The 63,211-nt window shown below is 52.8% G+C and overlaps 2 protein-coding genes across 4 annotated transcripts; both read left to right on the top strand.

Moving 5' to 3' along the window:
* Positions 1-2,811: 2,811 nt before the first annotated feature.
* On the top strand, positions 2,812-30,051 carry CFAP45 (cilia and flagella associated protein 45). Of its 2 annotated transcripts, XM_036442714.2 has the most exons (12): positions 2,813-2,938; positions 9,003-9,128; positions 11,257-11,393; positions 13,609-13,753; positions 14,082-14,252; positions 15,684-15,862; positions 17,508-17,637; positions 20,690-20,836; positions 23,674-23,787; positions 24,686-24,879; positions 29,253-29,477; positions 29,857-30,051. In XM_036442714.2, exons 1-12 carry the CDS (start codon positions 2,936-2,938, stop codon positions 29,933-29,935), a joined length of 1,650 nt encoding a protein of 549 aa, XP_036298607.1. In that variant the 5' UTR covers positions 2,813-2,935; the 3' UTR covers positions 29,936-30,051. The 2 variants fall into 2 exon arrangements, with proteins under 2 accessions (XP_045438931.1, XP_036298607.1); XM_045582975.1 differs by lacking the exon at positions 23,674-23,787 and having other exon boundaries at positions 2,812-2,938.
* Positions 30,052-41,059: 11,008 nt separating this feature from the next.
* Positions 41,060-49,530, top strand: VSIG8 (V-set and immunoglobulin domain containing 8). Of its 2 annotated transcripts, XM_036442716.2 has the most exons (7): positions 41,060-41,347; positions 45,305-45,480; positions 46,116-46,317; positions 46,440-46,661; positions 47,598-47,723; positions 48,007-48,199; positions 48,956-49,530. In XM_036442716.2, exons 1-7 carry the CDS (start codon positions 41,299-41,301, stop codon positions 49,212-49,214), a joined length of 1,227 nt encoding a protein of 408 aa, XP_036298609.1. In that variant the 5' UTR covers positions 41,060-41,298; the 3' UTR covers positions 49,215-49,530. The 2 variants fall into 2 exon arrangements, with proteins under 2 accessions (XP_036298609.1, XP_045438930.1); XM_045582974.1 differs by lacking the exon at positions 47,598-47,723 and having other exon boundaries at positions 41,197-41,347.
* The last annotated feature ends 13,681 nt before the right edge of the window (positions 49,531-63,211 follow it).

Below are 63,211 nucleotides of genomic sequence, written 5' to 3'. Positions count from 1 at the left end.
CCCAGACATTTCCAGGGTATGTTATTATGGATGCAAAAAGACAGATAGGCTCAATTAAGGTAAAAGTTGACCTTGTCAGTGAATTTATCAGTCTAGGATGTAACTGCCCACCATCACTGCTTTTAGTTAAAGTTTCATTTCAGACCATCCTTTGTGGTGACTTTAGGCCTCAGTTTGCAAGACCGCCATGCAGGCCTCCCCTGAGCTTGTCAGGCTGGAAGTGGCCCCTTCCGTCCATACCAAGTAGACACATTGCTAAGAGCCCTCACATTAGCTTTGCAAGGGGTTCATGCACGTGAGAGGCCTGAAGCTTAAGCACAGGTAGCTCTGAGACAAACTCAAACCAATTCCTGGCAGGTGATTTCCTTACACTGCGCTTTGCCACCCCCTCCTTCCTGCCTCAACACCTCTCCTGCAGAGAGGCAGCTTGGGCTGAGAAAAGAGCACCAGCTTTTCAGTTCAGTCAGCTCTCTCAGCCTCAGTGTACCTGCTTGGCGATGGGGAGAATAACTACTCCACAGCGATGTGGCCGGGAAGACTGGGTGGGAAACTCAGCAGAAGCTTCCAGCCTGAGGTGGGCTGGTTACTGCCTCTTCCCGCCTCTCTGGGCTGCAGAGAAGAGGGAGTTATTGCCAAGGCTGGAAAGGGAAGGGGGCCGGGAACAGAAAAGCCCTTCCCTCACCCCCAGGCCCTGAGGCTTGTGCTCCCCCCTTTCGGTCCTGCTCTGTGTAGTAGCTACTTTAAAAAAAATTATTTTTTTAATTGCCTGCAGTTTAAAAAAATACATATTTTATTGATTTTTTACAGAGAGGAAGGGAGAGGGATAGAGAGTTAGAAACATCAATGAGAGAGAAACATCCATCAGCTGCCTCCTGCACACTCCCCACTGGGAATGTGCCTGTAACCAAGATACATGCCCTTGACCATAATCGAATGTGGGACCCTTGAGTCCAAAGATGGAAGCTCTATCCACTGAGCCAAACCGGTTAAGGCTGTACTTACTACTTTTGCTTCTCTCTCCCTCTGGTCCCACCTCCAACACTTTGTGATCTCCAAGCCACTCCATCTTGTCCCTTTGAAGGTTCCCCAGAGAGAGAAGGCTGAGAAATTTAGGGAAGGAATGTCCAGCCTGTTGGAGTGAGTCCTTTCTTTTATATTTTGTTGACTTTTTTACAGAGAGGAAGGGAGAGGGATAGAGAGTTAGAAACATCGACCAGCTGCCTCCTGCACACCCCCTACTGGGGATGTGCCCACAACCAATGTACATGCCCTTGACTGGAATCGAACCTGGGACCTTTCAGTCCACAGGCTGACATTCTATCCACTGAGCCAAACCGGTTTTGGCTGGAGTGAGTCCTTGCAAAGGCAGCTGAAGGTGACCCCATCTCCCTTCTCCCATTCCCCTGAGGCTCCTGAAGGGCCTTCCATGCCCTGGCTCCGCAGCCAATGATAAGGACGCAGTGATTGGCCTTGAAAAGTCAAGTGGAAGAACACTTCAGAGAGGTCAGCTCTGAGGGTTCGGAGAGAGGTTTGGGGGTGAGGAAGCAGCTTCCAGAATCCCAGCCACCACTTCTTTTTGGCCTAAGAGTTCAGGCCAATCGGCACAGGAGGGGAAATGTCCTGGCTCCCGGAAGGAGCACTTTGGTGAGGGCTGTGGCCAGCAGGCTGTGGGGGTCAGCTCCATTTTGTCCCTGCAGGTTGGGAGGCCTAGGGGTTCATTCAAATCGGTAAAATCGTAAAACTCCTAAAAACCACTCCAGACGAGACTATACAAACTGGCAAATGTTAAAGGGCAGATTCCCTAAAGCCTGTTCCAGAGATTTCGATTCAGAGAGTCTATTAATAAGCTCTCTCTCCCAGGTGGTTCTGAGCTGGAGGTCTGAGGGCCACATTTTTTTAAACAAAATATTTTATTAATTTTTTACAGAGAGGAAGAGAGAGGGATAGAGCGTTAGAAACATCGATGAGAGAGAATCATTGATCAGCTGCCTCTTGCACCCTCCCCCGGGATGTGCCCACAACCAAGGCACATGCCCTTGACTGGAATCAAACCCGGGACCTTTCAGTCCACAGGCCAACGCTCCATCCACTGAGCCAAACCGATTTCGGCCACATTTTATTGTTAATCCTCACCCGAGAGTGGAAGGGAGGGGGAGAGACACATAGAGAGAAGCAGGAGAATATATATATATATCCCCCACCCTCACTGATTAATAGAGCGTGGAAGGGATTGGTTGCCTCCTGCAATGCACCCTGGGCCGGGGATCAAGACTGCAACCGAGGTAGGTGCCCCTGATCAGAACTGAACCGGGACCCTTCAGTCTACCGGCAGAAGCTATCCACTGAGCCACCCGGCCAGGGCTGAGCCCCCATTGTAAGGCGCTGCTCTTTAGTGACATACATATCCTCCTGGCTTTGGCCTGTACCCAGGTCCTCCCGCTGGGAAATTGGTTCCTTCTGATCCTGCTTGCTTGCTTCTTGCAGACTCAACTCTCCGCAGGGTTTGGCTTGGCACCTCCCTGGGGCAACCATGGTAACCGCGGTAAACTCAGCGGGGTGCCCGGGGAAAACCGTGACCCTGGGCCTGGCTCTCGGAGGGGCTGCTGGCCGTTGGACCCTGAGGGGCCCATGCTCTTCCCTCGAGGGTTCTGGTCCTGCCTCCAGAATTCAGCCAAAGCCAGGGCGAGGAGGAGCGGGACTTGTGCCAGGGCGGGCCAGGGATTCGGAGCCAGGCTCCGGCCTCAGCGCTGGCCCGGCTGGTTAGAGGGAGGCTTGGGGTTTCTGGGGCCCCCAGCACGGGGCCCCGCCCTCGGGAGCCCGGAGCCGGGGCGGGGCCTGGGCCGGGAACGCGGGCTCTCGGTTGCTATGGTAACGTGTCAACACCCGGCGCCTTCCTGGCAGTGCCCGCAGCGGAGGCGGCAGAGGCGCGGCTGAGATGGTGAGGCCCCCGCGGTGGAGGGGACCTCGGGCAGCGCCTCCTGTGTGCGGACCTGGGTTGGCTTTCTGAGCCAGGGAAGTGGAGAAGTGGGGAGCACAGAAGTGGGGTCACGGTCTGGGTATCAGGAAGGCCCTGGAGCGGGGTAGACACCCCAAAAGAAGCAAAGGAATTCCCGAGTAACTTCTTCCCCCAAGGGCGGCATGGATGGGGACTGATAAGTCCTGCTGCTGAGCCTGGGAGTTGGGGAGAAAAGGCTGTGCCAGGCTTCTTTCCCTCCGATGGGCTGGGGTCTGTGGGATGTGATGGGGAAAAACCGCTGGCGAGGAGGCCAGCTTCTGCCACTAAGGAGCAGAGGGACCATACAGAAGTCACCTGATATTCTCAGCTTTCTCTTCTCTTACTGGGGCTTGGGTCCCTCGGTATTCAATATATACTCCACAAACATCTGCAGATGAATGAACGAGAGGAAGGTACCAGGTCTGAAAGGCCCCGAAGAACGATGGGGACGAGTCTGGCCAGCCTGGGGTTTGTGGGGTGGAAGGCCTGCCAGGGCCATGAGGGCTGAGAAGGGCAGCAAGCCTGCGAGGGCGATGCCTGGGCTCCAGGGAGGAGAGTGCAGGCCCCCGAGGGAGAAGGAAGAAGGGCAGAGAGCAGGTGCTGCAGCCTCGGGTATCGGAAATAACCCTAGAGTTTCTGGGTGGGAAAGGTGGCTCCTTGGTGAACTGGTGGGCATACTCATGCCCAGAGAGGACACTGCTTTTCTGGGCTCTGAGGTTCAGATGTAGAGACTTCAGAAGAGCTTTGTTAGTTATAAAATCAACACGTTTTCAGCACAGGTCCCCACCTCTGAGGACCCCCCTGCAGGGTTCCCCTTAGCTTTCCTATGCCGTCATTCAGGGCTGCCAGGCTCAGAGGTGTGGGGTGCGTGTCTGTCTGTGAGAGCCTAGCGCCATGCCTGGCACATAAGGGCATGCAGTGAATGTTAGCTCTTTTTGTCTCCTGTTTTGAAAACGTTATATTTCCAAGCCCAAATGAATCAGTAAGTTGCACTTGGATCAGGGATTCCCCATCCGAGGGCCCTCAGGGCAGGGGTTGGGCCTGCTGACTGAGCCCATCTGAAACCCCTTGGACAGGACTGAGCGTAAAGGCACCTTTGAGAAGCTTTGGCCCAACCTCTGCTCTTCTGGGGGCCAGGTGTGTGAGAGCGAGGGTGCGTGTGTGTGCGCGTGTAAATGTGTGTGTGTGTGTGTGTGTGAGTATGTGTGTGTGTGTGTGTGTGTGTGTGTGTGTGTGTGTGTGTGTATGTCGTGCTTCCCGCTGGTTTTGAGAGCGTTTGGGGGACGGGGAAACGTAGTGGTGGTGGGGTGAGGCTCACTACTGGGCAGATCTTCAGGACTTTTACAAAAACAAGGAAAACAACATCCTGCCGAAGGAGGGCCGGACCTCAGTAGTGAAAGATGAAACAGAGTGGGCCTGAGACTGGGATGCTTTATTGAAGAGAAGAGTACCACTGCTGGTGCTTCCAGAGAGAGAGAGAGAGAGAGAGAGAGAGAGAGAGAGAGGAGAGAGAGCGCTGAAGAGAGCGAGGGCTGGGGTACAAGCATCTTTAAGGGGAGGATAGGGGACGGCGCTTAGGGCACTCAGCACACGCTGATTGGTGGTTTCATGTAAGGCCTATGATTAGGGACCTAGGGCCTTAGGAATCGGGGGCTTAGGATATTTGGCAGGTGCTGATTGGTGGTTCAGTGCTCAGGAATGTCTGGCTGCAGATGGGGTTTATGTCCATCCATCAACTGGAGGAAGGGAGGATCTATCAAGTAGTGACTAGGATGTCGTCTTCGGATGGCATCCCACAGGTGGCCAGTCTGGTTCCATTTGAGGACGGAGGTGAGCTGAGTGGATAGCTTAGTAAAAAGCAAGGTGCCTGCTGCCCAGGCATCCCCTCTCAGTAGGTGCCTGCAGAAAAAATAAGTAGAATCCGGCCAAGCGCTTGGAGTCTGAATTTGCTAGCCTGCAGTGACCCTGATGCGAAAGAGGAACTAGATCCTGGGTGGAGAGGACAGCCAGGAAAGGACATGACTTCATCTTCCTTCTGCTGACAGGCGCTACTGTGCTGTCAGGCACACTCCATGCAGACCTGACATGAGTGACCTAATAGTCTCAGCTTTCTCTTCTGTTCCTGGGGCTTGGGTCCCTCAGTATATACTCCACAAACATTTGCAAATGAATGAACGAATGAGGAAGGTACCAGGTCTGAGAGCGATGGGGAGATGGGGACGGGTCCCAGCTCTGTGCTGCTGGAACTGAGTGGAACATCCGTGGACATAAAATGCTGCAGTTTTTAAAGGGCAAGGCTCACCTGTGTTCAGAGCTGGGACATCAGGCCCATTGCTGTGTTTCTGTTTTTAAATAAAAACAGTTTTCTTTTCCCCCTGGTCATAAAAAGAGCTACCTATTTACTGCAGAAAATTATTCAACACAAGAAACACTTTAAGATGATAATGCTCACCTGAAATTAAGCATTTTTTGGTGAACATTCTTTATGTAACATATTCCGGGTGCATACCCTCATATACATATTTTTATAGGGTTACATGTGTGTTTTTATAATTTGCTTTCTTTAAAACAGTAGGTTGTGTAGATCAATCATCCTGTACTAATGACTAAGTCAAAATCATCATGCAATTGATTGGCTAATATCACGCATCAGAGTCTCTCTCAGATTCCAAGCAGTGGCCCCATTTTTGTGCTCCTGAGTGGGATGGTTTTGGAAGACAGAGGGAGTCAGCGAAGTCACTCAGAGCGTTTTAAAGCAGGTCTGGCATTGTCATCTGTCCCCAGTCCTCATCTTCCCCAGCCCCCCTTGCCGCCTCCGCTGTCGCTGCCAGTTTTTATCTGTCTCTCTTCCTTTTCTTTGAGAGCTGCCTCCCCCAGGGCCTGGACGGCACCGCTCAGCTTCAAGGGGATGTTTACTTGGCCAGGGAAGAAACAAAACCAGCCCTTCTCCACCTGAAGGCACCTTTTGGCTCCCGCCTCTGGCCCAGCGGGATCTAACTTTCCGTTTCTGCCTGGTTCTTCTTCTTTCCAAGCATTTTTACAGAGTGACCTCTCCACAGTTACTCTTGGCAAAACTGGCCGTTCTCACCCTAATGTGCGGCTTGTGGCTTCCAAGTCAGCATTTCCTGAGTGAGGTTTCCTCAGCGGCCCAGCCCTGCAGCTCAGTGCTGCCCGCCGCTCTGCTCGGCGGCCGCTTCTCTGCGGTCATTTGTTTTCCTTCTGCATTGACTTCTAGGCTCAGGCAGTCGAGGATCTCTCGTGTGACTTCCTCATGCCCTGGGTACCAAGGGGGCAGGAAAGAGGCGATGGGGCGTCAGCCCTAAGGACCCATCCGAGCACAAGGGAAAGCCTGCAGGATTTCTTTCTTTTTTAAATCCTCACACAAGGAGTGAGGCTATTTTTGATTTTTCTGAGTGGAAAGGATGGAGGAGGAGATAGGGGAGGGGAAAGAAAGAATGAGAGAGAAACAGGGAAACACATCAATGTGTTAGAGACAAATCAGTTGGTTGCCTGCCACTTCCGTCCTGACCAGGGGTGGGAATTGAATCTGCAATCACGGTACAGGCCCTCGATCAGGAATCGATCAAGGGCACATATCTTCAGTTTGCGGTTCGACAAACCGCCCAGGGCAGGAATTCTTGAAAAAACAAACCAACAGCAGGAAAACAAACACAAAACAAAAATGATACTTCCCTCTGACCTCTAACCTTTCCAGATACCTTACTTTCCACAGTGCAGGCCATCGGAGATATGGAAAGTGTGGAGTGGCAGAGTGACCTGGAGTCAGGCAGGCCTATTCCAGAAAGGCTTCCATCTCGATCTGGCCTGCAGCCCTGGAGAGGCCATCGTCCTTGGTTTCATGCATGAATTCTCCATCACATGCATATTGAGCTCCTACTGTGTGTTAGGATTATGTACAGAACTCACACCGTTCCTCATGATCCAGTCCCTTCTACCCTCTCCAGCTATTCCCATCGCTTAGCCTCAGTCCCACCAATTGTAGTTTCTGTTCATCTCCTCTCACTCTGTTTTCAGTGCAAAGTGGAGCAGTTGCTCTCACTCACCTCCAATCTGTTATGAGCCTCTTCGGGCTGCTGTGTTTGCCTTTCAACAAATCCAGCTTTTCTGCCCTGCTCTGTGGGGGCTGAGTGAGCCTTCCAAGGGAGGGTCCCTCTGTGAGCCTGCTGTTAGCAGGGCCGGGCAGGGACCGGCAGGACATACAGCAGTGCTGCTGGCATGGAACAGAGCCATCTGGAGAGGAATGGAATGGCCCACATGGTGTGCAAACCCGATGCAGGCGGAGTAGTGCTGGGTATCTGATTGGTTGTGCCCGGTGAGAGAGAGCTTTCAAAACACTGTCCAGGGTTTGGTGCCCTGGAATGCACAGTCCATTTCCCTGTCTGCCCTGTCCCCTCGCAGCTGCTGGCTCCCAGGCTTGGGAGACCCCGTGCGCAGCCCCTTCCCTGGAGACACCCCAGCTTAGAGCCCCGGGGGAGATGTCGCTCCTCCAGAGAGAGCTGAATTTGCTTCGGGTTCAGCCTGGCGTGGTCCCTCAGTCCTCACAGAAGCCACCTTTGAGGAGAGACCTTCCTGGGGACGGAGCTGAAGCTGGATGGACTCTGGGAATGAGGTGCATTAGCCAGGGCCCTGGTGAGAAGCAGCGGAGCCAAAGCTCTAATTTAAGGATTTCAGGAAGCTCACGGACTTTACACCAGGGCTGGGAAACCAGGCTTGGAAAACGGGAATACAAGGAGAAGTTGCAGCCAGAACAGAGGCCAAAGTCACAACCCAGCACTGCTCTGGCGAGGACCCTGGATGCTGGGTTGTACCCCCAATGCTGGCAGCTCTGGCTGTGGGGTGCTGCTCCTGGTGTCCTTATCAGCATCACGCCAGACACTGGGGATGGCTGCCACGTCCTCTTTTGCCAGAAATGTTTCCCTTGTCCTCCTTTTCCCATTACCGGTGCCCTGACCCTTGCCAGGCTTTGGCAATCAGAGGGGCTTTGCCCAGGCTTGGAGGGTGTCTTCAGCTTTTTTTACTTTTTTAATTTAATTTAATTTATTTTTTTTAAATATATTTTATTGATTTTTCACAGAGAGGAAGAGAGAGGGATAGAGAGTTAGAAACATCGATGAGAGAGAATCATCTATCAGCTGCCTCTTGCACACCCCCTACTGGGGATGTGACCGCAACCAAGGTACATGCCCTTGACTGGAATGGAACCTGGGACTCTTCTGTCCGCAGGCCAACGCTCTATCCACTGAGCCAAACCGGTTTCGGCTGGTGTCTTCAGCTTTGATAGTCAGAGCTGAGCCTTGTCCCCCACAACTGGTTGATGGGAACTTTCCAAACATAGGAAGACCCTGGGTGGTGGAAACGGATGAATGCACCTGGAAGGGGTCCTGGGAGTGAACACCAGGTGGTGGAAATTATGCACGGGGTTGTCTGAGGGTAGCATCATTCATCTACTGACGTTTATTAGGCACCAACCGTGTGCCAAGTGGTGAGCAAGGTGCTTTTCCATCCCTAATGCCCTCTGGTCCCATGGGGAGACTGTGGAGATTTGAAGAGATCAGATAGCAGAGCAGGGGGCTTGGAGCTCACGCCAAGACTATTGGAGGTGAAGCGGACACGGTCCATTTCTGGGGAAACAGGCCAAAGTGGCCTCACCAGAGAGTGTCCTTGTGGGAAACTGGAACTGGGATAGCAATGAGGTCACCCACCTGCCATCCTCATTTCCTCCCTTCCTTCTTCCATCTGGCAGGAGGCCTTGGCCTTCAGCTCAGGGACCAGAAATGCTCCTTCTCATGGAGCTTGGCCACAACTCAGAGAACCCTCTCTCCTTTGAGGGTGTCCTCTGTATTTCAGGGTCCACCCAGGTGCTTTCCCCAGTGGCTTTTCCATAGGCACCCCTACCTACCGTGGCATGGGCGGATGATGCGCTTACCTTTCAAGGCCCAGATGGTACTCAGTGCTGACGGCTGACACTTTTTGCCTCTCCCCACAGCCGTTAAGCACCTCCAGCGTCCCGAGCTGCTCTTCCTCCACTTCCAACAGGTCAAGGAACCGGTCTCGTTATCGGACCAAAGCTGTGAACTGCGAGGTAGATGAGAGCCTCTTCGGAGGTAAAAAGGTAACCCTGGCCCAGCCCCGCTAGGGAGCTGCCACCTGCAGGCAGTCCCTGCACTGGTGTTCCTTAGGGCAAAGCTAGCTCCGCGCATGCCATCCTCTCCCTGGTAACTCCCGGATGAAGACAGAGGGGAGTTCTGAGAGCCAGCAGGGGAGCTCGGACATCTAGTTGGGCCCACAGAAGCAGGGCACCTGGCTCCCCCCCTCCCCCCCATCCCGTCCTCATCGCTGCACAGCGTTGAACATCTGTTGTCATGCTGGAGGGGAGGCTCAGCTGCAGAGAGCCGGGTGGTTGCTCAGTGAACATCCTTGAGGAGAACATGGAAGGGCCACTGGACTGAGCTTGAAGCCACAGAGCAACACATTTCCCCTCCATCCAAGAACAGCATCGAAACAAAACACAAAGTCCTCCTCCTTTCGCAGGTGCTCCCTGCAAAGAATCTCTCAGCTTCGGGACACAAGCAGGTCTTTATTTGCCAGTGTTGTCCTGGCTAAGAGGTTGACGACTTCTTTAGCCTACGGCAGTGGTGGGCAAACTGCGGCTCGCGAGCCACATGCGGCTCTTTGGCCCCTTGAGTTTTTAGCAAAGGCCAGCTTAGGAGCACCCTCATTAAGTTAATGACAATGTATCTACCTATAGAGTTGAAGTTTAAAAAATTTGGCTCTCTAAAGAAATGTCAGTCGTTGTACTGTTGATATTTGGCTCTGTTGACTAATGAGTTTTCCCAGCACTGGCCTATGGAGAGCTGGCTGTTACGTGGAATAATTTGGTACCTGTGGAGCTCAGAGGGCAAGCAGGAAGAGAGGCAAGTCCAGAAAGAGAAGGGGGGCAGGGAGAGAAGGGCAGTGAGAGAAAGAGAAAGGAGAGCTAGAATACTGAGAACTGGTGTGACCACCTCTGGCAGAGGGAGGGCTGAAAGAGGAAAGGAGACATCCATCCTTGCTTCTCACCAGCTTCACTGTGAAGGGACTTTTCAGAGCGATCAAGACAGGCACCTTTCTGCATTTAGAGAACCTCTTTCTGTAGCAGTTTTCCTCTTGGCAAGGGAAAGAACCAAGGGATGCAATCCTATTCACACGTTTTTGTTTGTTTGTTTGGGTCCATGCGGACTCTGCCAGTCAAAGCAAAGATAGGTTGGGAAATGGCTGAGTTCGCTGAGTAGTCCTGCTGCCCAGCAGAAGGGGCAGCCAGAAATATGCCCGTTCCTGGCGCCGCTTCTTTGTCCTTGTTGCTGGGTGAGAGCCCTGGAAGTCTCTCAACCAGCAGCAGGGGGCAGAAGGGGCCTGTGACATGACTGACATGCCCACTCGGAAGCAGAGATGGGCACCAGGTGGCAGCACCACTTGGGACCTCTGTGCAGTGTGAGGTCCTCAGGCCAAGAAGGACCTCCCGCCTCCACTCAGGACCACAGTCTCCGCGTTAACGAGGAATGAACATTTTTCCGGTGTTCAAAACCTTCCTGAAATAAGCGATTTCATTTTCTTATTAACACCTTCACGGTCAGAACATTGTGGGAAAAAATCCTATCTATCTAATTGGTATTCTCGCCGAATTCTAACTCTCTGACTTTCTCACGTTAGATTTAAGGGCAGGTCTCCATCAGGCCATTCAGCCATTTCTAACTTCTCCCCCCTCCCCGACTCCCCCCATATAGCTTTCTTTGGGGATCCAAGTCAACTAATCATTAGAAAGGATTTAAAAACAGGGATATCATAGATTGAACGAGTCTGTAACAAATAGTATTGCTTCAGGTCCACAGTGAGAGGATTACTTCTTCTTTTACAAACCCTGGCAAGATGTCAGTCTGGAGCTTTTATTCCCGATGGTTTTAGGTTAGGTACGGACACACCCTAGCAACCCCCACTTCCTACCCACCCCAGAGTATCTGCACACGTTAGAGAGGCCTTGTCTTCAGAAGAGCCGGTCAGCACAGAGCACGTCTGGCCAAGTTCAAGTGCAGAGCGCCACCCACTTCCTCGGCGCCCTGGCTGCTCTCGTGGGCCCCAGCCAGCCGCCCCTGCCACTGGGTAGGGTGGAAGCCCCCGGAGAGGGGAGGGCCACACTTGAAGTTCAGGACTGACCAACAGGAAGTGAGGTGACTGGCTTCTCAGCTGTCCTTCTGGACCCACAGCCCCCGGCCCAGAGCGACAGCCCCATCGTGCTGCTCCGAGACAAGCATGCCATTGAGAAGACGTTCTCTGAGTTGGCCTTGGAGCACAAGCCGAAGACCATCCAGCTCATCACCCGGGACCTGGTCCGGGAGCTCATGTGAGTATCCGGGGCCCATCCCCTGCCCCCTTGTCCCAGCTGCCCCGCTGCCGAGGACCCGCACAGGGAAACGGGGAACCCACCTGGTTTTATGGTCAAGTCTCCTCTTCTTTCCTGGTCATTTCCCCCATGCATTTTATGGTTCTCCTTCTTCCTTCTTTGTCTTGACCTCTTAGCTTCCCCGCTCTTGTACCTGCTATTTTCCTTACTCTTGATTCTCAGCTTCTTTTAAAAAAAATAAAAATATTTTATAGATTTTTTTACAGAGAGGGAGGGAGAGGGATAGTTAGAAACATCGATGAGAGAGAAACATCGATCAGCTGCTTCCCGCACATACCCTACTGGGGATGTGCCCGCAACCAAGGTACATGCCCCTGACCGGAATCGAACCCGAGACCTGAAGTCCGCAGGCCGGCGCTCTATCCACTGAGCCACACTGGTTTTGGCTTAATTTCCTGCCTTCTCTTCTCCCTGCGGTGGAACCTAAGGGGCAGGTAGCGGGGAGGGGCTTAGTGGTTCCTCCCTGAGCCCCCAGGAGGGCACCTGGTAAAGGGAATGGTCCAGATGAATCACTTCCTTTCGGCTGCTTCAGGAACCCGAAGCAAAGGGAAACTGACCAGATGCCTAATTAGGCCCTTGGCATCTTCCCAGGCTCCGAGGCCAAGAGAGGAAATTCCCACAGGCTCTCGGGTTCTTTGGGGATTAGGTCAGCACAGCTTCCCGCCCGGAGCTGGCCCGCGCCCGGCCCCTCCTGCGGGGTTCAGGCCGCGCTCAGCAGTGTGACATGAGCCAGTGTGCTGCTCAGTGGCTCTCTGAAACCATTCTCTCTGCTCTGGCCCCACTGGCTAAAAGCTTGCATTTCTAGAAAACGCTGTCTGTGTCACGAGCTGGGACACAGTTCCAGGAGCACTGTCTGGTCAGTCCTGGCATCACACGGCCAGACGTTGTCAGCAGCCCTGTGGCTCCACCGGGGGCCCCACAAATGGTCCAGATATGGAGGGGTCTAGTTCTGAAAATACATTGGAAAGGAAGTGGCAGGTTCCTGGCCAGGGCTGCCAAAAGCCCACAAGATGCAGTCTCAGATTCCGATTATTCCCGGGCATTTCAGATTCTGGGCTCTTTAGGGGAAGGTGACCAGACGTCCCGCTTTTGGCGGGACAGTCCTGATTTTCAACAATTTGTTCCACGAGGGACATGGGACAAATTGTTAAAAATCGAGACTGTCCCGCCAAAAGCGGGACGTCTGGTCACCTTACTTTAGGGCCCACCACTCAGTGAACCAGGAGATCTTGGGTGAGCCTCGAATCCATTCACTTGTTTGTTCCACCTCCTGGGCCTCCCCCCACATTAGTTTTACTGGGTGAGGTTTCACTTCCTGCCTCAGCCGGCATCTCCCGGCCTGGTGGCTGTTAAAGGGCCTCACCCAGAAGCGGCTTGATTCCCACCTCCTGCCTCACCCGCCCCCACCTTTAATGTATGTCATTTGTTTGTAATCATCATAATTACCTATTGGTTTGTTGAATGGTTGGGCAGCTGGAAAGGAGAAGTCTATAGACCTGTCTTCAACCATGTTGATCAGACATTTTAATTAATATTTAAGGTTCAAAGCTTCTCCCTGGGCTGAATGGACCGGGTGTCTGGCTTTCTTGCCGGCATTCATGTCAGCCTGTCTGGCGTCCCCTTACCCCTTTTATGTCATCCTTGAGGAATCATCTATTTTTAAACTTGAATTCAGCGGCTTTGTTTTGAGTTCTCCCTCTGTTCCCCACGCTGGGCTGGAGACGAGGCTGCCCCTGTGGTTAAGACAGAAACGGTGTCCCTGAAGGCGTTTGTAATCCAGCAAAGAAACAGGCCCTGCCCAGCGGCTCCGACAGGGCAGTGAGAGCAGGTCACTGTGGGCTCGGAGCACGAGGTGGTCTGTTGGTGGGGAGAGGGGGGTGTCTGCACATGTGTACATTGGGGGGACGGCCATGAAGGGCTACACAGAGATGGCAACATATAAGCTGGGCCTTTTAGGAAAAGTTCTTAAAATGTCCCTACAGCCTAGGATGCTGCGTCACCCTCTGCTGGGATGGTTTTCCCGGCCATGTCTGTGCGGGGTGTGTGTGGTGGTTGGCAATGACGAGGGAGGGGGGAAGAGTGCAGAGAAGCCTGCCGCATCGTGCGAGAGCCTTCCCTCCCTCCCCCTCCCTAACTTTGCTCGTTCCTGTGTCAGCGTTCCCACAGAGGATCCCTCCGGGGAGTCCCTCATCATGAGTCCCGAAGAGTTTGAGCGGATTAAGTGGGCATCCCAAGTGCTGAGCAAAGAAGAACTCGAGGCCAGGGTGCAGGCCTTCAAGAAGGAGAAGGAAGCCGCCTTGGTAGCGAACCCCTCGAGCCCCGGTCCCTACGGATGGGAGGCAGAAGAGCGATGTCCCAGGGAGAGGCCAGCTTCCCTTGAGATGGGGGGTGTCTAATTAGGGGACCCTGGAACAAGGCAGGGGTGGAGACATGCTGTAGAATGAAGATCTGTTGTGGGAGCAACAGAGTTGGGGGAGAGGGGAAGGGGGAAGGGTGAGGATAAAGCCAGTCTGAGAATCTTCCGGGTCTGATAACATGGTGGGGTGGAGCACACATAATATTAGGTCCCTTGTGGTAGCCAGTCCAGTGCCCAGGACATAGCACACTGATGTGGATGGTCTCCTGTAGGATGCCGCCACCACACGCAAGAAGGTCATGAAGCAGAAGGACATGATCTGGATGAAGAACAAGAAGCTCGATGACCTAGAGGAGGAGGCCAAGGAGAGGGCCGAGAACCTTCTGCAGAGAGCCAACAAGCAGCGGATAGAGCAGGAGGAGGAGCTCAGGGACATGAGCCAGGTCGGGGCTCTGCCCTTTCCCCTCCTCTTAACCCACAGCATTAGCTTCAGCTGGAGGTGGGGCAAGGAGGGGGGAGGGGAGGGCTTGCTGGGGGGTTGGGGAAGGAAGGTGGGGGAGAGCTGCATCTGCCTTGTGGTGGCTGTGATCCAAGGGAGTTCTGGCTTTGCCTTGAGCAAGTGGTTGTGGCCTTCAGCACGTCTCTCGGCCCTCTGGAACCTTGCTTTCTTCTTTTGTAAAGTGAGCGTGGTCAGACTACTTGGTGGAATTATTGGAAGGAGTAAATGAACTATTGTATGGGATAAGCTTTGCAAACTGTGGGTTGACAAATACATGGGAGGAGTCTGCTTTTATTTTCATCCTGCTAGTTCAATTCTGGTCCCAGAGGGTCATCAGGCAATGGAGTTCTTTAAAAAAAAAGAAAAAGAAAAAGGAAAAAAAAAAAATAAATATATATATATATATATATATAAAATTGATTTTTTACAGAGAGGAAGAGACAGTTAGAAACATCGATGAGAGAGAAATATCGATCAGCTGCCTCTTGCACACATCCCACTGGGGATGTGCCCGCAACCAAGGTCGATGCAATAGAACCTGGGACCCTTGAATCCGCAGGCTCTATCCACTGAGCCAAACCGGTTAGGAAAATGGCGTTCTTTTTAAAGTGCGTTAGCTGAGAGCATAAAGGCCAGCGGCTCATGTGAACTCCTCATTGGCATGTGGTTCACTTCCCAACCAAATGAACAAGTGTGACCCCCCAACCCCTTCATCTACCCTCTGTCTCTCTACCTAACCCTCCTTTTATTTTTGAAAGCTTTTATTTTATGTTTTTATGGATGGTCCTGGGTTTCCATCCCCTTCTGTATCATGCTGGGCTCTTACAGCTTGGACATTTGGTGACTTGGACTCTGCCTGAGTGTGTGGGTTTCCCTGAGGAGTAGAGCAAGGGTCTTCACTGCGGCTCATGGGTCCCTTAAGGGGGATCATGTGGCTCTGAAGTTTCATGGAGATTTTGTGTGTCTACTCGAGGGGCCATCGCTTTCATCATAGTCCCCAAAGTGTGATCCATGGCCCCCAACATTAAGAGTCAGTTTCCCGAAAGAAGCATATAGCAGGAACCCAGTAAGTATCGATATTACCGGTATGTTTAAATAATACCTTGTTTCCCCGAAAATAAGACAGTGTCTTATATTAATTTTTTCTCCCAAAGTTGCGCTAGGTCTTATTTTCAGGGAAACACATAGTAAAGGGAAGGTCCAATATAAGAATGCTCTTGCTTTTCTGGGCTTGTGAGCAGCCATGTGCATTTCTAGCACACGTGATAATATTCTAGTCCCATTTCTCTTCTCTCCAGCTTCCACACCCCCCTGGCGCATCCCTTCCTAATCTTACCCCTAGACCTAGCACCACTATTTCACTTCCACTCCGCAGATCATCCTTAATGCCAAGTGCCATGCCATCCGGGATGCCCAGATCCTGGAGAAACAGCTGATTCAAAAAGAACTGGATGCAGAGGAGAAGCGGTTGGATCAGATGATGGAGGTGGAGCGGCAGAAATTGCTTCAAAGGCAGGAGGAGCTTCTCAGGAAGAGGAGAGAGGAAAGAATCCGGTAAAGAGGTGGTTTTGGCATCTTTCTTTCTGCCGTTTTCTTGAATCTCTAGGTCCAGGTAGACTTTCACAGAGGGAAGAGAAGAGACACGGCCATTGTCATCATCTGTTATGAACTCAAAACCTTTATAGAGTGATTATGGAACCACACACCTTCCTAAAGCTTGTTTCCAAAGATCACAAAGATCACTACACTGCACGATCACGGAGGACAGAGTCCCTGCCTCATTTGTTTCTGTAGCTCCTGGGCCTACCAGAGTGTTTGGCCTGTAGCAGGCTCTTACTACATGTTTAAATAGATGAATTTAGTTTGATTCATTTTACAGAAAAGGATAAGACCCAGAACAGGTAAATTATAACATCACAGTGTCCTAGATTCAGCACACCAACCATATACTACAAAAATCACCTCCATGAATAGTGCTTGTACTCCACTGAATGGCAGTTCTCTTTCCCCATCTGTATTCTGTTCTCTGGCACCATTCACCTCTAGACTTCTAGTAGGCACCTGGTAGACTATAGTAGGCTTCCAATAAAAGTTTATTCAATGGATAAATGGCTCTTCATCTTTTGCATAAATAGCTCCAATCAATGAAACATCTCCTCCTCATTAGGCAGCTCTAATGACTTGAGCTGGTCCTTGTATTGAGTTTAAACCTGCTTCCATGCAACTCCTTACTCACTACTCCTGTTTATTTCATCCGGAGTCATGAAGCCATCAAGTGTCCTACTTGAAAGTGACTTTTGTACTCTTTCTCCTAGATTCTTATTCTAATCAGTGTCATCTCTCATTCTCCCAGGTTTTACTTGTATATCATGAGGTCTGGGTGCTTCCAAATTTATTGACATCCCAACAACACATAGGGAACCGTGCAATCCTGGTTGTAGAATCTGGTTTGCCAGACTTGGCCCTCTTCACTAGCATCTGATAATCTCAAAATGTAAAATAGGATATAAGAAAGAGACTTAGCAAACTAGGCATGGGGAGTAGGGTGGGATGACGACACAGGGTGATAGCAGGGGAATTGGAGGAAGGGGAAGTCATAGGAAAAAAAAAAATATATATATATGTTTTTTTTCCTCCAGAGAGGAAGGGAGAGGAAGGGAGAGAAACATAGAAACATCCATGATGAGAGAGAACCATTGATTGGCTTCTTCACACCCCACACTGGAGATTAAGCTCACAACCTGGGCATGTGCCTGACTGGGAATCGAACCATGCCATCCTGGTTCATAGGTCGATGTTCAATCCTAGGCTTTGCAACTCTTAAAGCTCTGTGGAGCTAGCATGCAAAGCTAGCTCCCTGTGATTATTCTGGGAAGGCTTGGGAGGTGATAGCATTTCAGAAGTTCTTTACATGCTGAAAGGGAGATGGTTCATTTTATGGGGTGTACTCTGGGAACAAATGAAGAAAGGGACTATCAAGAGGTATGAGCCCCAGAACCAGGAGCTTGGAAAAGAGAGGACTGACCCTTTGAGACACTGGGAAGAACTTTGGTCTGGGCTCAGGAACCATAGAGATGGTTAGGGCACATGTCAAATTGTTCTTGGCATGCCTCCCATTCTGGGAGGCACTTGGGTGAAGTTTGGAGCCTAGAGGAACAGATCCTTGATTTCTAAGACAATGTGGTTCTGTTTCCTCCAGAGGAAAACGGCACATTATGCAACAGATGCAAAAGAAGCAGGAGGAGCGATCACTGTTTGCGGAGCAGCAGGAGCAGGAGAAGGAGCAAATGCTGGAATACATGGAGCAGCTCCAAGAGGAGGATCTCAGGGTAATAGGGCTGGGCAGATGTGCCAGGTTCTACCAGCACCAGCAACAAAGCCCTCCAAGATTTGGGGATTCCAGGCACATGTTCATTTCACAACATTAACATCACCACCAACTTTTTATTGCCACATTGAACGTTTATTTGGCCATGGTGCCATGCTGAGGATGAGCAAAGATTTGGATAAAGACTGTCCCTGCCTCCCAGAAACCTGTGGTCCAAGACTGACATGTCCATGCGAGTGGACTCATAAAGTAAATATATGGCTGCTTGCTTTACACAAATAAACAGATGGCTGCATTATGGTCTCTCCTCAATTACTAGGGATATTACACACTTTGTCAATGAATGTAGCAGTGTCTTAGTTCTAGGCTTCCTACTGCTACCTCATTCAAAGAACACAGCATCCCAGTGTCATTAATTGTGTTGACGAGACAAACCTTTTTTCCTGTTAGCCTAAATAAAATTAGTAGGCTTATTTGTTGCCTAAGAAATGATGACATACCTGACCAGACTAAGTATGCTTATAGAGAGGCACAGGTTTCTACTTCAAATTGCCTAACATATTGCCTGCAGACTCAGGGAGTGCCTATCAGAAGGGCAGCAAGGCCCCACTGGTGTGGCTCAGTGCTTGAGTGTCGACCTACGAACCAGGAGGTCACGGTTTGATTCCTGGTCAGGCCGTATGCCCAGGTTGGGGGCTTGGTCCCCAGGGTGGGGCATGCAGGAGGCAGCCTGGCCATATGGCCTGTCCAGGAATCAAACTGTAACCTCCTGGTTCATAGGTCAACACTCAAGCACTGAGCCATGCCGGCGGTGGGGGGTAGGGGGGCTGGCTGCCCTCCTAACAGGCACTCCCTGAGTCTGCAGGAAGTATGGTCAGGCAATTTGAAGTAGAAACCTGTGCCTCTCCAGCTTAGACTTGGCTTATGTCTTGGGATGGTGCGAGGACAGCTTTCCTGCCTCGCTGACAGGATGGAGAAGAGTGAGGGGAGTTCTCCTAGGGTTGCTTTGGAATGGCTTCAAAGATGAGAAGCAGGGAAGGCCCTTTGGTATCTTAGAAATGAAATGAACCAACAAAGACAACAAATTAAAAAAGTAAACACACAGGCAAAGAAATAAATCAATACATATATGATTGTATGTCTTAGATCAGAGGTCGGCAGCTTTTTTAGCTTTGCAAGTCAATGGGATTAAATAATGCCTGGGGTACTAATGACACTGGAGGCCTAAAACTGGGGTGATGGTGGTGGTGGTGGTGGTGTGGAAGTTAGGAAGGAAAGGAAGAAAGGGAGAAGGGAGTGTAAGAGTTAGAGTAGCAAAAAGGGGAAACGTGGTGTGTGTGAGGAGGTGGGTACGGTGAGAGTGCAGGCATGCTGGTAGCCATGACTCAGGCCCCACGTGGACTGGTTAGAGGCAGATGTGCTGTGCTAATCTGGCTCAGAAGGCTTCCTGGAAGAAAGAGCCCTGTCCTGGGCGGTGAGCCAGGCTGGGAAGAGCTGGTAGAATTGTCTTGGATGAGTCAGGGTAGAAGCTGGGCTGTGGAGGTGCTGGAAGACCAGGGAAGGGTATGGTTTTTGAAGAAATGGAGGGAGCTGGAAACAGTGTGGGATATAGGGTGAGTCGGTGGGTAGATGAGTTTGAAGCAAGGAGTTTGATAGAGGGTGTAGGGAGGCAGCTGCACAAAATTCCAGTGTTCCTCCACATTGGAGCCGGAAGATGTGCGTGGCCTAGAAGTGGCCTAGTGATCAGGAGCTTCCAAAGGCTTGGCGCTGGGAAAGGCAGGGGCTCCTTCCTCAGAGCTGGTCTTGCCACTAAGTTGTCACCTTGGTTCTCTGATCTCTATCACTCATTGCGTTTCTGTGTCTAAGTTGTTGTTTTTTCCTTTTTATCAATAGTTATCTCTTTTAGCAATAGTTTATTGAGTATTTTCTGTTTTTCTCTCAATTGGGCTGCATGTTGTTGACTAAGAGAGGAAGTGTGACACATGGCCCCTGTTCTCTAGCTGTGACAGAACGAAAGCACAGGGATGCTATTAAATCCCAGGAGGTGTGCTGACATTAAGCAAGGAGGAGAGAATTGCAGCTTGGGGCAATCAAGTAAGATTTCCAGAGAAGGTTGGAACTTTAATGTAGACAGCTCAGGTCTCAAGATTCTGGCTCTGCAGTTTAGTAGCTAATTGGCTCTGGGCAAATTACTTAAACTCTGCACCTCATCTTCATTTGCACGAGAGAGATAACAAGACCTAACTTTCAGGGGCTTGGGATGTGTTTCAGTGTTAGAAATAAGCTATGTGCTCAATGAACAGGAATATCCAATTAGGGCAATACTTATTATTAAAATGGTCACTATTAATGATGACTAAAAGCTTGGGTTTAAGTGGAAGGGAATTGAAGACAGGAGAAATACACCATGAGCAAAGCCATAGGGATGGGGTTTGGCATGACATGTGCAAGATACTGATTAGAATTTTAAAATCCTCCACTTCCCGAGAGTATAAATAGATCAACAGTGTCAGGGGCTGCCACAAAGTCAAGTTGGATGAAGACTATAAAAAGGCCATTTGCCTGGAAGAGGTCATTGACAACCCTTAAAAGAACAGCATTGCCCTAGCCAGTTTTGCTCAGTGGATAGAGCATTGGCCTGCGGACTGAAGGGTCCTGGGTTCGATTCTGGTCAAGGGCACATGCCCAGGTGGTGGGCTCGATCCCCAGTAGGAGGTTTGCAGAAGGTAGCCAATCAATAATTCTCTCTAATCATTGATGTTTCTATCTTCCTCTCCCTTCCTATCTGAAATATATATATATACTAGAGGCCCAATGCATGAAAATCATTGGGATTGGCCCTTTAAGCCCTGGCTTCATCCAGAAGGTCATCCAGAAGGACATCTGGTCTAATTAGCATTTTATGCTTTTTGTTATTATAGATGGCAACTTTAACAAAAAAGAGCTATTGAAGGATTTGTGTCTCTGAGTCTATGTATGTCTCTTAATCCTTATGTGCCAGTGTCTTTAGGTTGTGCCCCCTTCTACTCTGAGACTCTTCCTTTTGCTGGCAGGACATGGAACGAAGGCACCAGGAGAAACTGAAGATGCAAGCTGAGATTCAGCGCTTCAAAGAGGAGAGCCAGAAACAGAAAGCAGAGCTGCAGGCTCAGGAGAAGCTGGCAGACCAGTTGGTGATGGAGTTCACCAAGAAGAAGATGGTAGGGACCTGCTTTCTGACCTTTAGGACTTGTGGCCAGGAATGGAATGTCTGGCATGGGGAGAGGCAGGCCTGAGAACTGAGGGAACTCCAATGCAAAGCAGCCCTGTCTTCTAAAAGTTAAGTACTTCTTTCAAGGGCTTGGCTTCTTTTTAAAAAATACATATTTTATTGATTTTTTTACAGAGCGGAAGGGAGAGAGATAGAGAGCCAGAAACGTCGATGAGAGAGAAACATTAACCAGATGCCTCTTGCACACCCCCTACTGGGGATGTGCCCACAACCAATGTACATGCCCCTGCCCGGAATCGAACCTGGGACCTTTCAGTCCATAGACCGACGCTCTACCACTGAGCCAAACCGGTTTTGGCAGGGCTTGGCTTCTTTTTCTCCTCATCTCAGCCAGTCCACTTGTTCATTAAAGGAGAATAGCCTGGAAAAAAAACACCCAAATTAGGGTGTAATTATCATTGTTAACACCTTTGATTAGAAGTTGGGATGAGGGTCAGGTGCAGGCAGGAAAGAAAACGAAAACTATTGGTGAAATTAAAGTTTCCGGTGGATTCCTCAGGACCCGGATAATTATATCGTCATTAATCATGAATCAGTTTTCCATAAGTTTTTTGTGAAAACTCCCATATTGGGCATCCTGTGTTGGGTGCTGGAATCAGAAAATAGAGTCTTCCCCATCCCTCACTGTGGAACCCATAGAACAAATGCACATGAAACAGAAGGCAACGTCTGCAATGGTTACCAGGGGATGCAAGTTAGGAATGGGCAGGCTCATTCTAGGGCAAAATGGGGTAATGAAATGATTGGCCCTGTGAGGAGTGCTGGGCAAAAGAAAGCTTTTAAGCACCATTTAGATGGAGTGAACACGAATTTATGTGAGAAGAAAGGGAAGGACTCAAGGTGGCAGAAAAATGTGTTCAATTCTAAGTGTGTTGGTCCTATCTCTTCTCTGGTGTTGAGCTTCCATGCTGATGGAGAGCATATCATACTTCTCCATAGTAGTGATTTTTAATGATGGACAAGGGGAGGATAAAGGCATATGGGATATGCCTACATACTCCAAATGCAAAGCACAGAAAGGAAGCTTAATAAACCTATTTGTTAGCTTTGGCTTTCTTATTGGATGCAGGGATACACAGGGCACAGAATGAGAATGCAAGGCGAAGGGCATCGATAGTTTGTGCATAACAGCGATCACACAACTGCTATTTGTTGAGAGCTTAGTCTGTGCACAGGCGCTGTGCCACGTGCTTCACAAGTGTTGTCTCATTTGATCATTACAACCCCCTCGTGGACCTAGTCACTGGTTGATTCAAAATGTCCTGAATGCTTCCATGTGTGTCCAGTGTCAGACGAGGCTGAGGACACCTAGACTAATAGAACTCAGCGGCTACGTCCCTGAACAGGTGAAGGTGGTGTCGGAGTTGATGAACCGATCTGCTGGCTACGGCAGAGCGTCTATGGTGGCCATGATAAGGAATGAGGTGATGAGGTGACAGGGAGCTGAGAGCAGTTGTTGGGGATGCCTGGGACCTTGAGCAGAGCTAGAAGCAGGGAACGATGGGAAATCACCATAGAGTTCTGGGCAGGAGAGGAGTGTGCCTTGTCTTCATCCATGGAGAGAACATAGACGGGATTTGCTGCAAGAGGATGATGACCGGTTATACACACAGCCCACTGTAAGTGTCCAAGACCACAAGCCCTTTCCTGACCTCAGTGGTCTCTGTCCTTGCAGCCAGCGCTGCCTCTTTAGAGCTGGTTGGTTATGAAAGCCTCCAGTGTTCTCTGCCCTGCCATCTAGAGCACAGGGGGGACAGAGAGACCAGCTTGGCGTACAGTCAGTGTGCACAGCTCACAGGCAGGCACTCAGTGGGCTGCACAGAAGCCTGAGTAGATAGAATGAGAGCAAAGGAAAGTTCCTTATGGGAAGATCACATTTCCACCCAACCTGAGCCATCAGTCTGTGACCGCCCTGGAATGGCGGTTGGGAAGCTGGACCTGGTAAGCTTTTAGGGATATATCTGTTCTTTCAGAGGAGAAGCAGAGGGAGCGAATTGGGATGGGTCAGTCCTTCGATCTCTGCTAACCACCGTGGGACTGCCCAAAGCATGCTGGCCATTTGCCCAGGGACTAACGAGATAACCTTCGCCTGCTGAACTTTACAAGGCAGGCAGGGAGCCATAGCGGTTACTCTCAGAAACTTGGCCCAGTGGCCGTGTAACCTGGAAGTTGTGAAGCTGGAAGGAGCATGCAGGCTGTGCTCCGGAAACCGGCGCTCAAAGCCTGTTTGGCTGCTGACCAGCCATTCCCTCTAGGGCAGGAACCTTAATCTCTGTGACCATCAGTTTCTCCATCTACAATATCTGTCTCAGGAGATGCGAGGACCCTCTGCGACAGTGGTTGGCAAATCGTTGCTCGCAAGCCACATGTGGCTCTTCGGCCCCTTGAGTGTTCTAACGCCACTTCTTCAAAATAGACTCTCCCAGGCCGAAAACCGACTTCTGCGCATGGGCCACAGGGTTCCAATCGCACTGTATGTGCTCGCCCACACGTGGTATTTTGTGGAAGAGCCACACCCAAGGGGCCAAAAGAGCCGCATGTGGCTCTCGAGCCATGGTTTGCAGACCACTGCTCTGGGATAACACAGGAGAAAGCATGCTACAGATTTGCTAACTGGTCTTATGTCCTTGCATTGCTGGTCGTTTTGCTGTATAGGGAGGAGTCAGGCGATCGGGGAGATCCTGGACAGACGGGTGCGGGGGCTTGGTTTCTCTCTGCAAGGCGGGGGCAGTGGGAGATGCCCTACAAAGCCTTTCTCATTGGCAGGCTCGAGAGGCAGAGTTTGAGGCTGAGCAGGAGAGAATCAGGAGGGAGAAAGAGAAGGAGATTGCCCGCATGAGGATCATGCAAGAAAAGGCCCAGGATTACCTGGCAGAAAAGGTACCTGTTTTCTACCTCTCCCCACCTCTTCCGTTCCGGTAACTGTTCCTGTGGCAGCCGCTCCGACGGCCTCGAGGGTGGAGATGTAGAAGAAACGATCTAGATTGCTGCCATCAAAGAGAGAAGGGCGGGCCTGCTTCCAGTGTGTGAGGCAGCAAGGACGGAGTGTGCGTTATAGGCTTAAGGTCCAAGAGAAAGTTTTTGACTGTTTTGTAAAGAACGTTCAAGCTTAACTAATCATTGAAATGTGTTACTGGAGGAAACCATAACAGCTCCGTTATTAGCAGTTTTTAAAGTGAGAAGCAGTCGCAGGACTACCTGGAAGTGTTTGAGGTACAGGAAAAGCATTGGGATGAGTGAGGCAGAAGGACAAGGTGATCCCTCGGTACCTTCTGGCCTGGAAGTTCTTTTTCTTTTTAATATACTTTTACTAATTTCAGAGAGAGGAAGGGAGAGGGGGAGAGAGAGAGAGAGAGAGAAACATCAATGATGAGAATCATGGATCAGCTGCCTCATGCATGCCCCTACTGAGGATGGAGCCCGCAACCTGGGCATGTGCCCTGACCAGGAATCAAAACCATGACCTCCCAGTTCCTGGGTCGAGGCTTACCCACTGCGCAACACCGGCCAGCTGCCCTGCCCTGAAAGTTCTATGACAGGACTGCGTTTATTCCTCCCCAGAATAACCTTGCGACTAGAGAAATCCCTGCAACTTCTCAAAGCAGCCTTGTGTCAGTCTCCCACTCCCCGCTGTCCTTTCATCCACTGAGAACCTCTGATCAATTTCAAAGACTTCTCAGGCTGCGGTGAAGGGGTGTCTGGTCCCTGTGAAGGGCACCTGGTCCCCTGTGAGATTGTTTTGCACCCTCCCTGGCCTCTCCACCCTCTGCTTTCCTAGGATGCCTTGCGGGCAAAACGCAACCAGGAGGTTGCAGACAGAGAGTGGCGCAGGAAGGAGAAGGAAAACGCGCAGAAGAAGATGGAGACGGAGGCCAAGCTGCGGAAAACGCGGCTGGAGCAGGTGGCGTTCAAGCAGCACACGCTGGCAGTGCAGGTGCGACGGGACCGGGATGAATTCGACCGGATCCTTCGGTAGGAGGGGTGGAACGCCTGCTCCCTTTCCTTGCGCTGTGGCTGGGATGTCCGTAGACAGACACACGTCCACCTTGGCCGGTGGGCGGGGTCACTCTAACCAGATGGATGATTGAAACATTTCAGACACTCGAGCCAAGAATTTTTAAATTTAATTTAATTTTAATATCTTAAAATTGATTTCAGAGTGGAAAGGAGAGGGAGAGAGAAGTAGAAACATCAGCGATGAGAGAGGGTCATTTGATTGGCTGCTTCCTGCAAGCCCCCCACCAGGGGTTGAGCCCTCAGCCAGGGCCTGTGCCCTGACTGGGAATCAAACTGTAACCTTCTGGTTCATAGGCCGATGCTCAACCACTGAGCCACCGGCCAGGCGAGCCAAGAATTTTATGATTAGAGAATTGGAAACCTGGAAGTGTTGAAGGATTTAGGGATGGTTGGGATTATTTTTCTTGGAGTGTTGAAGGTGTAAGGAAAGTTATAAATTTTCTGCCCCCCCTCCAACCACCACATGTCTTCCTGCCAGTTGGGGATGAAATTGCAGCAGGGAGGTGAGAAGAGATGAAGGAAACTTCAAACACGAGTGGCTGAGTCATTGGAGCAGGGCTTTAGGAGAGGTCTTTGCGCTTCACTTGACAAATACGTACGAAGCACACAACTTCACGGCGCTGTGCTGGGTTCTATGGGGAATGTGAGGGAGGAATAATGCACTGTTCCTGCCCTGCATCGAGGAAGAATGCCAGAGACTCATTTAGATTGACCTCACCTGTACTTCTCCATGTCTCCGTCTTGCCAGCTCTTTATCCTTTTCTGTTTTCTCTGATGGGTCCGTGATAACGGTGGCGCAGAAATGAAGGCTGAGTGTTCACACCTCTCAGCCCCCTGCCTCAAAGCGCTTAGCAGTTCTAGCTGCTCCCGGTTCCGTCAGGCAGATCTGCCCCTCGGGCAGACATGGCCCTGAGTGTTCTCCAGGCTCTGCCTCTGCTGGTTGAATTGGGAATGACTCTGTTTTTGCTCTATGAGATCTTGAGACGATAAGATCAGAACATTTCCAAAGGAAACAAAGCAAACGAAATTTTAATTGGGTGGTTACAATACAAAATTACTGAAATTATGCTCCGATGAGATCAACTTTCTTGGTCTACACACTCTAGGTTCTTGGGTGTTTTTTTTTTTTTTTTTTTTTTAAATATATTTTTATTGATTTCAGAGAGGAAGGGAGAGGGAGAGAGAGAATATCAATGATGAGAGGGAATCATTGATCAGCTGCCTCCTGCATGCCCCGTACTGGGGATGGAGCCCACAACCCGGGCACGTGCCTTTGACTGACGCTCTATCTACTGAGCCAAACCAGCCAGGGCTGAGTTCTTATTCTTGATACAGCCCGTTAGCTGCTGCTAGAGCAGGCTTGGAGCCTTGGCCAGAGATGGAACAGGTCCATTGGAAGCTCTGTCCTTGGCAGAGCCAGGTTCCTGGTCGTTCAGTGGGCTGTGGGCCCCAGCCTGTCCCCACTGGCCGGGATGCCCTTTGGCTCCGTAGCCTCCCTGCCCTCAGTGCTGTGCCACGGTCTCTGGATACCTGGTAAAGAAGGCAGCGTCCTCAATGGCCCCAGAGATTCTGCCCCTGGGCTCCAGTCTCCTCTCAGCTGTGTGCCCTCCCCAGCCTCTGTGCCCTGGGACGTCTGTGCTGCCTTTAGCAGGCACTAAATGTTAACGGAAAGAGAAGAAAGCTTCGCTTCTGTCACTGACCCGTTTGTTTGTTCTTAGCTTTGTTCTTCTGAAGCATACATAGTAGTCAGTTTTAAAAAATATATATTTTATTGATTTTTATTTTATTTTTTTATTTTTATTTATTTATTTATTTATTTATTTATTTATTTATTTATTTATTTTTTGCCGTGAGGAAGAGAGAGGGATAGAGAGAAACATCGATGAGAGAGAAACATCGATCAGCTGCCTCTTGCACACCCCCTACTGGAGATGTGCCCGCAACCAATGTACATGCCCTTGACCAGAATCGAACTCGGGAACTTTCAGTCCACAGGCTCTATCCACTGAGCCAAACTGGTTTCGGCAGTAGTCAGTTTTTAAAATATATATATTTTTTATTTATTTCAGAGAGAAAGGGAAAGGGAAGCAGAGATAGAAACATCAATGATGAGAGAGAATCATTGATCAGTTGCCTCCTGCATGCCCCCTACTGGGGATGGAGCCTGGACATGTGCCCTGACGCTGACTGGGAATTGAACCGTGACCTTCTGGTTCATAGGTCAACGCTCAACCTCTGAGCCAGCCACACTGGCTGGGCTTTCGCAGTCAGTCTTTAAAGCTGGAAACTTCAAGTTTACCCGTTGTTCTAGGTTGGTGTCTAGACCTCGTGTCTCCAGGGCCCACCATGATGGTTGTCTTCACGTGCTAGGAGCATCTCTGCCATGGCCACTGCGTCCTACTTCCTAAGGACGGCCTCCTGCGTGGCCCGTACAGGGACTCCCTTCTGGGCAGAGGGCTGCCTGTAACCCTGGCCTGCTGACTGAGCAGAGAGAGCAGAGCTATCCTCCCCTCTGGTTCCTGGAAATGCCTGGGAGATTTCCCAAGGGCGATGCCCAGGCTGCACCTCCATAAACTCTGGCTTAGCGGGTCTGGGTGGGGCCCAGCCATCAGTTGTTTTTTGCAAGTTCCCAGATCACTGCTCGAACAATGTGATGCCGGCTCTCCCCATGCAGATCTTCCGGCCAGCCGCCCCAGGGTTCTCTGGTGACATGAGGTCCTCCATTTCACCCTGTTTCTCATGCTGTGAATAGCAGGAATCTGTTCTCTGTATAGAAAGCAATGGCAAGGCGAAGGGGAGTGCCTGCTGCCTAGATGCGCCTGGCCAGGGGGTTTGGGGCCTAAGCACAGAGCGCGAAGGAAGCCAGCAGCCCTCTCCTGGAGAACTCAGAAGGTTCTGCAGCAGCAGCATTTCAAAAGGCGTTTCCTTGGTGTAAAGGAGTGGCTGGGAGTTGAGCTGATCCCCCACGACGTTGCATCTTGGGTGATGGCTAGAGGGAAGCGAATAAGTGAAGCGGTGCTTTGGGTACCTTTGTTGGGGTGTGAGTGACCCCGGGGGAGCAGGACAGGGGAGAGATCTCTGCCTGAGAGGATTTGACATATGGCTTTTTATTACGTTGAGTAAGAACTAAAATGATAGCTCAAGATGGCTTATGACAGCATTTCCTCTGAGATAGGAATAGGTTTTATGTGAGTTTTTCTGAGCTCATCTAGTCTATATTAGCCATTCACCCTGACGTCAGGGGCCATAAAGAATTCCCGTGGAAGAGGGTCTAAGAGGAATTCGGAGAGTTGGGGCAATAAGAGGAGGAAGAGGTGTCAGGCTGAGTTTCTTGCTTCTCCCAGCAACCAAGGAGAGCTCACAGAACAGATTGACCACTTCCTCTAAGTATTCCCGTTGTTGGTTTTGTAATGCCAGCATTACTGTTCACGAGAAGGAAGGAAGGAAGGAAGGAAGGAAGGAAGGAAGGAAGGAAGGAAGGAAGGAAGGAAGGAAGAAGTAGGGAGAGGGAGAGGAAGGGGAAGAAGGAGAGGAAGAAAAGGGAGAGGGAGAGGGAGAAGGAGAGAGAAAAGAGAGAAAGGGAGAGGAAGAAGGAGAGGAAAAAGAGGGGGAGGGAGAGGAAGAAGGGGAGGGAGAGGGAGAAGGGGATGGAGAGGGAGAAGGAGAGGGAGAGGGAAGAGGGAGAAGGGGAAGGAGAGGGAGATGGAGATGTAGCCGGGCATTGATCTTTCTGCCTTTTATTGGTATCTTTCTCGTTCTCGTTCGCTTTCGTAGAGGGAGAAGGAGATGGAGAGGGAAGAGGGAGAAGGGGAGGGAGAGAGAGAAGGAGAGGGAGAGTGAGAAGGAGAGGGAAAGGGAAGAGGGAGAAGGGGAGGGAGAGGGAAAAGGGAGAAGGGGAGGGAGAGGGAGATCATAGAACTAGCTGGAGAGGAGTTGTGCTTTGTTGTAAGAGACAAAAGTAGGAACAATAGCTTCCAGTGAGTGAAACTCTGAGTGTGGGACCATAATGTGCAGGGTCCAGTGGAAAAAATGAGATTGTGGGCCTCTTGTTAAAAGATCTATTAAGAATTTTAAAACAGCGACAGCAGGACATTAAGTTAAGTGTGGGGCCCTTCTAAGCTGCCCTCTGATTCGCAGTGGCAGGTCCTGGCTGGAGGCGTGTAGGGAGCATGCGCAGGGGCAGCCTTGGAGGCTGGTCTGGGAGCCCCAGAGAGGGCTGGAGCCTGGGTCACTGAAGCACATCCCCGGGAGGAGCCAGCCCAGGAGGCGCCCCAACACTTTTCCTTGGGGGGAGGTGGCAGCTCACTCCACACCCCGCGTCCCCCCAGGGCCCAGCGAGAGCAGATTGAGCGGGAGCGGCTGGCGGAGGAGAAGAGGGCCTCGGAGCGCCTGCAGCACGTGCAGGAGCTGCGGCGCCAGGTGCGCGAGAACCAGCAGAAGCTGGTGCAGGAGCGCATCGCCACCTTCGAGGAGGGCCGGCGCCTCAAGGAGGAGGCGCAGCGGCGCAGCGAGCGCATCAACGAAGTCAAGAAGAAGAAGATCGAGGAGCTGAGGTACTCTCCCTGCTCCTCCTCCGGTCCCCCACCTCTTTGGTCCCCCAGAGGCGGAAAGGCTGGAGAGTGAGATTCCGGGATGGCAGGGCCTGATGGAGGCGCTCAGGGGGGTTGCCGTCTGCATGTGGCTCCCGAAGAATATCCGGGGGCCTGGGTCTTCCCGGCTCCCTGGGAGCTACTTGGCAGGATGCTGGGGCTTCCACAGGAGTATGTTTGGGGGATGAATCCTGGGAGTGGGCTTGGGGGGGGTGTTGCAGGGCCCCAGGTCTATAACCCCACCCCCGCCCTGCTGCCTGCTCTCTGGCGCCCTGACCCTTACCCCCACCCCGTGTCTCTCTCTACCTGCCTCCCCCCTCACCCTCCCCCCCCCCCTCTGCAGAGCCACTGGCCTCCCGGAGAAATACTGCATCGAAGCTGAGCGCAAAGCCAACATCTTGCCCGCCACCCCTGTGAGCTGAGGGGCCTCTCAGCTCCCCGGATGCCTCCCGGGGGAGGTCCGCCCAGCACCTGGGTGCCCATGACTGCCGCTAACATAGACGTTTAGTAGTTACAGATTAAATCTATTCTACTCTAAGCAGCAGCCCGCGTCCTGTGTGGGGACTGGCTCCTCCAGGGCAATGAGGGGGCAGGGGACCCAGGTGTGCGGGGCACTGTTCTCCGGGGTCGGACCGGACGCAGGGATGCTCCCCACCATGGCCCTTGGTTCTGGTGTCTCTTGGCCTTTCGTGAGCCCCTGGGATGCTGCCATCAGGCCAGCTTCCAGCGCAGGCCCATCCCAGGGCGTTCTGGGCAGGCAGGAGCTAGAGATGCGCTCAGGGAGGGGCTGGCGGGCGGGGTGGATGGGGAAGGAAGCGCCCGGCCATTGGAAATAGAGCTCTTCTGGGCTCACGCCTATGACTCAGGCTGCATCTGTGCAGGGATTTACCCACCTGCCTCAGCCCCGCCCCGCCTGAGCCTTTCAACTGCAGCAGCGCCACCACACAGGCACTGCCAGTCCCTCATCAGGCCACACCCAGGGCCCGCTGCTCATCCTGTGGCCCAGGCCCCTCACCCAAACACAGCGGCCCATCAGGCAAGCAGCTGGGCAGCCCTCAGTCCACCTCACTCCGATGACGGGCGCTCCCCACAGCCTTCGCTGCCCGTGTTAATCCTCTGTCCGCTCATTCGCTCCTTCAACACTTCCCAAGTCCAAGGATGTGCTAGGGATGGCCCGGCACTCAGTGAGCACAGCAGACCTAGCTCCATCCTCACAGCAACTGCTCATTGTCCCGCCTGTTCTGTTTTCTTTTCTTTTCTTTTCTTTTCTTTTCTTTTCTTTTCTTTTCTTTTCTTTTCTTTTCTTTTTCCTTCCTTCCTTCCTTCCTTCCTTCCTTCCTTCCTCTTTTCTTTTTTTTTTTAGCTTGGTGGGCATATGGGACTTTCCCAAAATATTTTTTTTTTCCATTTAAAAAATATATATTTTATTGATTTTTTACAGAGAGGAAGGGAGAGAGATAGAGAACTAGAAACGTCCATGAGAGAGAAACATCGACCAGCTGCCTCTTGCACACCCCCCACCAGGGATGTGCCTGCAACCAATGTACATGCCCTTGACCGGAATCGAACCTGGAACCTTTCCATCCACAGACTGATGCTCTACCACTGAGCCAAACCGGTTTCGGCTTTTTTCCATTTTTTAATTAAGGTATTATTGTTCCCGTCTGTTTTGTCTCCCCCCATCGCCTCTTCTCCTCCTTTAATCTCCCCCTCCCCCCAAACACACACACAGCTGCTCCCATCGTTTCTTGTACCTTTAGAATAGCCTCGGCCTTTTTGGAGAAAAACCCGATGATTATCTGACTCCCACTGGGCGGAAATGCTGGCTCCTGGGCTTGGAGCCTGCCCCATCGGTATGCCTTGGGGGAAAGTGCTTCCACCCAGCTCCCACCCCGAATGGCGCCCCTCCCCTCTGCCCTTGCTTTTCATTTCTCAAACCCAGAGCCCAGTCCTTCTCCCTCCGTGGGGCCTGCACTAGAGGAGGCGGAGACAGCTGCTGGCAGAAGGCAGCCGCGTGTACAATGCCAGGGTACAAGGCCCTCTGCCAATAGTCCTCCTTTCACAGGGAGAGTGGCAAGCTGCTTCCTGTGCTTCCTCTTCCTCTTGACGAGAAGGCGCTCCAGGCTGCAGCGTCCCGGGTGCCTTCCCCACCTTCCTCTCCGGGAAGACTCTAGCCCTGCCCAGCAGCTGGGCTTGGGAAAGAGGCCTTTTCACCTTCCCTGCCCAGTGCCCCTCAGTGCATCCTCCTCCCTCAGGAAGCTGCGATCTTCCCCCCTCGGGGTCTTGGAAAGTGTGGTACCCAGCCTCGGGTGAACGAGAAGACATGGCAATCCACTGAGGACTGTGGCCCCCCCCTGCACCTGGCTTACTTGCCTGCGTTCTCTGTGAGCATCACCTATGGGACGGTCAGTACCCGCAGAGACAGAGGAGTGAGCCTTTACCATTTCAGGGGACCCTCTCGCCAGGAAAGCCAGACATGGCCTTGGGTGCCTGGAGTTTGCTCAGCTCCTCACACAAGCCATCCATCTCAGGGCTGGAGAAATGGCTCCTTTGGAGTGCAGGGCAAGGGGAAAGAGGTTGCACTGCTAACTTCTGAGCCCATGGAGGAAAAAGAAAAAAAAAGAGCCAAGTTCACAGGTTGAAAGCACGGCTAGCATTTCACCGGAACTGCTGCTGGTGAAAATGCAGGGCTGCGGGGCCTGGCAGATCCCAAGGGCTGATAGTGAGGCTGACTAGACGTGGCAGGGGCAGTGATAGGTGTCATAAATGAAGGTCTGGCTTCCGATGGAGGCCTGCAGTCAGCTCTGAGCAGGTGAACTGGTTTGGGAGGGAAGTTCAGAGTCCAGCCCTCCGGGGTTCTCTCCGTTAAGGAATTCTTGGAATTGACTCCCGGCCTGGCAGAGCGTTCAGTCTCTTCTCTCTGGATTCCTGAGGAGCTCTGCGCAGGCTTCCTTGGGCTGCAGGACTGGCCCGACTTATCAGAACCTTGTTCCTAAAAGTAGGACACTCCTGCCAGCTGGGCCAGCAGCTGGCATCTGAGGCTAGCCGGCCACGTCTGGGCATTTTTATAAACTCTCCACCGCTCTCACTCACGAATGACAGTGGGAATAATTGCAGGGCGAAGCTCCCTGCAGTTAACTAGGGGCTGCTGGGGTCAGGCATGGTACTCCGGGCAGAGCAAACGGGGCTGTGTGAGCCCATCTTGCAGAGGGAAGGGGTGGGGCCTTGAGACAAAGAAGAGAGAAAATTGGAATTTGTTGACCTGCCAGCTGAGGAATAACGAGCCGCCATCTTGCTGCTGGAGGTGGGAGCTGTAGTCCTAATTCTCAGAGGACGAAATGAGCTCTGCGTGGCCCTCCAAGCCACTGAATGAGCTCAGGGGTTTCTGGGAAATTGAAAAGGGAAGAGTGGTGCTGGGGAAATCTAAGGATGGGCAGGACGTGCTGTTGGGTACATTCTCTTGGTTGATAGAAAGATGTGAGAAGCTTGCAGGGAAAATAAAGTGTCTAAAACTACTGACTTGGCCGAAACTGGTTTGGCTCAATGGATAGAGCATCAACCTGTGGACTGAAAGGTCCCAGGTTCGATTCTAGTCAAGGACATGTATCTTGGTTGCGGGCACATCCCCAGTGGGGGGTGTGCAAGAGGCAGCTGATCAATGATTCTCTCTTGTCGATGTTTCTGACTCTCTATCCCTCTCTCTTCCTCTCTGTAAAAAATCAATAAAATATATTAAAAAAAAATAAAAATAAAACTATTGACTTGATTGTATGGATCCCCGATTGCTTCTCAGCTCCTTTTCTTCTGCCTCCTGAGCCTTCCTGTCTTTGCAGTGTCAGGCTGGGATGGGGTGGCCTGGAAAAGCCAGTGGAGGGCTCCACCATGGAGCACTGAATCAGATCTTCATGCAATGACCGCCTGGTCACATGTCCTCCAGCGCCTGGCTGGCTGTATGTCCCACCTGCCCGCATGTGCCTGGCCTGAGTCAGGCTGTTCTGTGACTCGGAGGCTGTCTGAGAACCTTTGCACCAGCTGAAGCAGCAGCTCCAGTTGGTCAGGACTCAGCAGTCTGCTCTGGTGGCCAAGCCAGGCTGCCCCTGACTCAGGAGAGGGCTGGGGTGTCGTCCAGCACCTCTGAAAGCCTCCACATCTACATCTGTGCCTTGGGTCCAGGAATTCATTGGTCTCAGTAAAAGCACTTTGATTGGGCTTGGATGAAAGGGGCTCAGAGAGTTCAAAGCCAGACAGGGCTTTTGGGGTGAAGAAGCGTGGCAGCTGTTGAGGTGACAGTGGAGGGAAGACGCTGGAGTCTCAGACAGGAAGTCTGAGAGTGGAGCCCATAGCGTTCCTCACTCACATCCATCCTGATCGGTCCTTCTTCAGAGCAGGAGCCTGGGGGAGAGATTGGGGGACGGGGAGAGAGGGTTCATCTAGACCAGAGGTCTCGCTCTTAGCCTAGGCTGCTGTCAAGGTGACTCTTGCCTCCCATTCTCCCATCCATACTCTGAGATCTAGACTGGCAAATCACCAAGGTTACCTGGAAGAAGGTCATTTCCAGCATCACAGAAATCTAGAGTCCCAGAAAAGGCTTGGTTATTCTTGATTTGACTGGCTCTGAATAGCTTAGACATTCCCTCTGTCGTAGCTCCCACTCTCCCAGCTGGGCTGTCCTTGCAGGGCAAGCTCTGCATTCCTTCCTGCATTCTCCACGTCCTCTTGGGAGAGGGTCACCATGATCTCAATGTCCTCTGATGACTTGAAGGCTGGGACAGGAATATAAGGTCGAGGTTTTGGTGGCTTCCTTAGAAGACCCCTTCTCTTAGAAATAGAAATCAAGGGGGTGGGAGTGAGGGGGGGAGAGCACAGGAGAAACGGCCCAGAGCTAAGGAGCTTCCCCCCACAGCCCCAGGGGAAAACCGTTAGTCCCTGGGCTGATGGATGTGAGCACCAGATCATAGACCCTCAAGGCTGGAAAGGATCTCAAGGACCCACTGGTGCTGGAATCTCCTTTGTAATCTCTAAATCAAGTAGTTGGAGAGTCTGAGCTTGCTTGTACTTCCTGAGAGTCATTAAAACCCCAAACCATCTCAGATCAGCCCCGGGGCTCAGAAAGGTCTTAATATTGAGTCAGTATATGTCTTCCTGTGCATGCCCAGTGGTCTGAGACCACACTAAACAAGTTCAGGATTTTTTTTTTTTTTTTTTACATGATGCCCCTTCAGATACAGCCTGACCCCGTGTCCAAAGTTCTGGAAACACATAGCTTTTCTGAGTCCTTTTTTATTTTATTTTATTTTTATTTTTTATTTTTATTTTTTGCGGGGGTGGGGGTGAGTGGGTTGTTAGAGGGAGAAAGCTAGGGAAAGCCAGGAACATTCCATTCTATCCATTGGCTGGGCCTGTAGCTCTCCTGTCCTGGGAGATGTGTGGTGCTTCTGAGCCCTGCCCCCGCTGGCACCACCTTCCCCACACTCCTTCCCCTTTCCTCGTCAGTGTCCAGGCAACAGGAAACAAACATGGAGAGCAGAGGGAGGGCTGGTCAGGACAGGCTTAGCAGGGAAGGCTCCGAAGCAGACACACACCCGGCTTAGCTGTGTCGCCTGCCAGGAAAGCAAGGCAGCCTGGGGCTGCCGGGGACTGAAGGAACCACAGTTCCCTCTGTGGTATCTATTGGGGAACTCAGACTAGAGAGTCAAAGGCAAACTTCATTTCTACAAATTCAAGGGTCAGAGTCCCAGTGGGCATATATATGGCTTAGTCCAGTGGTTGGCAAACTCATTAGTCAACAGAGCCAACTATCAACAGTACAACGACTGACATTTCTTTTGAGAACCAAATAGTTTAAACTTAGACTTCTTCTAACACCACTTCTTCAAAATAGACTCACTCAGGCAGTGGTGTTTTGTGGAAGAGCCACATGTCAAGGGGCCAAAGAGCCGCATGTGGCTCAGAGGGATAGAGAGCCAGAAACATCGATGAGAGAGAAACACTGACCAGCTGCCTCCTGCACCCCGCCCCCCTCACTGGGGATGTGCCCGCAACCAAGGTACATGCCCTTGACCGGAATCGAACCCGGGACCCTCCAGTCCGCAGGCCGACGCTCTATCCACTGAGCCAAACCGGTTCTGGCAAGGTCTGTCTCTCTGTCTACGTACAAACGTACAGGGCAGGCCTGGCTCTGATCCCAGCCCGTGCTCCGGTGGACTGGGCAGAAGGTCCCCAGGGATTCAGTCCTCAGGGATCTTTCCTCCTCAGTCCAAATATAACCACCAAGGTTGTCTCTCTTGATTTACTCTCTTCTCTGTGGGCTCTGGCAGGGTCCGAGTTCAGTTTCTAAGGACCCAAGTACTCTTCAGCCATCCCCCTCCACTCCCAATCCTCCCGCACATCATCAGATGTGCTCCTGACATCCTGTCCACCAGGCCCGGGCCTTGCTGTGGTCACCATAGCTCATCCTGTTGGGACGAGGGGTTGGCACCCCCACCCTTGCCCGTCTCCCCCTGTAGCCTGGATGCTCTAGGACAGTCACTGCATTCCATTAATCACTGCTCCTGGGGCCGAGGGCAAGGCCCAGCCCATTTGCTGAGTAGAGGAGGGTTCTGCAGTGCACGGTTGATCTCGGTGAGGAGGAGATCTTTTATCTTTAGGGTCTCTTCATTCTTCTCCAGGTCTGTCATCAGGAATTCACATACTCCTCACAAGCGAATTCTTCTTTCCTCCATTATTCCCTTGATAACAGCTCAGTTCATAGCATCTAATCAACCGCCCTTTGTCACAGTGCTGGCAGCCGCTCCTTCCAGTAATGGGGCCTACTGCAGTGCTATTTGCTTTTTTAATTTTTATTTGTAGTGCAATAAAGTTTATTTCAGACTGTTTGCTCTTACGAGTCTGGGCCGGCTCCAGGATATCACTCGATGGGAGAGATGTGGGCATATCCAGCACGCTCCCTCCCAGTATCCCCCTTCTGGGGTGGACCAGCAGGAACTGTTGAGGCTTGGGAAGTCTGAGTAGGGGCTCAGGGAGTCCCAAGGTCACACGTGTCCAAAACTTGTGCCCACTGGTCCTTATCTGGACCTCAGTCACTAACCCAAATTCTGAAACAGAATCCCACACATGATTTTTATTTCTAACTAGCTCCAACTCATTCTCAACTGAACTTGACATTTTCCCATCATGCCTCCTATACCATCTCTAAGCTTCCCACTTTTCTCATCCGTCATGGTAGTTCTCCAGCCCCAACCCCTCATTGAGAGCTGGGGGAAAGGGCAGACGCTGTAGCGGCCCTGGCTTCTCTGTGACTGTGGCCGCGGGGTGCCTTGTCTGCCCTCTCTGAGGTTTAGCATGCTGTCTCTCCTGCACCGCTCATGACTCCTGCCCCCAGCCCTTTCCTCAGCGGCTTTCTCTGCACGGCCATCCCAGGATCTGCTGTCACTCCTTGGGGTTGTGGGGTGAGCCTGGTCTGTGTGAGGACTCAGGAAAGGTGCAAGGGAGCCTGCCGACTGTGTGTGTTAGTGTGTGTGTGTGTGTGTGTGTGTGTGTGTGTGTGCGCGCGTGCGCACGCACACACGTGCATGCACTTTAGAAAGGGTCAAATTGCCCTACCTGGTTTGGCTCAGTGGATAGAATGTCAGCCTGTGGAATGAAGGGTCCTGTGTTTGATTCCGGTCAAGGACACATGCCTGAGTTGTGGGTTCAATCCCCAGTGGGGGACGTATAGGAGGCAGCTGATCAATGTTTCTCTCTCATCATTGATGTTTCTATCTCTCTCTCCCTCCCTCTTCCTCTCTGAAATCAATAAAAATATATGGGGTGGGGGAGGGGGAAGAAAGGGTCGAATTGCAGAGGGAGGGGAGGGGAGCTGGAGAGGAGATGGGCACTTGAGCCTGGGCTCAGGGCGTCTGGGAGAGGAGTTGGAGGGACAGTCCAGTCCGGGCAGGTGGGGGCGGGGCCTACAGGGTTGTGCCAAGTTGCTGTGAAGGGCACTTCGGAGGAAGAGTAGGGGGACCAAGCCTCCCTCCTGGCCTTCCCCGCAATGTTCTGGGCTCAGGCTGTGCTCATCTCAGAAACAGTCTCTGTCTGGGTCCTCGACCTGCCTCTTGCCCTGTCCTCGGTCTCTGTGCATTGCTTTCTGTCTTAGAGTTTCTGTTTCTGTCTTAGATAGAAGCAAATACAACCCAAACCGTGGGGCATGCAAAAAAGAGGGGCTGTTCTCCCCTGGACAGCTCTAAATTTCTCAGGGAAAAGCAGGGGCCCTCTTTGGAAATGTGAGTATTGGGCCCGAGGTCATAGCCTGGCCTTCTGCTTCAGGACCCCCAGATGAGCCATTGGGTGCCACCTGTGTTCCTCTGCCTCTTAGTAATCCCTGTCTCTCCTGGGGGCCCAGAGGGCACCCAGGTAGTCTCCAGACCTTTATGGGACCTGAAAGGGAAGTGGTGGGGAAATAGAATGTTTGGGTGGAGACCGGGTCAGGGAAAAGGAGAGAGAGGAATTGGGGTAGGGGTCCTCCCAGGAGCGGGTCCTCTTTCTCTACTGAAGATGAAGCTCAGAGAGAAGCTTCGGCTGTGGGATGTTTCCAGAGGGAGGAGGCCATGGGCTAGGCCTAAACTAAACTGATACTCAGTTCCCTCACTCCAAGACTGCCGCACCTCCTCCCTCTCTCCTCCTCCATAGCCAAGCAGGGCTCAGGGCACAGGCAGGAAGGCTGACAGCTTCTTTTATGGGCCCCAAATTGCAAGGAGGTGGCAATTAGCCCTCAATGGGTCAGAGGAGAGCAAAATTGTGTCTTGCCTTTTAAGGCTTGGAGGGACTCCTGCATGGTACCCTCAACAGTGCCTGTTCTTCTAGGAGCACCTCGGCCCTCAGACTTCCCCAACTCCTGTCTCTTAGACTCCAAAAGCAGGACCCTCCCTTCCCCTCTCTCCCCCTCCCACACACACACAGGAAACCTGCTTCTGATAGACCCTATCTACTGGTTCAATATGATCTGAGAGCCCCACTCATTGAAAAGAGCTTCCGGCCGAAACCGGTTTGGCTCAGTGGATAGAGTGTCGTCGGCCTGCGGACTGAAAGGTCCCAGGTTTGATTCCGGTCAAGGGCATGTACATTGGTTGCGGGCACATCCCCAGTGGGGGGTGTGCAAGAGGCAGCTGGTCGATGTTTCTCTCTCATCAACGTTTCTAACTCTCTATCTCTCTCAGTTCCTCTCTGTGTAAAAATCAAAAAAATATATTTAAAAAAAAAGAGAAAAAAAAAGAAAAGAAAAGAGCTTCCTGTGTCCCCTCCCCAGATCACTGCTGGGAGCTCTATAGGTGGTGAGCTGAGGTCGAGGAACAGGACTTCAGAGGTTACATTTGCCATCGGATTAAGTTGCTTCGTGCCCATCAGATGGGCTCATGTGTATTTGTAACTCTCCCTGAGATCTTGGGTCCCCAGTCAACATGTGCCACTGGCATTCCCCAGAGCACAGGGATAAACATTCTAGCCGAACTTGGCTTTAGCAGATGGAGGCTGAGGTCTTTCTGCATCACAATAAAACCTAATGCATCCTCCTGCCCATATAACGCTAACCCACTTTGTAACCCTAAGCACAGGCTATTCTAATTCAAATTCAAAACGCAATTCTAACCCAGCTGTCATCCCAGTTCTACATCAGTCTCCACCCACCCTTTGATTGCATTTCAGGCTTAGCTGTAAACCCTATTCTGTATCATAACATGGATCCCAGCCGTCAACCCTAGCCTCAGCTCTGGCTGTTATGCTAACCCTAATCTCAACCTTAATTACCATCTCAACCTCAAATCTGACCTCAGCCTCATAATTCCAATTAACTCCAACCTTCACCCCAACCTTCATTCCAACTCTAACATTAGCTGAAATCAGAACTCAATTAAACTCCAACCCTGCACTTCAGTTTAATGGAACGATGGCCTTACTCCCTCTTCCCGGTCCCATCTGCTCTGCCTTCTCCTCATCACTGACCCTCCATGCTTTGTCTCCAGCGGTCAGCCTAGTAACCTATGGGGTCACCATGCCCCTTTCTTGGGCTGCTCTGGATCAAGAATCATGATGCCTGGGTGTCCCCCACTTGGCCAGGCCCCAGCAGCATCACCTGAGCTGAATCTTCATGCGTCTCCCGGCCCCTGATCCACATGGTTAAGTGGGATAATGACCCCTGCTTTTTGGAGTGTGCGGGGCAATCCTATAAACCTCAAAAGAAAGAAAGAAATGAGGGTACTCATTGTGTACATCAGTGGGCCTCAGAGCACTCTGCTATGGTTGGGGAGTGGGTGGAGGGGGTTGGAGCACAGCCATGTAGGAGGTCCTTGTGCTTCCTTATTGTTCTGTCTCATTTTTCCTGGAGGGGGAAGCCCTGGTAGTAAGTCATCCCTCTCCCATGACTCTTCTCCCCTCCTTCTTGTGCCCTGGTAGGGAAGGGATGGGCTGTTGAATGGGGCCACTCATGACCCCACCCACCTCTCCTGACGCACATGGGAGGTCCAAGGCCTGTCCTGGGGACCCCCCCCCCCACCCTGGACCAACCGGCAAGGGCTGCCCCTCCACTTCCTCAGCCCCCCAGGACCCTCCCACCCAGCTGGAACTTGTCTGCTCAGTCACCCCAATGAGCAGGCCGGGCTATGCGGGTCCCTGGTTTCCCTCTCTGTGCACAGAAGCAAGGACACCAAACAGTCCCCAGAAGAAGTGCACATGGGGCTTAGCCGTCCTCAGGGGAGACGTTGCACACGCCGGTGAATGGGGCACCCCCAGGCACCCCCTCCCCTGTTCTCCCAGCACCCCCTCACTAACCTCTTCACTTGCTGGGCCCCCTCCACACACCTGGCCCTTCTCCCCTCGGGCCTCACTGAACTGGCTTTAGTTCTGTGTGGGAGTTTGGGCTGAACCCCTCTAATACCCCAGTTCCTAGGAATCCCCAACATTCGAGGATGACCTTGCATCAGGTATTGTTCGGAGGCATGGAGGGGCAGCCAGGGGAAGACCCTGATCCCAAACCCACCTCTTCCCCCCCTCCCTGAGCTCAGCAGGGCTGATTTTCGTTGAGGGGCCAGAGGCCTCAGGGGGAAGGCGGACTGGACAGCCCTGGGCCCCTTTCCTCTGCCTGGGCCTTTCCTCCAGCCCGAGTGCCCCTTCCCTGGTGCCCCTCCCCACAGACCCCTTCAGAGGGTCAGGGACAGGGAGAGGCAGGGTGTGGAGAGGGAATGGGACCCCTATGCCCTGAGGTCAGTGCTAATCCTTCAAGCCTGGACTCCCTCCTCCCCAAGCTTGGCTTCTCCTTCCTCTTCCATGCTCCCCTGGGGAGGAAGGTAACAAGCCCGAGTGGCGAGGGGAGCTCCGCGGATGCCATAAAAGGGGGTGACTGTTGCCGCTGAGGATGGGGCAGGAGGAAGTGGAGGTTTAACAGGTGCCTAATTACAAGTCCACGGGCAGCCCTGCCCCACTCTCTGGATAGGGAAGAGCTTGGGTGCTGGCTGGGTAATGCCTGGGTAGGCCACTCTGTCACCCCGGTAATTAGGGTTTTGGGGACTCCTCCCCAAGGCGGGGACCTGGCCCCCTCCCTTCCATAGAAATAACTCTGGCTGCTCCCCAGCCAGGCCCTCATTGCGCCTTCCTACCACCCGGGGCAGTGTCTGGGCCCTCGTCTCCCCCCCCCTCCACCCATCCCTACACATCACCACCACCACTACCACCACCATCACCGGCCCCACCGCCGGTCCCACTACCTCCGGCCCGGGACACCCAGCCAGGCGGAGGAGACACCGAGCCTAGAGACATGGGCGTCCGAGGAGCCTTCCACCTTCTGCTCGTGTGCCTGAGCCCAGGTATGGGGCAGGCAGCAGGCAGGAATGCCGCACGCTGGATGGCAGAGACAGGGGCACTGAGGGGCGAGGGGAGGAGCCTGGCGGTTTCTGAGATGCCCTGGAGGGGCGCAGCTCACCCTTGCCCTGCTGCCACCAGGTTTGGATATTGCCAAGGAGTCTCTCCCCAGGAGAGCCCCAGGCCCAGAGTTTGGGGCAGAGGTCTCGGGTGGCCCTCGCTGTGGGGCTCGCACTTGCATGCACCTGCAGTGCCTGAGTTCCGGGCCATGGAAACTGGGAGTGGGGTGGATGGGGAGGTGAGCAGCAAAGCCGGGTGGGGGCTGAGGAGGAGCCTGGGAAGGAGTGTGTGTGTGTGTGTATGTGTGTGTATGTGTGTGTGTGTATGTGTGTGTGTGTGTGTGTGTGTGTGTGCGTGTCCAGCAGGAGGGCCCCCACCCCAGGCCAGAGCCAGGGCAGGAAGCTGCCTGCAGGGGCAGAGCCTCAGCACTGCCAGTGACAGCCCTGGCCGGAGACCTCCCCTCCAGGCTGAGGCCGGAGGAGGAGGGCGGGGACAGCAACTCCACAGTCTCTTCACTCCGCTGGGGCTCCCGCTGAGGGCAGGGCTCAGGCTGGATGTCCTGGCTCCCTGCCCAGGTTGGGGCAAGTCTCAGCAAGGGCCACTCTGTGTGGGCACTTGGCTCGGAGACCCACCCCGGGGTCTGGGCTGGGGGGCGAGGGAGTGTGGGGGAAGGAGCTTAGGAAGGAGGAAGTATGTTCAGCCCGTGTGTGTGTGTGTGTGTGTGTGTGTGTGTGTGTGTGTGTGTGTGATGAGTTTCTGGCAGAATGTCTACAACTCCCTGTTTGGTGAGAGCTGGGCTGGCGGAGCCTGTGCAGGAAGCTCTGGCCATGCCAGTGGGAACCTGGCACATCTCCGTGTGGGTGGCACGTGTCCTGGGTGTGTGCTGCATGTATTTATGCACCGATATCCTCTTGGGGGGGGGGGCTCCTTTTCTCCCCTTCCTCCCCGCTCCTTCTGCACCTCCGGAGGGAGGGTTAGGAGCTCTGGAAGCAGCTTAGAAATTCACAAAGGATTTCCAGTCGAGAATAGACACTTCTGTTGAGGTGACATCCACAGAGGGCGCAGCCCCTGGGCGATGACTAGTCAGCACTGCCTTCTTCCTTGCAGCCCGCTGGGATTTCCTCCCGTCTCCCTGAATCGCTCTGCCCAGGGAGATTCCTCTCTGGCTCTCTTTCCTCTCTCCCCGCCTCTCTCTTCTCTCCTACTCCCTCACAGCAAGAGAAATCAGGGTGAGACACCAGGAAGAACTTCCCCAGGAGAGTAAAGGCGAGCAGAGAGATTGGAGCCCTTAGGAAGAGACTGAGGAAGCTTCTAGAGAGACGGAACAGCTAGGGTGAGGCTCCCGGGTCTGGGACAAAGGAAGACACGGAGTCTAGTGCAGGGTGCAGGCACTCTTCCAGCTCACCCCTCCTTCCAGGTCCCTTCCCTGAACACTTACCCTCCGGTCGGTCGGTCTGTCGGTCGGTCGGCTGGCCCCTGGCTGCAGGAAAGAGTCCTCTCTCTGTGGTCTGCTTCCGGAAGTCCTTAGGGCAGAGGCTCTGCTCTCCGAGGAGTGCTGGCTCATCCTTGGCTTGCCTTGTGCCGCCCCAGGACCTGGCAGATGGCATCTGGATCCTTATCTCGGAAATTGAGCTGATGATCTGTCTGGGGCTGGAGGAGGCACCGCCAGGTCCCGTTAGGGCCACAGCGGGGAGCCTGCCCGCTCTGGGTGCCCCCGGAGCCTAGCGGGGTTAGAGTGGGGCTGACGGTCTAGCCAGGGTTCTGAGGGGCAAGTTCAAGGATGCCTGCGCTGTTGGGTGTCGCAAGAGTGCGTGCTGGCTCTTTAGAACCGGGTAAGCTCCTGCAGGTAGGCTTGGTCTTGAATGAGCACACACGGACTATCCTGTGTGCAGTGGGCGTGTCTTCCGGATGAATCTGGACTCGTGTTGGTGTGCAGACGTGTCTCTGTATGAATCTGATAGTATTCGTGTGTAGGAAGATGGAACCCCATTAGTGCGTCCCTGCACTTAGAAGGCTTGTAAGAGCGTGTCTATGTGTGTTTGGCTGTGGCTGTGTAATTGTGTGTCTGCGATGCTGTCTAGCTGTGAGGTGGGTCTCAGGAGAGAGCCAGAGAAGGGCAGAGCAGAGTGATTAGCTGACACCAGGGGCTGAAACCCCAAAGGACTTGGTGCCTCTCAACAAAGAATGAAGGGAGTGATCCAGGCTGGGCCAAGGGGTCTGGGGAGCAAGGGGTGCAGGAGATTGGGAGGCAGAGCCTACTTGCCCTACCTGCCAAGTAGGTTCTATTCCTCTCTAGGTCCAACTGGTTGGGGCTAGTGCTTGCCTGGGGCTTCAGAATAAAAAGGAGAGGAGCTCAGTGCTGAGTGTCCGGACCCCAGGTCCTCACCCAGGCTGACTCAGTGGAAGGGGATCTGAGCAGAGTGAGCATATGGGGCAGCTGTACCTGAGCCTCACAATGACCAGAAGGCAGGACACGCAGTCCACGCTGCTACACGTTATCACACAGGCTCATTGTCCTACAGATGCATGTGGCCTCAATTCCAGGCACACCATTATTCACCGTCACACACGAATTCAGCTCAGTCATGGCCACCCACTGTCATGCACAGGCATGCACCATCACTCAGAGTCCTGACACAACCAGGCACCTGCTGTCACGCACAGGCATACAGCCCCAGACGGGCACCATCATACGCAAGACGCACATGGACATTCCAGTCTTCCACTCCTTGGGATGGGAAGGGACCCCAGAGGTGATGCTGTCCAATCCTCCTGCCTCCAGGTAGGAGCACTTCATGTGGCCCAGACAGAAGCAGCTTTTAACCAGCCAGGCTCCTCTATCAGAGCATTTAACAGCTCTGTGTGCTCCATGTGCACACTGTACACACACACACACACACACACACACGCACACACACAACTATATATATATATATATATATATATATATATATATATATATATATGCTAGTAAGCTAAGTGTCCAACCATCTGACCAGTCGCTATGATGCGCACTGACCACCAGGGGGCAGACGCTCAATGCAGGAGCTGCCAAGCTGCAGTGACTTGGCAGCAGTGGTTCTTGAGTGACGCACCCCAAAACCAGAGAAGAGAGAGCCCAATTCCTCATGGGGCTGCAGGATTCCACCTTCAGCCATGGGTTATGTTGTTGCTGGGCACTCTCAGCCCCAAATCTGGTTACTGCTCACTTGTGTTTGCATTCCACACCCTGTATAATAGCAACTTTGCAGAGTGCCCTCTGGCACTCTGGGACCCCTCAGGGGATGTCAGAGAGCTGGTTTTGGTCTGATCCCTGCAGGTCAGGCCGAGGGACCCCACTCACTCTGCAATGGTGCCACCCTGCTAGGGAAGGACCATGGGAGACTGGCTCCAGGGTGTGTCTGGCCCATCTCACCCAGTACCACCCCGCTGGCCACCTTCTAATTTTCTTTCAATGTGCATGAATCTGTGCACCAGGTCACTAGTATAAATATAAAAGCTGACAACCTACCTGGTCATGGCATGAGTATCCTTACTGTACACATAAGCAGCCACAAATACTCAATAGCACTCATGTATTATACTTGCATACGTAATCTTACATGCATACACAATCATGCATACATACAAGCATAACTAACAGCTATAAATAAATATACAAACAGGATTCAGATGCAGTCCTACACATCATAGAATATGATGCATACACACATGTGCACACAGGCCTGCATATACTGCTTCATGCACACACACAGAAACACACTTGGAGCAGCCCCTCCTTCCTGTGGAACCCCAAATGAGCCTGGGTTGCTGCTGATAGAATGGGGGAGGGGGAAGCTGAAGCCGATGACCCAAGTTCTGGTTCAGTTCCCCTGACCTGACCCATTCTCCCCTTCCCCTAGCACTGCTGTCTGCTGTGCGGATCAACGGGGATGGCCAGGAGATCCTGTACCTCGCAGAAGGTGATAATGTAAGACTGGGTTGCCCCTACATCCTGGACCCTGAGGATTACGGTCCCAGTGGGCTGGACATCGAGTGGATGCAGGTCAATGCAGACCCTGCACATCGGGAGAATGTGGTGAGTCCTGGGCACATGGTGCCCCTTACCCTCACTCCATGGTCTACCTGATGGCCAGCCAACACTCTGAGGAGAGGGGGGGCACAGATAATAAAACCAAGACCTTGAACTTCCCCCAAGGCCTCTTGTGGAATGGGGCAACAGGGATGAGAGTTCTGCAATCACTCCAAAGGGGTGGTGCCTGCCTTCAGAAGTTCCCATGCCCTGGCCGGGTGGCTCGGCTGGTTGGCGCATCGCCCTGTATACCAAAAGGTTGTGGACTTGATTCCTGCTCAGGGCTCAAAGCTAGGTTGTGGGTTCCATCCCCAGTCAGGGCATGTACAGGAGGCAATGGATCAATATTTCTCTCTCACATCAGTGTTTCTCTCTTTCTCTCTCTCCCTTCCTCTCTTTCTAAAATCAATAAACGTATCCTTAGGTGAGAGAACAAAAAAAGTTCCCAACTCTCCCTTATGTGTTCCAAAGTACTTGCTCTTACTTGGTCCCACCCATTTTGTAAGGGGTCAGTGGACTAGGCATCATTTCCCCACTTTTCAGCTGAGAAAAGCGAGTCTCAGAAAACTTGAGTGACGTGCCCACCTGGGCCTCCTGGGCTCTGCCTGCCTCACCACCCTGTTTTCCTCTCTTCCTGCAAGTTCCTCAGCTACCAGGACAAGAGAATCAACCACGGCAACCTCCCCCACCTGCAGCAGAGGGTTCGCTTTGCAGCCTCAGACCCCAGCCAGTACGATGCCTCCATCAACCTCATGAACCTGCAGGTCGCCGACACGGCCACCTACGAGTGCCGGGTGAAGAAGACCACAATGGCCACCCGGAAGGTCATTGTCACCGTTCAAGGTATGGCTCATCTCTGCTGGGCTCCTCGTCCCTAGGCTTCAGAGCCAAGGCCAGCATGGCCGCTCTGAACCCAGCTGTGCCTCTGGGCCGAGCCTGGCTCACAACTGCCCGCTTCCCTGCAGCTCGGCCCGCAGTGCCCATGTGCTGGTCTGAGGGCCACATGGCGTATGGCAACGACGTGGTGCTGAAGTGCTTCGCCAGTGGGGGCACCCCACCCCTCTCCTACAAGTGGGCCAAGATCAGCGGACAGACCCATCCCTACCGGGCGGGATCCTACCACTCGCAGCACACGTTCCAGTCGGAGCTGTCCTATCAGGAGTCCTTCCACAGCTCCATCAATCAAGGTGAGGCAGGCGGGACGAGTGGGTGGTCAGGACTTGGGGGCCCGCTGGGGCCTCCCTGAGCCATCAGTGGCACCAAGTCTGACCTAGAATCCCTGGGGGAGACGCTTCCTCAGAGCCTGTTTCAGAAGCTGCCATGGAGAGAAGAGGAGGCAGAGGGGCAGGGCAGGGGCAGCCCAAAGCGGTGTGGCTGGTTTGGAAAGAGCGCAGTCTGAGATTGACAGCTGAGCTGGGCTTGAGTCCTGGCTGGACTGCGGACTGCAAGAAGCAGGCCAGTGGCTTACCCTCTCTGTGCCTTGGCTCATCCTGCAAGAAAAGGGAGTAAGAATATCTTTCCTCCAGGGGCCTGAGGATGACATGGGGTGAAGGGTGCAAAGCTGCCGGCATACAGAGAAACCGGCTAGCACTCAGAACCCAACAGCAGGAGGGGGCCCTAGAATTCCTCTGCTGTGACCCCAGCTTCACTGTACAAAGGAGGAGGCCGAGGCTCGGAGAAGGGGCACACAGTGCATTAGTGATGTCTCAGTCCTGTTGCTGGTGGAAGGGTTCTTTTTTTAAAATTTAAATATATTTTTTATTGATTTCTGAGAGGGAAAGAGGGATAAAAACATTAATGATGAAGAGCATCTTTGATTGGCTGCCTCCTGCACGCCCCCTACTGGGGATCGAGCCCGCAACCTTGACATGTGCCCTTGAGGGGAATCCAACCTGAGATCCTTTAGTCCGCAGGCTCCATCCACTGAGCCAAACCAGCCAGGGCCGAGGGGTTCCTCCTACCTTCTCTGTTTCAGCAGGGGGAGGGTAACTCACCTGGGGTGTGGAGTGGACCCGAGTATGTGTGCCCACACTGTTCCTCCTTCCACCTCTCAGTGCCCAGGCAGGGGTGAGGCGCTCAGACCCCAGGCCCCTCGCCTCACGGTGGGCCTGTGAAACCTCCAGTTTCAGGTGTGTTTAATGGCGATCTGGTGCTGAAGGACATCTCCAAGGAGGACGACGGGCTGTACCAGTGCACGGTGGCCAACCACGTGGGCTACAGCGTGTGCGTGGTGGAGATGAAGGGCTCAGGTAGGTGCCTGGCCTTGGGGGCCCCATAGCCGGCCTGGAGGAGCCGGGCCGTGTTTTGGAGCCTGAGCTGGCTCTGCCTGCCCATTGCATCCTGTGTAAGGCCTCTGCCTAGGGCAGGTGGGAAGCCCTGGGAGAAATGTGCAAACAAGGGGTTAACTTGCATCTCTCACCCCCTACCCACTCCCATCTTCCTCACTGAGTGTCCCAGGGTCCTGAGCCCCTTTCCCAGGGAGCTCTCTGCCCTGGGAGAGCTTGACCAGCCTCCCCTTCTCTCTCCCCGCAGACTCCCGGCGTGCGGGCATGATCGTCGGCGCGGTGCTGGGCTCCCTGCTCCTGCTGGGCTGCCTGCTGCTGGCCATCTGGGCGCTCACCTGCTGCTGCTGCGGGGGAGCCGGCGGGGCCCGCAGCGCCTTCGGCTACGGCAACCGCAGCGGGGCCTGCGGAGGGGCCTGCGGAGACTTGTCCAATGAGATCAGGTAAAACCTGATGCATGCTGCATGCCGCTGCGGACAGGGGACGGCGCCCTGCCCCTCCTCACCCCCGCCCGCCCGCCACTCCAACCTGGCCCGCCACCGCCACGGAGCGCTGGGACCGCGGCTGCCAACCTGCCCCCCGGGCCGCGGGGCTCATCTCCCGCCTCAGCCCAGACTCCAGCTCCGCCCCCGCCCCCTCCGCCCGCGTGCGCCCCGCTCTGGCGCGCCCCTCTCTGCCTAGACTGTAAGCTCCTGGAGGGCAGGGCCTGCTTCCCCACGTTTCCCCTCTGGGGAGTGGTGAGAGCTCTGGTCGTGTGCTTTTAAAACTATTTAAGACTAGTGCTGCTAACTTATATTAGAAACAAACTAGAAATAAAAACAGAACAAGACTTGCAGTGCTAATGATTGCAGTGCCGGGATGGGACGGAGGAAAATGTGAAGATTGCGGGCGGGAGGTGAGAAGAGAGGGGCGCACCAGAGGGCAGGGCAGGGGGTGAGGGGAGAAGGACCAGGACAGCATCTTCCGGGTCCCCGAGGTCCCCACCTGTCCCAGCCGGTGGTTGGAGGGCAGCATCCGAAAGGGGCTGAGATCGCCTGCGGGGGAGAGGAGGCGGAGGGCAGGCGGGCGAGGGGCCGGGCCGGGAGGCGCCGCGGGAGGGGGCGCCCGGAGCCGGGGATGATCAGTCCGGGCTCCGCGGGGCCGGCCTGCGGGGCCTCGGAGCCCGCTCCCCGCTCACCGCCCGCCCGTTGTCTCCGCAGAGAGGACGCCGTGGCGCCCGGGTGCCAGGCCCGCGGGCGCGGCAGCCGCGTCGCCCACCTGCTGGGGTACCCGCCGCAGACCCGCCGCTCCCAGCGCCGGTGCGCGCCCCCGCCCTGCGGCCCCGAGGACGTGGCGCTGGCTTCCCGCGCCGCCGCCTGCGAGGCGGGCCCCGCCCCGGTCTACATCAAGGTCACCGGCGCCCAGGCCGAGGACTGCGCCCGGGGGCCGCGGCCGGGCAAGGACGGCCTGGTGGTGTGAGCGCCGCCCCCGGGGCCCCCGGGGCTGCGGAGGCGGACGGAAGGCATTCTTCTCGGGACACGAGCGGGGAGGCAGAGCCTGCTCCCCAGAGTGGGAGGTGGGACGGGAGGTAAAGGCTCCTCGGACCTCTCACACCCCCTGGCCGTAGCGCTCTGGGAGGAAGAGGAGAGAGCGTGCCTGAGGGGTTGGGGCCGAGGCCGGGAATCCCGGCCGAAGCCGAGGGCCCGGGGCCGGGCGGGTGGGTTCTGGACCGGATGGTTCGGGGTGAGATCCGGGCTCTGAGCGGCAGTGTTAGCGCAATAAAGACCGAGGACGACGGCGGCTGTGGCTCACCGAGGGCTGGGCAGCGCGTGCGGAGGCTGGCTTCGGGTTGTGGTTCTGCATCGTCCCGGACCCTTTCCTCCTTCGATACACATATGGGGAAACTGAGACACCCCCCGCCCCCCCGGCTGGATTGAAAACCCAGAATCCCACCTTTCTCTTTCTAGAAGGTCAGAAGGGGTGGGAGGACAAGGAGCTTGCAGGGACGACCTGTTTGAATGTTTCCAGACCGTTCTATAGGCACCATTCTTCCTCCTGCCCACATCTTCCCAATCCTGACATTCCTGTCTCTCCCAGATGTAGCCTTCCCTCTGGACAACTGGGAAGGGACTCAGTCACACTCTGGGTAGAAAGACCTTGGAGAGGGGCGATACCCCCACACCCCTTAATGGAAAGGGAATCGACATGTATTGGGCACTCAGTAAGTGCCAGTTGCTTTCTGATATGTTGTCTTATTGAATCCTTACTTTAGTCCCGAGGTTGTGCATTATCCCATTACACAGATGAGGAAACTGAGGGTCAGAGGGATTAGATGTTGACCCTCTGAGAGAGAGAGAGCAAGGCAACACAGGTAATGATTTAGACAGAATTACTTGGTCCAGGCATGTTGGATGCTAAGACGTCAGGCTGTTTCTCTAATATTTGAATTCTTGCTATAGTATTCCCAGCAAAGGCCATTCCAACCTTTTCCTGAATTCTTTTCATGGCAGCACCTGTCTGCCAGTGCAGTCCATTCAGCCTCTGACTATCGGAGACATGTTTCTTCTACCGAAATCATTTTGGCCCCTGTAGAGCATTTATCCAATGGTCCAAGTTCTACCCTTAGGGAGCTCTAAACATCATGTCTCCAATTCCACCGGCTCTCGTGGAATGGCGGCTGAACTCCATACATGGTGGCTGCCCAGGCTCACAGCAGCACCTGGGTCTGGTCTGGGGATCGAGGGTCTTCTGAAGAGCATGGGATCTCATAGTCAGGTCTGCCTGCCTCTGCCCAGCCACCTGCTTGTTGATAGCCTTCCTTCTCTCTTTGCCTCTTTTTCTCTTGAGGCAAAACTGGGCTTTCTAATTCTCCTTTCTCCTACCCTGGGGCCACATGAGGTATGGGTATGATGGACCTCAGAATATCTGGGTTTAAAATGTTAAAAAACAAACAAACAAAACATTTTATTGATTTCGGAGAGGAAGGGAGAGAGAGAGATAGAAACATCACTGATGAGAGAGAATCAATGGTCGCCTGCCTCCTACATGCCCCCTACTGGGGATCAAGCCTGCAACACCAGGCATGTGCCCTTGACAGGAATCGAACCCAGGACCCTTCATTCCGCAGGCCTATGATGCTCTACCCCCTGAGCCAAACCAGGTAGGGTGAGTTTCACATTTCTTAACTGAGCAAGCCCAGGAGTGCTGCTTAGTTATAGGTAATGAGGAGCCCCTGCTGCTTGGCTTGCCTTGACAAACCTGTTGAGGAAAAAGGAGACAGTGGTGGCACAGAGGGAGCCAGGGACAAAGGTCTTGAGTTGGGAATACAGGGGGTGACGGGGTTAAACATAAGGGGAGCAGAGAACCGCAGGAACCATCCATCCCTTCGTTGATTTGCACACACTTTTACTCATACTGTGCTTTCTTCCTGGTGAGAGCCTGGGATACCCTTGCACTGGAGTTTGCCCTGCAGCCAGAAGATGGCTTGTTAGATAGTTAGGTCTTTGGCAGGGCACTGGGCCTGGCACACTTCTGCCCTAAGACAGAGGACTGACTAGGATGGCTCAAGGCCCTCGGGATGACGCTGAGGAGCCTCCTGTTTGGCCTGTAGCAGGGCAGTGAGGGAGGGAGGCAGCCAGCTGGCTGTAGCTACGGGCTGTGTCGAATGACATCACCTTCCCTATTCCAGGAACCAGGGAGTCATGCTCAGACCGAGCCTTCCCTTAAAGGGTGAGAACAGCGAGGCGCTGGTAAGAAAAGCTCACTAATAAGCAGTGAGAGAGATTGTAGAGACTCTGGAAAAGCTTCCTGGCAGGGTGACTCACCAGGGAAGCCAGGGAAGGTCTCCCATCCCGGCTGGACGGCAGTGATTATGTCATCGCCACTGCTGGGAGCAGCAAGGGAAGATCCTGCTCCCAGGATATTGCTCCAGGGACCTCTTGATCATTTGCTGTTTCTCCTACATGAAACCGCATTAGAGCGGGAGAGAAACACTTGCGGTGGAAAATGTTTAACAGCGATTTTGGGAGAAGGTGGGGGTGCATAGGAGCCAGGGAAGCCTTGGTGTATAGCTTTTGCCATTTCTGTGATGTAAGTTCTCCCACCATGGCTGACTTAGGCTACCAATGTAATATTCCTGGTGTGGAGTCGGGAGAATGAGCAGTAGCACCCACTGTAGAGTATTTCCACTGTCCAGATACCATATGTGTCAATAACCTCAAGTAGTGAGAAAAGAGGGAATCATCCTATCTAATAAAGAGGGAATATGCTAATTGACCTTCACACCGTCACAAACATGGCAGCACCCACAGCTAATAAGGAGGGAATATGCTAATTGAGCGACACCCCCTCAAAGATGGTGGCGCACACAGCCATAAGATGGTGGCACTCAGTCCTCTCAGCCTCGCCAGGGCAGCAGGCTTGTGGCAAGGCTGGGCTCCTCCACATGCCTGCCTCTGGAGTCCCCCAGTCCCCTCAGCTTCCCCAGCTGCCGAGGGCCAGCCCAAGGTGCAGGTAAGCTTTGGATGGCGGTTGCCCAGCTGTCCAGGGCCACCTGATGCTCAGGTATCCAGGGCCGGCAAAGGCTTGCGCTGCTGGCAGCGACAGCAGCAGAGGTGTGATGGGGTCTCCCCTTCCCTTGATTGCTGGGTCACCTCCTACTCCTGAGGGATTCCAGACAGTGAGAGGGGGCAGGCCAGGCTGAGGGACCACCACCTCCAGGGCATGAATTTTCATGCACAGGGCCTCTAGTAGTGAAATACTTAGTACTGATCTCCTTTTTTTATGTAACTGATTTAATTGTAAGTTTATGTCATTTGATTTTTAATAATGGCTGCAAAACTTAGGTGGATCATGTCACCAGGCTAGAGGTCTGTACACGCACTGCTGCAGAAGGGGGGCCCACCAGCACAGTCCCCAATCTTCTGTTTTTCCGTAGAGACATAAAACAGCACTGAGTCAGTTGTCTCATTCTGCTTCCCAGTTCTGCCTTTTGTGTCTCTCTTCAGCCTTGCTGGAGGTGAATACTAGTTGCCCTGGTCCCTGAAACATCATCTAGGTAATGTCTGTGTCCTTGGTAGCTAACAGAAACCTAGCTTCGCATCCAGCCTGGGAAATCTAGTCAAGAGACATTCTGGGTCCTTCCTGACTCGGCTCCTTCCCTGACCTCTTCCCCCAGTTTCAGGAAGCCATCCTCTAGTTATCTTCTCGTAAGCCCCAAATTCTCAGGACCGTGGGTGGGATGTAATCATAGTGAATTTCTTTCTCTGAGCTCCTGTTAGAGTAGCTGTTGGCACGCACGCTGCCCAATTACATTGCAGTTGCTCTGGGCTCAGGCAGGCTGGGAGGAGTCTGGGGAGGGAGGACTATTTTTTCTTGCTGGAAACAAAGGAGTTCTGAGAGTTATCCATCTGTGTGGGGGCGGGCAGCAGGATCTGAACTTGAGCCCTGACCTCTGCGCGTTCTTTCCTGGTGAGGCCCTGGGACAGCCTTGCTCTGGAGTTAGCCCTGCATCAGCCAGTCTATCTGAAGCAATCGTCTCACTGGTTCCTGGTATGTATGGAAACGAAGCTGACTCCATTTGGTGCCTCACAGTTAGATTAGGAAGGAAGAGTGAAGGGAGAGAGTGAGGACAGAGGAAGGACCCAGTCAGGCAGGTGGGCGAGTTGGGAATTCTGGGGGAGCGTGGGTGGTCCCCGTGCCTGCCAGGGGCAGTGACAAGATGGCCCCTGCCACCCCTCTGCTGCCATTGCCTCAGCAGCCTTCTTGGGTGCATGTTGGAAGGATGGGAAGGGCGGGATACTGAGTGCACATGGGAGAGAACAAAACCCTTGACAAGGCAGGAGATGGAGTGACAAGGATGGGGCCAAACTGCCAAGCTCATTTCCCAGAGGCTGAGTTCGGGTGACGGTGGGCTCTTTCGGGCGTCTTCGGGAGGAAAGAGGAAAGGAGGGGGAAGAAGACTTGTAATAACTATTTGTGAGTCAGTCACCATCGCGTATGCCAAGGAAAAGACCTCCGTTTTGGAGTCAGAAAGACCCGAGTTTGCAGTCATTTCATAAGCTCCAAAGCCTCAGTTTTTTTATCTGAAAAATGGCAAAGTAATAGAACTTTTTTTTGTGATGTGCTTGTTCTAGAGTCTGGTACATGGCAGAGACTCCATAAATACTTGATCCCCAAGTCTCCAGTCCTCAAAAATGTAGTTTTATCTCCCACAGAATGGCAGGCATAGAGGCAAAGATCTAACACACAAAGGTTGGAGTGGAGGCTGAGGCAATTGAGATCCACAGAGAGGAGGTGGAGCAAGAACAATGAAGCTTTGGGATTGAACTTGGAGCTGGCTCAGGGTCTGGGAGAAGAGACACGGAGCCCAGGAAGCAGCAGGTAGAGAAGCAGGAGGGGAGCGGGCCTTGCCGGAGTCCCGGACTCCACACGATGTGCTGGATGGAAGTAATCCTCGTTGCTAACAGCGACATTAGTGAGGACCGGGTGCACCAGAAACACGGGTTGGGCAGGGCCCCTGAGTCAGGGGACAGGCTGCCAGGATTCTGAGGGCCCCCTCCCTGAGGCCGGGGCTGGGCCTCCGGTGCCTTCCCAGCCACCTGCTCTCGGTCCTGGCACCACTGCTCTTGCTGCTGCCCTCGGGCCCGGTGCCCACTGTGGTGCCCCCTGGATCCTGAACCTGACAGCACCTCCCAGGTGTATGATCCCCCTGAAGACTCCCCACATGGCTGTCCCACAGCTGAGGAGGCCCCTTCTAGCAGGGCGTGCACACACGCTGGGAGAAATATCAAGTCTTGGAAGTGAGCTCCTTCGGCTCACCACAACCCCCACTCTCTCCCTTCTCCTCCTGTCAGTCCCTACCCTGGGCTGTGCCCTCCCCTTGTCTTGCCTGGATGCTACCCTAAGCCTGGTGGCCCTTCCTGCCGCTGACTAACTGGCTCCATGGCTTTTCAAATGCTGGGTTTCGGTTTCAGCCCCGGCCCCCACCTGCCTCAGCCCCTGTGCTAAGGCTGTTGGCTTTGCCTGTAACTCTCTCTGTCTCTCGTTCTCTGTCATCCTCCTTCTCAGGCTCACAAAGGCAGGCGTGCATGTCCTGTGTACCATCCAGGTCCCAGCCTGCTCCAGGACAAGGGGCATGGCGCTCACTGTCACCTTTCTCTGTCCCAGGCATGTCCTGTGGGCTCCTGCCTCCAGCAAACCAGACTTCCATGGAGGGCAGGGCTGGGCTACCTTCCTCCTCAACAGCCATTGCCCTAAACAGCTCTGAAAATCCCCGGAGCCGACTGTCCCTCACATTAGTGTGATGCCCAGAAATTGCACTAAAGACTCCTCCCCGAACTGGGGGTGCTGACAATTACCGAAGCCGTGGTGACTCCAGGAGCACGTGATGGAAAAAGGCACACAGATCCCCCCACACCCTTCTCCAAAGTCCGGGGAAAAGTGCCCTCCCTGAGAGGGCCCTCGGCCGAGGAGCAGAGTCAGGCCGGACGGGAAAGGTGAGACTGTGCCCGGGCCTCTGGCCCAGCAGGAAGGCCAAGGCAGGCAGGGCTCTGCTGGGCAGGGCCCCGTGCTCTGCTCCTTTGACACCAGGCCCCTTGGGGAGCTCTTCCCTGCCCAGCGTGCAGGCTTCTCATCAGTTTATTATGGACTTGAGGGGAGGCCATCTTTGGGATCACCACCATGAAAAAACTGAGCAGCAGGTCCTTGGTCGGGAGCCTCCCCTGCTATTATAGCATTGTTCCTGCGGGGAAACCAGACTTTTCCCTTTCCACACTGTCAGCCTTTCCAGAAGGGAGCACAGGGCCAGAGAAAGTGGAGAAGAAGGCTGACACCCACCTCCCCACCCCCCATCAATCTATAATCGGTATGTCAACAGCACCCACATTTATGCAACCAGGCCGGACCTCTCTCCTGCATCCCGCAGTCACTCACTGTGATGAACAGACATCTCAAACGTACAAGCCCCAAACACTGCCCCGATCCTCCCTCAGCCTGCTCCTCCCGCCACCTCCCCATTTCAGGTGATGGCAACTCTGTTCTTCCGGAGTCCCCTTCTTCCTCTCTCTGCTCTCCCCACCACCGCCAGCCCGCCAGCAAGTTCTGTTGGTTCTGTCTTCAGAGAAGATGCACAGTTCGGCCCTCCTCTCTTCCCCATGATTATTTCCTGGCTCCCAGTCACCACCACCACCATCATCATCATCATCATCATCATCATCATCATCTCTCTCTCTCTCTCTCTCTCTCTCTCTCTCTCTCAATATATTTTATTGATTTTTTTACAGAGAGGAAGGGAGAGGGATAGAGAGTTAGAAACATCGATGAGAGAGAATCATTGATCAGCTGCCTCTTGCACCCCCCCCCCCACTGGGGATGTGCCCACAACCAAGGTACATGCCCTTGACTGGAATCGAACCTGGGACCCTTCAGTCCACAGGCCGACGCTCTATCCACGGAGCCAAACCGGTTTCGGCCCACCATCATCTCTTGCCTGGGTTCTAGCAACGGTGTCTCAGCTGATCTCCCTGTTCCCTCCCTTACCCACTACACTTTATTGTCAAAGGATAAGCCAGAGTGATACTTAAATCATTCTCTTGTTCAAAACCCTGAAGTGGCTTCCCATTTTACTCGGAGCCAGGCCGAGGTCCTTATACCAACCCTCCAGGCCTTCCATGTCCCCTTAGGGACCTAAGCTACTGTCCTTCTTCCCCTGGCTTTTCCCATTGAGCCACCCTGGCTCCTGTTTCTTCCACCTCATCAGACACTTGCTGTGGCCCTTTTCTTTGCCCAGAATAGCTTTATTCTGGATTTCCAAATGGCTAGCTCCTTACCCCTTTCAAGACTTTGCTCAGCCGGGACCGGTTTGGCTCAATGGATAGAGCGTCGGCTTGGGGACTGAAAGGTCCCGGGTTCGATTTTGGTCAAGGACATGTACCTTGGTTGCGGGCATATCCCCAGTAGGGGGTGTGCAAGAAGCAGCTGATGGATGACTCTCTCATCGATGTTACTAACTCTATCTCTCTCCCTTCCTCTCTGTACAAAATCAATAAAATATATTAAAAAAAAAAAAAAAAAAGACTTTGCTCAGCTATTCCCCTGACCCTTGTGCTGTGAGCTCAAGAGCAGGGATCTCGGTTTTACTCATTCATGTACCTCTGCTCCAAAACATACCAGGCATACAGTAGGCGCTCAATAAAATTGCTTCAAATAACAAAAGAAGATGGGAAGAGACGAAGCATAGCAGGAGCAGGTAAGTCCTCCCCAGGCCTGGAGGCAGGAGGACGTTAGTGCGGGGTAGCCTGTTTCCTTGTGGGCGTCCGAGAGGCCCGGAAGGCTGTCAGAGCCCAGTCAACTGATTTTGCTCCTCGGAAGCAGGGTCTCCAGGTGTTAGAACCTCCCCACCTGAGACTCTTGGCTTCTCGGTGGAGGGGATGTCTGAATGGTCCCTTGTTGTCCACCTGCGTGCCTCCCCGACCCTGGGCATTGCCCGCTGCTGGATGAGGTGCTTACCGTGTGCCAGTGGTAAGACTGGGGTATGGAATCTGGCCCGCCCAGGCACTCCCAGCCTCACTAAGGACACTATTAACCTCATTTGGAAAAATGGAAGAATGATACATGCGACTGTTGATTCAGCTTCGTGCGAGCAGGGAGCGTGGATGCTGTGAACCCCTGAGGGCAGGTTTCAGGGAGGAGTACCTAGGGCTGGGCTGGGAAGCTTTGCCTGGAGAACAAGATGGATAAGGGCATGAGTTTGTCAGGTGCATGGGACAGAAAGAGCTACCATGGGCTGCTAATTGCCGGGCCATCTCCCTCCTCATGCCTCCCGAGGGCGGGGCTGGGGGAGAAGGGAGCCTCCTGTGGGCTGGAATGGTCCCCAGTGAGGGGTGTGGGTGAGAGTGGAGGGGTGTTCCTTCCTCCATATTCCAAGCTGAGAGGCCTAGTTCTTCTGCTAAAGAATGCCCAGCGAGGCCTCATTCCCTGCCTTTCACTTCACCCTTCCTTGGCCCTGACCTTGACCAGTGCAGGTACACTTCTCTTCAGCATAAGGGACAGAAGGACAGGCTGACGCAGCCTGCCAGGAATGAGGCCCTTCTCTGGGGGCAGCATCTGGCGATGCTGTTCCCTGAGGCTGTGTCTGAGGGGCGGGATGTTCATTGGGGTCAGGGATGACATGGCCACAGCTCCCAGCAGTGGGACACAACAGGCTGCCAGCATCCTCCTCTGCTGGCCCAGAACACTCCAGCCCGAAGACGCTGACTCCTGCTGCCCCGACTCTCTGCCTGCCCTTCCCTTCCTTAGGCAGCTCATTGAACATGGGACACAGTTAACCCGGAGTGGCTGCGAAGCCAGAGGTACTCTCTGCTGCAGCCCTACTCCAGCTGGGAGGCCCCCTGCCTGCAGGCACCGGTCTCCATCCCGGAAACCCGCACCTCCTCACAGTCCAGCAAGGCACCTCTCACAGCCCTTCCACCAGCCACTGTGACCCCCAGCAGACCCCAAAGCTGCCACACTAGGGGTGCACAGATAGGTAGTTTGGCAAGGGGCTTGCTCCAGATTCCCATGTGGACAGGGAATCCCATGATTCTGGATTCCTACTGCATTACAGGCCCAGGACAGTGGCCTTCTTGCCTTGGTGGAAGGCTGGTACTGCCTGCCTCTGGCCTCCTGGGAGTAGCTGGCGAGGGGATGGGCTGTCAGGCATCCTATTGTGCTCATCCTTTCTGGACATAGTCCCCAGAGGAATAAGCTCTCCACGAACTGCTGCCTGGGGTTCGATGAGGCTCTAGTGTGCACCCAGATCCTCTCAGAAGTGGGTGGGAGACAGCTCCGCACCTTCTCCTTCTCCTGTGTGCTCAGGCCTCAGGACACCAGGCAAGCCAGGAGCTCAGCCCCATCCCTGCACCTGCCCCTCTTCCTGGAGTGGCCAGGCCTGCTGTCAGGCTTGCTGTCATCTTCATCTCTCACATCCTCATGCTGAGCCACCGCCGTGCTAGGGATCTGGACTCTGGGCTCCATGCTCAGGAGGAGTTCAAAACCCCCAGTGGGAGGGGGAACGGGTAGGGATTTTCTGGGAGAATTGGGCTGGAAGGTTGTTATCAAGCTTGGGCAGGAGGGATCCCAGTGTATTTCTGAACTAGAGTTTGGAAGACTCCTGAGGGCCTGAGCAGCCCCAGGGAGGGGGTGCAGGCCTGAGGCCAAGAGGCTAGGCCAGAGGGCGGGATGGAGCATTTCAGAATCTCACTCCAGGCATCCAAGAGGGTGGCGCCAGACCTGCCTAGAGCAGGTTGCTGCCCCTCTTTAGTGTCACCTACAGGGAGCTCTGAAGACAACCTACCTGCCTGAGATATCTTGGTATTTTGGGAACTCAGTCAACGAAGAAGCCCCTGATGCTGCTCTGGGAAGATGGTGCCCAGGGAACTACCATGCCACACCGTCTTCTCTTCCCTCCAACGGAAGCTCTACTCCTAGCCGGAGCCTCTGTCCCTTCCACCACTTCCCTGTGGACCTGCTGGTGCTATCTGGGGACAGAGGTCTCACGGGTCAGGAGACAGCTCTGAACACATGCAGGGGGCTGTGACATGGCTTACTCCTTGGAGTCACTTATTGACACACTTCTCCACTCTGAGGGCAGGGATGGTGATGCCACTACTTAGACATCTCTGTGCCCACGTGGGTACTGGTGGCCAGTAGGAGATCAGTAAATGCTCCCGGAATGAACAGACACATGTACTTCCTGCTCTACAGATTCCTGTTCAAACTTCCTGTTGTACTTTATTTTGTTAAACCAACTGCCACTTGTGATAAGATATCTTGCGACTCCTCCCTATGCCCCTAAGGGGGGGATTCTTGACCCCAGCTAGGCGGGTCAAGCTCGATCTGTTTTTTGGGAATTTTAATCTTCAGTGAGCAACAGGGGAACAGAAAGTATTCCCTGGGGCCCTTGAGGAGACAGAAAAGCCATATGATGTCACCTGAGGCCATCGACTTGTCCTTCCTGAGCCTGGTTGGTCAGTTTTCCTTCATCTCTGAGTGCTACAGGCTGACTCTGCGTGTGCTCCCAAAATGTATATGCTGGAGCCTACTCCCCAGCATGATAGTGTTTGAAGGTGAGCTCTTTGGGGGAGGAGGACTAGGTCTTGAGGGTGAAGCCTTCATGAGTGGGATTAGTGCCCATAGAAGAGAAACCCAGGAGCCTTCCATCACCCTCTGTACCATGAGAAGACACAGCAAGAAGATGGCTCTCTATGAACCAAGAAGTGGGCTCTCACCAGACACTAACTCTGCTGGTGCCTTGATCTTGGACTTCGGCTTCCAGAACTGTGAGAAATAAATGTCTGTTGATTATAAGCCTCCTAGACTATGGCATTCTTTTACAGCAGCCTGCACTGACCAAGACACTTCTCTACCCACGCCTTTCTAATAATTCCTTCTTTTGCTTTAGTTTAAAACTAGAGTTGGCTTCTTTGCCTGAGTCCAAAGAACTCTAACTGATACAAGTGTCCCATTATTCTGAAATATTCTAAAGAACATGATTTCTTAAATGGCGCTGTGATCGCAATTTATCTGACTGCTTTTATGCTCTTCTGCTTTAGTACTACGACTCCCCATTAATCTCTCCTTTGTTTCCAGTTCTGATCTATTTCCTGATCTATATACTGAGGAGAATGGCAGAACAAAGGGAGCTAGATTAACTCTACTTTATAGGAAGCACAGATTGTTCTGACACCCTAGCCAGATCCCTTCAGTGGCCTCTTTTGTCCCACTGTCTATGCACTCATTCTTTCTTTAATTTTTAATTCATTCTCCATGTCAGAAGGATCTTGAGGGGTGTCTAGGGCAGGAATGGAAGATTGGTTTAATCTTGGCTCCCCACTTCAATGAACTGTTGAAGTTACTTGATGTACTGCATGTGGACTCAGTGGGAAGAGTGTGCCACAATTAATTTATCTACATTCAACATGGCCTTGGGAGGCAGGTTCTTTATTGAATACAACTTCCCGCCAAACTTGTGCAGGGTCTCATCTATATAGCATTGTTCTGAGGTGATTTCTGCTTAGGCACATTCATTGAAACAGCTCACTTCCTATTCTACATTTGTTATTAAGTCCTTCCTGGGAAGGGGCTAGACTGATTTAGAAAGTTAATGCTGACTCTGACTCTGTCACTGACTTTATTATGTAACTCCAGCGAGTAACAATCTATTTGGACTTCAGTTTTCCACCTGAGAAATGAAACATGAAGTGAGTAACCACAAAGTCTCCTTCCAGCTTTGGCTATTAGTCATGAGTCAATATTTGCCTTTCAGTGTCATGTTCCCCTGGCATCAGCTACACAACGTGGCTTGCAGGAGAGCCTTTTGACTATCTGGGGACTGCGGCATGACCGGTTTCTTTAATCGTTTCTCGAATGATTAGGCTTTTAGACTTTTCACCACCGTGGTCATTCTCTTCTGGACGTTGAAGTTTTCCAGGGTCTCCCTGGAAGTGAAGTGTGCCTTCCAGAACCTGACAGCCGGTTGTGCAGTGGGAGTGTCCCCACTACTCACCCCTGTGCTCCGTCTGGCCCTCCTGGCAGATGGGACCCAGGTGAGCAGTGCACAATCTGAGGGGAGGCATCTGCTGAGACTGTGCCGAATCTGGGGATGTGCTGTTTTAGAGGCCCTATTTCAGGCTGCATGCAGAACAGAGCTGGAGGGAGATGGTGTTTCTCTGAAGACCAGTAAGTTACCAAGTGCTGATGAACCGAACAGGTGCTACTTCTAATAACAGTGGGAGGAAGATCTGCCAGCGATGTCATGAATGTTTGCAGCCATTGTTTTTAAACAAGGCACTGGGTGCTCCTGTCTCCATTGATTAAAATGATGTCTCTCTTACCCTTTTCTTTTCTCTAGCCCTCTCCTTTCTTTCTGACATCATGTCACATGACACCTTTGCCCCAGCAGCTCTTGTATTTGTCCTTTGCACAGAAGGACAGATACAGAGGGTCTTGCCTAAGAAAAATATAGCAAAAACATTTGGAGACGACTCTGGTCTGACCACGAGCCTATTGGAAATAATAGTACAAAGGTTGCCATGGGGCTCTCCTGGCCATCCTCACCCCAGGAAAGGGGTATTGTGAAGACCCAAGGTCCCATGTGCTATGGCCCAACACCATTACTCTGACACTCCCCTTCCACTCTAAGCCCCTTGTTTTTTAATTTATTTATTTTAATTGAGGTAACATCTATAATAATAAGAGCATATATGCTAATTAGATGAGACAGCTGAACAGAAGGTACAAAGCCAGGGCTGCAAGGGCCGAGCCCCATGCATGAATTTCATGCATCTGGCCTCTAGTTGATTAATAACATTAAATAATTTCAGGTGTACAATGTTATAATTCTTCACCTTTACCCATTTCACCCTTCTCGTACCCCCTTCCCCTCTGGTAACCACCATTCTGTGGTCTGTATCTGTGGGCTTGTTTTTGTGTTGTTTCGTTTGTTATATTTTAATTTTAAACAAAAGGCATCCAATTGAATGGAAAAATATTTGCAAATGATATTTATGTTCAGGGGTTAATATCCAAAATATATAAAAAACATATAATTCAACAACAACAGAAAACAAACAACTCAATTAAAAAATGGGCAGAGAACCTGAATAGACCTTTTTTCAAGGAATACATACAGATGGTCAATGGGCATGTAAAAAGATGCTCAACATCACTAATTATTAGAAAAATATAAATCAAAACCACAATAGGATCAACTTCGCACCTGTTAGAATGGCTATTATCAACAGGACAAGTGTTGGCAACAATGTGGAGAAAAAGGAACCCTTGTGCATTGTTGGTGGGATTGCAAATTGGTGCAGCCACTATGAAAACAATTTGGAGGTTCCTAAAAAAAATTAAGAATATAGCCCTAGCTGGTTTGGCTCAATGGATGGACCATTAGCCTGTGGACTAAAAGGTTTGCAGGTTCAATTCCTGCCAAGGGCACATGCCTGGGTTGAGGGCTTGACCCCAGTAGGGGGCATGCAAGAGACAGCCAATCAATGATTATCACCATTGATGTTTCTGACTCTCCCTCTCCCTTCCTCAATAAAATATATTTATATAAAAAATTAAGAATATTTATCATATGTCCCAGCAATTTCACTTCTTGGTATTTATCTGAAGAATATGAGAACACTAACTTGAAAAGATATATAAACTTCTATGTTCATTGCAGCATTATTGATAATAGGCAAGATATGGAAACAACCTAAGTGTCCATCAGTAGACAAAAGCACAAAGAAGAGGTGGTACATATATATTCAATGGAATATTACTCAGCCATAAAAAATAATAAATATTTCCATTTGCAACAACATGGATGGATCTTGTGGGTATTATGCTAAGTAAAATAAGTCAGACAGAAAAGCCATATGATGTCACTCATATGTGGAATAAAACAAAAAAGCAAGAAATAAACAAGCAAAATAAAACCTCATGCT

Source organism: Pipistrellus kuhlii, unplaced genomic scaffold (genome assembly GCF_014108245.1).
Source record: "Pipistrellus kuhlii isolate mPipKuh1 unplaced genomic scaffold, mPipKuh1.p scaffold_m20_p_18, whole genome shotgun sequence".
NCBI lineage: Eukaryota > Metazoa > Chordata > Mammalia > Chiroptera > Vespertilionidae > Pipistrellus > Pipistrellus kuhlii.
The sequence above is the reverse complement of the archived record's forward strand: the minus strand, read 5'-3'. Positions and strand labels throughout refer to the sequence as shown.

Bases quoted from the DNA above. Each gene is read 5' to 3' on its own strand.
- VSIG8 (XM_036442716.2), top strand. From the start codon at position 41,299: ATGGGCGTCCGAGGAGCCTTCCACCTTCTGCTCGTGTGCCTGAGCCCA. The intron at 41,348-45,304 runs GTATGGGGCAGG...CCCTTCCCCTAG, and splicing joins GCTCGTGTGCCTGAGCCCAG to CACTGCTGTCTGCTGTGCGG. The intron at 47,724-48,006 runs GTAGGTGCCTGG...CTCTCCCCGCAG, and splicing joins GGTGGAGATGAAGGGCTCAG to ACTCCCGGCGTGCGGGCATG.
- CFAP45 (XM_036442714.2), top strand. The intron at 13,754-14,081 runs GTAGCGAACCCC...GGTCTCCTGTAG, and splicing joins AGGAGAAGGAAGCCGCCTTG to GATGCCGCCACCACACGCAA. The intron at 15,863-17,507 runs GTAAAGAGGTGG...TGTTTCCTCCAG, and splicing joins AGGAGAGAGGAAAGAATCCG to AGGAAAACGGCACATTATGC.